This window comes from Bidens hawaiensis, unplaced genomic scaffold (assembly GCF_021521415.1).
Source record: "Bidens hawaiensis isolate Kalapana, Puna unplaced genomic scaffold, B.hawaiensis_p1.1 tig00042918_1, whole genome shotgun sequence".
NCBI classification, from domain to species: domain Eukaryota; kingdom Viridiplantae; phylum Streptophyta; class Magnoliopsida; order Asterales; family Asteraceae; genus Bidens; species Bidens hawaiensis.
The window spans coordinates 72,221-144,309 of NW_027497600.1; positions in this window are offsets into that span (position 1 = coordinate 72,221).

A 72,089-nucleotide genomic window follows, 5' to 3' on the forward strand; every position below is an offset into this window, starting at 1 on the left:
TTAAATTAAAAGACACGTGATATTTGATGTTACAATGACTTTTTTGACCCTCTTTAAGCTTGTACCATGTGCTTTGCAAATTGTAAATCTCTTAAAACTTTGATCTTACTTTTGCCCATAACTCGTGTATTATATATAGTAGAGATATACGTGTCTCAGTTGCATGTTGTCAGATCGTACATGATGACTCCCACGGGGGTGTGCTTCTCAGGCACGCCCCCATGCTTTTTATTGACATGTGCCTAAAGTCATTTTGTCTTATCTGAAGGTGACCACGGCCCCGTGCTTTTGTCTTCAGTGTTTGTCTTTTCTTGTATATTTTTGTATTTTCTTGTGATCAGAAGCATGGGGGCGTGTTTTTTGGAGCACGGGGGCGTGTTTCTTGTCTTTCTTGTGTTTTCTTTCGTTTTTCTTTGTCTTTTTGCTTGTTTCTTCATTTGAGGCTTGGGTTTACCTGAATTTGCATTTTATTATGATAAGTAGCCTTCTGAGCTATGTTATTTGATAGAAGTTGCAGTTTTTAGAGATTATTTGATGCTGAAAAGATGTATAATTTTATATACATCACTCCCTTAAACCTCCCTAAAACCCTAAAATCCTCATTTCTATCTATCTTATTCTCTACACACTCAAAACACACACACACACACACATACTCTCCATTTATGGCCGCAAGAAGAAGAGGAGATCCAAGACCCAAACAAGGTTTGATTCTTGATAGATCTTGGACATACAAGCTAGATACAAGACTATCGTTCATAACCAAAGCTAACCGTAGCCTAGAAACGCATAAAGGTATATCCTTTATCCTTAAAGGTTACATTTTTATGAAAAGTTTACCATGAGTAGATCGGGTCTAGATGTAGCATAAAGTTGCAAACTTGATGATTAAAATGGACTTAACGAACTCATGGTTATAAACGACTCATAAATGAAACCCTAGATCTAGTTTTTGAACATTTATAGCCATAAAGGTCCAAGCGTTATGGTTGCATGGGACAAGTTTTGGCCGGAAACGGTTAGGGAAACATTTATGGGTTGATACCAAACCATACTAGAATGTTAAGATCATGAAATGAAATAATAGTAGTAATAAAAGGACCCCGCAACTTAAGCTCGTTCGCATACAATCATATGGTCGATTACATAGGAGTATTCGATTACAACGGGAAAGTCGAATACATTTGTTGTATTCGATTACAAGTTAAATCCGAATACAATCATATACTCGCATACAATAAGACTCGATTTCAATGCCCTATTCGATTACAGTTACGCGGTTCGAATACATTGGGGTGTTCGATTGAATGGACAAATTCGAAAACATATAGCAACTCGCATACACAGACCAAGTTCGAATACAACTAATGACTCGATTACTATACAGACCTTCGAATACATAACCAAATTCGGTTGCATGTAGGGACTCGCATACATGACCCTATTCGCATACACTGGCCATTTTCGAATACATACAAATTCGCATACAATAAATAGATTTACATATATCGTGTGCCTTCGAATACACCAAAGACCTCATACATTTATATGTATTCGAATACGTGTATGCATTCGCATACATGTAGTACGTTCGAATACCTGCATGCATTAGCATACATGTATACACCGCATGCATACGACATATCCAAATACATTTGAGGACTCGATTGCATGGGTGATTCGAATACATGACAAGATGAGTGCTTGCATGTCCTTTGAACACCGTATAGATTGAATACTAGGTTGTATTCTAATTGAATAGAATAGAAAGAAAGAAATATTAAAGTATTTGTCAACCCTATATTCGAATACATTAGGGTTGAGATTAAAAGTATATTCTAAGTAGATTGTATTCTAATATAAGGCCATTAGATTAGACAAGACTTAACCATTTTGGATTAAACTTGAATAATGTAAATAGGACATATATATTATACATGTAATTAATGTATAGTCAGTCGAGCTCAATTAAAGAAAGAGATAACGATTAACTGAGAGCGTAACGATATCCAGGTGTGTTTCTAGCCCCATTCCTTGTTATGTTTACGGGGCTGTGTGCATACTCGATGTGATTAGTTAATACACTTATCTTAAGTGGTAAGTGTATGTTATATATGATATATGTGATAGATATGAATGATTGCTTGTCGGTACCTGAACGATCTTCGGATATTGCGTGTACTGCCAGGTTGTAAATAAAGATATGAATGTTATGTGTAATGTATAGATGATATATGTATGTTACGAATGAATGTAAAGTGATGGCTAGGTACAGGTAGAAAGGGACCGAACCTTAATAATATTAGAGGTAGAAAGGGACCGAACCCTAATAATATTCGAGGAAGAAAGGGACCGAGCCCTAATAATACGCGAGGTAGAAAGGGACCGAACCCTAATAATATTCGAGGTAGAAAAGGGTCCGGACCCTAAGAATATTCGAGGCAGAAAAGGGATGGAGCCCTTATAATAATTGAGACAGTAGGGCGTAATGCTCTTTAAAACGTGTAAGTATGTAAGTATGAATAGATATAAAGTATGTAAAGAAAGAATAAAGGAAAGAATGAAAGAAAGGGAGAAGGTATATACTCATGTACGTACGGAAGTAAGATATGCAGGTTAAGTATATAATATATATCTTCAGATGCGTATGTATAAGAATTTGAAAGTATTTTATGTTACTTAATTAACTAGAACTAATTCAGCGTAGCTGACTTTTAGCATGCACGCATGTGAGTAGGATGAGGCAGCTAGCTTGAGGAGGACACATGGTGAAAGAATAAGAAGTTGACATCTGAAGACCGTGATGTTTTTATTTAATGATGTTTATATTTGAAAGAAAATATGTTAATTGAGACAAGTTTCTGTAATGATTTGAAATGTTTATTGAAGTTTTAATATTCCGCGAAAGTTTTATTTAACTCTGATATTTAGAACTGTGTTTATGAGTAAATTCAACGTCCAAAGTAGGGCACCGGTGACGGGGCCTTACAGAAAACCACACTATTATTCTATTTTTTATGTAGGTTCGTTCAAAATATCATCATTTTTCTCGATCGTTCATCCAAACTCACTTTGTTATTTTTATGTGTTTGTTGTGTTAGAATTCCAATAACTATTAACGTAAACATTATGATTTAAACATATAACACACAAAAAAAAGTTAATGTAAACAGTATGATTTATACATATAACACAAAAAATATGTACTATGAAAAATACAATTTCTTTTTAATAAAAAAAAACTAAAACACTAAAATTTTACCCTAACAGTAAAATGCAAAACAACTAAATATAATTTCTTTTCCTATAATTTAACCTCAATCAAAGCACAACTAAAAAAAAACTAGAATCTCCTTATTGATTCATAATTTTGTGAATAATTACAATAAACAAAAGCATAATTACAATGACCAAAACCACTATAACTCATCTAAGAATAATTATAATAAACACATTCGATTGTATCAGTTAAAACACTACAATTATGAACTAAAACACTCCACTTAAATGGCAATGACTATAAAATAATTATTATAATGAACATATAGATTCATTGTTTCTTTTGGATGAACTAAAACACTATGATGAACAAAAACATTATATTAAATAAAAAAAAAATTATAGGCGTTATTCATGAATTATGTTTACAATATTGAATAACATGGTGGAATGTTATCAGGCCGTAACTAGGCTTCCCTCTTTTTTTTTTCTAGAAGATCATAATGAATCTTGGAGTTTTGTTAGTCTTGTGGAATGTTATCTTTCGTCTTCTTTCTTTATCCAATTGTGTGGCCTTCACTTTTCCCTTTTTTATTGTTTATAAAGGCACTAAATATTGAGAGGGCTTCTACACCATATGTTAAATTATCGTTTCTTTAATCAATAAGGGAAGGAATGAAGAAAAAAGAAGCAAAATAAACGCAGATAAAATATATCTGACCCATGATGATGGCCGATTGATTAGAAAAAAAATGGGATAATATTCTTCTTGTTATTTACATTCCATAATGAAAAAAATTCAATGATTACAATATTACCCTCACTTGATCTATTAAATATAACGGTCTATAACTCTCCCTACACTTTGTAAGAAAAACTTACTTCTTATTATAACCTTTATATATAGGAATATTGGATTTTAATAATCCCTATTGAATGGCATTGGCCGAAAATAATCCCTATTCATTTTATCGCCAATGACGGTCCCAAATTCAAAAAAGTTGGCCCTCAATGGTCCCTCGTTAAATATGACTTAACAGAGTTATAGTTTTTTCTGAATTTCAGATCAATGTTTTAAGGGCTTTTAATCGTTAGAAGGATACGAGTCGATTTATGTAAAACTTAGTTCGAAACAATGCTTCAAAATGACGAAGCAATGCTTCAATTCGGGTGTTTGAACTTACAATTAACCAAAATCAAGTCCTTTTTAACGGGGGACCACTGGGGGCCAACTTTTTTAAATTTGGGACCGCCAGTGGCGATAAAATGAATAGGGATTATTGTCAGCCAATACCATTCAATAGGGATTATTAAAATCCAATATTCCTTATATATATATATATATATATATATATATATATATATATATATATCTTTTTGTTACTTCAATATTTAATCAACTGTATTGACTATGATACATGATTAACTTGCTTCTTTGAATCTCTCACTTGTGTATAGTGGTAGGAGGCTTGGGTTTTTTAATGGAGACTCAAGTTTGAATCTCGTTTGCATCATATTTGGGTGGATATTCCCAATATAAGATTTGAGCTAGGCCTTGTACAAAGGTTGTTAGTTCGAACCCTGATCCCACCCGAGTTTTCGTCCCACTGTGTGTTACGTTAGAGAATTATGCTCTTGTGGTGGAACAACGGCTGTTAAGTGGCAGTCAGCGGTATGGTTTCATGGGGGAACGCCCAAGCCAAACCCTGAAGCAAGCGTGAGCTCAGTTAAGACAACATAGTCTGACCAAAATAGGGCATTGAGGCTCTACAAATTTGAAGAGTGCGATAACTTAAATACAAGAAAGTTGTTTTAAAAAAACTTGCTTCTTTGTGATTGACCTACCCTAAATGTTAAATCAATCATGTGTTTTCATGGTTTGTTGTGAATTCAAACCGAAAGAAAACTAAGATTTTGGCTTTGAGTTTTCGGTTTTCCTATGGGTATGTTGATAAGTTAGTTGTCTTTTAGGCTTGAAAATAATTGGTTTTGATGAAAAGAATGTGTTAATCATTTATTAAGAAAATTGAATATAAAATTTTAAGGCCAAAATAGTGATTTTGGGTCACATGAACGTCTTCAAGAATTATTAAAAAATTTTGGGCGAAAGACGAAAAATTGTTTGGCCATTAACCAAATGGTTTTTCATTAGTGTAAACAATTAAATTTTTAAACAGACTTACTTGTTATAATTTGGGCCGTACAAAAAAATATATATATATATTATAAAATGAGCTTAAATACGTTGAGTAATCGAGTTTATACATTAAAAATACATATTAAAAAAAACTCTATTAATAATTTTAAAAAAACTCTATAGATAATGTTTAAAAAGAGAGGATTCGGGCCAATAGGGTGATTGGGTTGGGGTCCGTCGACCGCCCTGCCATGCCTCATAGCTAGCCATGTTGGGCCAAAATCCAAGTATCCAACCAATTGTTACAAACAAGTTGTTTTGGCGTGATTCGGTTTAGAAATGACACCTAATCAAGACTGAATCCTAACTTACAGTTTTTAAAGAAAATAAACTGACTATTGATTATTAATTTAGATTGACTAAAAGAAAATAAACTGACTATTGATTATTAATTTAGATTGACTAATTAGATATGACAAGAGTTAGTGATGATGTCCTTAGTTTATACGGACAAGAGTATTTACGTAGACCGATTAGCCACGACATTGTCGTTTTCTATCAAGCACGCAAAGAAAAACATCACCTTCCGGGGATATTGGGTAGCCTTGATTATACACATCTCACTTGGAAAAATGTGTCTTACCGAGTTGCGAGACCAATATATGAGAGCTGATTACCCTTATCCAACGGTCATGGTCAAAGTCATTGCTTCAAATGGTTTGTGGATTTGGCATGTGTTTTGTCGGGAACTAACAATGACTTCACTGTTCTCCAAAAATCTCCTTTATTTCTCACACATCGAAATGGAACCGCGCCTTACGCCCTGTACCTTGTAAATGGCCGAGAATACAAACGTGGGTGCTATCTTACAGACAGGATCTACCTTAATTGGTCGACGTTTGTAAAATGCTTCCTATTTCCCATAATTGTTTTTGTAATATTACACCCCCCTACGGTGTATGACAGTTGAAAGAATTCAAATTCAGACTTATGTGTGCGTATTAATACACATTATGATCTTAAAAGACGACGATAATGCGATATTGACGGTCTACATAAGACATCCTCATGTCGAGCTGCATTATGACCATAGCGTGATGGATAAGTTACAAGATGCGTCAATTCAATTCCAACTACAATCGGATCTTGTACATTATATTGACTCTCTAAATCTAGTGTACCTTGGGGACAAGTAATGTTTTTATTTTCTTATTTATATTTTTAATTTTGTTAGCTTAATTTGTAATTTGTAATATTTATTTTTATTTATAATGAAAGTTCTTATTTATTAATATATATATTTTAAAATTTATTATCTAGTTCTTTAATTAATCTAAATATTAAAATTCTTTAGGGTAGTTTGGGTACGTCATTGCCAGTCCTTAAGGTAGTTAGGGGTAAAAATGATGTCGGAGTGCAAGATCGGTTAGTGCTTAGGGCAGGGATGAGCAAATTCGGGATCGCTTAGCCAGATTTCAAATTTTAACATACTAATGATAAAAAACTTTCATGTACCACCGATAGTCCAACACCTACTATCAAAAGGTGAAACAATAATTATGTGTAACGTATGTCCATATGGAATTATAAATTACTTAATTATAACAAAACATGTTTAACCTACTATTGATCTACCCTGCTGATACAGTGATAACAGATTCAAGTATTCATTAATAGTTTAGTACCACACTACCATGCATTCACAATACTTGACTTAGTGTTCAAGTGACTTAAGTCAAGGCAATTATACTTATGGTGGCCCAAACCGTCAAGTCAATGCTTTCTGTCTTAAATGAAATAGTGGTTTTTTTAATTGTCATTTCTCAGTGTATTCTTGTCTTTTTATTTAGGCGGTAAGGTGTGGATGTCAGGATACCGCTAAAATGGTGACCTAGTGAGCGGTTCCGGCGACGAAAACAGCCCCGGGCGTGTTGGTGCCGCTAGGGAATCGTGAAAATTTAACCGTTTAAATCCCTGCTCAAATCCTTCCTTGCACAATTATTCAACCCTATTTTTTGTTTATTTTTACTAAAACAACAGTATATTAAGAAGATAAAGACAAGTTGTAGTTTGTAAAAAGAAGAAGATGACGACCTGGTGAGGAGAGGAAAAAGAAGATATCCACAAATATCTAATTTTATGGTTTTAAAATTTAAGTTATGGCCCAATTTTAAGCTCAATGGATTTAGCTCTTTTTTTAAATATTAACTATTTTATCTAATCAAGTTTTAATTTTTTTGTGATATTTTAAGTTTATTATAAAATTAATTTAGCTTACAGATTAATGACGTATTTTAATTTTTGGTTTTAGCTAGATTAAATTAATTAGGCCATACTATATTAATTTTGGTTATATAAATATTGTTATTTTATTCTAAAAAAATGGAAGTGCTGAATTGGTGACAATTTCCTTGATATTGTAAAAGGAAATAAAGCGTAGTGGGGTATGATGTGTCGCTGACGTGACAATATATATTGAGAAGCAAAGAGCATTCATACCTCATAGTCTCATTGTCTCTCTTAGGCTGTGTAGTGTAGGGACTATAAAATGAGGCGTTTTGCGCAATGTGGCACCCAGTTAACAAATTGTGGGTTTTTGTTTTGGTAGCCCAATATATATATATATATATATATATATATATATATATATATATATATATGGGGATGGATCTTGCGAGAAGTGATATTACAGCGAGAAGTGCGAGAAGTGAATGTATTACTCCATTAATCCTTAATTTCACTCCATTTTATATGATGTTACATGCATATATGTAGGTTGGTTGTATTTATGTCTTAATTACAAATTCAAACCTACCTACAAATATATAAATGTACCGAGCCACATTCAAACCTATGTACCTACACACATACAAACATACGTACACATATACAAACATACGTACCTACACAACGCACCTACACATAAGAAAGAGAGTGAAATTAGGGATTAATGGAGTTACACCTTCACTTCTCGCACTTTTCGCTGTAAAAAACTTCTGGAATGATCCAATACCTATGTATGTATATATATATATATATATATATATAGGATGAGTATCATTACAGAACAGTTAAATTACTAAGAACTTGAATGAACTATTAAAACCTAACGTTTTTTATAAAAAAATTTATATGTTAATGTTATTTGAGTGTAGTTTCATCATTTTGTATATCTATATTTATAATTACAATTTTGAAAATTTTTATACATATCTATGTTTTATTTTACACCTATGTAAATTTGGTTGTACATAAATTTTACACATATGTAAACTTGTGATTAAGATATGTAATCAAAATTTTTTATATAAAATATGATAAAACTACTCTTAAATAATGTTAGTATATAAAAAAAATTAAAAAAATGTTTGATTGTTTAGAGTTCCTAACAGTTCTTAACTTTTTTGAAGTTTTTAAATGATACCAACTAGATGAGTATCATTACAGAACTGTTAAATTATATATATATGACCCACACACATACTAATATAAAACTATTAAACCCAAAACCCACACCGGAGACAAATTCCCGTCGCCCCCGCCGTTGTCGCCCGAGAATGGAGGGGGGGGGGTGTTCTCCCCCCTTATCGCCCTATTCGCCCATTTTTATTGTCCACTACATATAGCTTTATTAGTTATACAAATGCCTTTACTATGTTTTATAATTTTTTTTTACATTCTCTCTCTCTTCTATTAAGTAATAATATGTTCTATAATTCTTCTATAAAACGTTTTTCATTTAAAAAATATTTCAATTTTGTTCATAAGATATATTTATATATTGAACATTTATTTCATTTTTAATCTATGTAATATCTAACTCATATTGTCACGGTTCTATAATATATATATGGACATATAGTGTCTAGTGTGGTTGACTGGTTGGTAAAGCTTATATAGTGAGATTCGGGTCAGGACAAGTGTAATGTCGGAGCAATTTCCGGAGCATTTATTTTGGCCTTAAATTTTGTCACTCAGCTTTTTCCAAAACCAAACAAAATTTACTTTCCGCTTTTCAATTTCATTTGTCACGTATATTCAATTGTTATTTTTCGTTTATTTATTCTTTAAAAAGTAGAAACCTTTTACTAATAACACGGATATAACTAGCAAAAATCTATAGCATTATGCCATTATATGCTAACACCACCACTAACACTCAACCCCTTACAAAGACATAAAAATAATGAAAGTGAAATCACGTCATCTTCACACTAAAGTGATGTTTGTTTTTCAAAGTAAAAAAGCTATAGTCTGCGGACTACATCTGTAGAAGAAGAGGTGGACTAAAACTCTGCAGTCTGCAAGAAGAGAATATTTGTTTTCTAACGTATATAGACTAGTAAAATAAAACTGGTGGTGGTGTACGAACTGTGGTAGTGGGTGATGGTGGTGGTGGAAGATGGTGGACGACGATGGTAAAATTTACTTTCCGCTTTTCAATTTCATTTGTCATATATTCAATTGTTATTTTTCGTTTATTTATTCTTTAGAAAGTCGAAACCTTTTACTAATAACACTGATATTGCTAGCATGGATCTATAGCATTATGCCATTATATGCTAACACCACCACTAACACTCAACCCCTTACAAAGACATAAAAATAATGAAAGTGAAATCACGTCATCTTCACACTAAAGTGATGTTTGTTTTTCAAAGTAAAAAAGCTATAGTCTGTGGACTACATCTGTAGTAGAAGAGGTGGACAAAAACTCTGCAGTCTGCAAGAAGAGAATATTTGTTTTCTAACGTATATAGACTAGTAAAATAAACTGGTAGTGGTGTACGAACTGTGGTAGTGGGTGATGATGGTGGTGGAAGATGGTGGACGACGATGGTAGAAGGTGATGGTGGCGGACAGTGGGTGGTGTTTGGTGATCGACGATGGGTTGTGGTGGTGGTGGCAGACGGTGGGTGGTGGGTGGTGGTGGACAGTGGGTGTTGGTAGGTGGTGGTGTTTAACCAGTTGTCGTCCTTCTTGTTCATGATAGCGATGCTGTGATGGAAGCTTTAGATGTTTGTTTGAAAACAACTTCTATGGGTATTTTTTATAACTTAATTTTCGTAAAAATGATGTGACATTCCTAAAACTTCCGTGCCATTTTTGTCAACTTTTAAAGTTTAGGGACCATTTTCTCATTCTTCTAAACTAAATATCCAGGAACTAAATCTTTAATTTTCAAAATTTAGATGAGACGGACCGTCTTATTATTAGACGGAACGTCTTAAACATAACCTGGATGTTAACTTTCCATTTGTGATGGGGTGTCACAAGTGCCTACAATTTTGAGACGAGGGTGCCTCATCCGCCTACAATGGATGAGACGAAACATCACATTATTAGACGATCTGTCTCACTGTCCAGAGGTGTCAAAAATTGATCCTTACGTGTCTAAGCCCGCTTATTGACTCCTAAACACCCTGGTCTATAAACTGAGAGCATTTCACGTCCTTTCACGCAAAACACTTCTGAATATCATACCACACCCGAAAGGTCAAAACAAGTGGTTTATGTGTTTTTAAGCAAGAACAAACCAAGGGAATAGGTTATGGTCAAGTACAAATTCTGATCAAGTGTTCCAAAGGTGTTAGGAGCACTCACAAAATAATTCATGGGTATATAGCTTGGAAGTAAGGTAGGCATGTTCAAACACTAGTTTAAGTTCAGTTATTATGTTTAAGTGAGTATCCGTGCTATTATCAATCAAACATCAGCCAATATAGTTTACAGAAGTTATATAAGTGTTTTATACATGCATAAGATCATAGAACACTTAAACAACCGCCAGAAAGATGTCAAAATGATTTTTAGTCCTAACTGGCCAAATAGTGAGATTAGACGGACCGCCTACTTATTATACGGTTTGTCTCATCCCAACTTTTGATACGGGTCAAAGATTCAAACTCGTGATGGCATGTCACAATTATATTGATTGTCACATTATGATACGGCCCGTCTTATATTAAAATTCATTATTTTAAAGGAAATTTAGTTTGAAACCTATAAACTGAATCAATCTTTATAAACGAGGTTTGAAACGATAAAACCAGACCAGTGTGGTCTATAGCAGGATCAAGAAACACAATCCAGGTATTTATACAGACCTATTTAAATTATAGGATAACATCATTCATTTAAAAAGGTTCTCAAACGAACAACCAACGGTACAAGTGAACAAGTTAAACATTCATACAATCAAAACATATTTATACTCTATAAGATGAACGGGTTGTTTGTCTTAAAGAGTCATTCAAACGTTTACATGAGATTACGTGATCTTTAAAAATATTATAACACAAAATAGAAAATAAAAGCAACTTAGACCGATTCCACATGTGTATGGATCCAAACATAACTGAACAAGCAGACATGGTATTATCAGTCATAACCAATTCTCCAATAGGCATAAGCTCTCAGAGAACCCTTGAACTGTGTGTATGGCAGTGGTACAAATCCCGTAAATAAGAGACTTTTCTGCTGAGCTTGTATAGAAAACTATATTTTTATTGTAACAGTTCAAATGATTTTAGAGTCAAACATTTCATCAGCATATCACTCACGTATTTTTCACCACATTTCAAGTAATTAAGTAAAGCAGTTGTAGCAATGATTAGGAGTCATTAAGGATTTATATGCTCACTTTATGAATATGGATCGATTTTGACAATTAAAATCCTTGTAATATTATGAAACAATATGTTGTAAAACGAATACTCGGGTATTTAACTCCTGAATAAATTTTCAATGTAAATTAGTATTTTATAAAAGTCTTCCGCTACATAACTATTGGTAACATTTCTAGGCTCTAAGTTGGGGTGTGACAGCTTGGTATCAGAGCCATCAGTTTCAAATAATTAGGTATTTGAGAAAAATACCTAAGCTTGAACCTTAAGTTATTATTATTATTGTTGTTGTTGTTGTTCATCAGGGAAAAAATGTCACACCCCAACCTAAGGCAGAAATGCCGGGGTGCGATCTGATTGTTCACACCTCTTAAGGTACTATCATGAAATATTTAAAAATGACTATATCAAATAATTTAAACTAATTATCCAAACAATTCAAATAACAAAGGACATAACCATTAAAGTAAAGACAAATAAGTTCAAATCCAAAGTCTTGATATATTTAAATCTTGATAAAGTTCTTCTAACTTAAAGCATCAATAAATCCTCACCAATTTTGCGTATAAAATAAAATGGATTTGTCAACAAAAGGTTGAGTGAGTAAAACATCAGTCAGTTAAGTATAATATAATATAAAAAGAGCAAAACTGTCCTTATGAGATATACAATCAAGCCAATGAGCAATTAATGAGTGTCGGTAAAACCATCACCTTGCTAAGTGGGCTTTAGCTACTACGACGGTCGAATGATCATACTATTAATGTGAATATGATGGACCTCTCCAAATGCGTTCAAATAAACAAATTAACATATAGCAAATTGGGCAAATAATTGATAACACACAAGGTTAACAATTTGCTAATGAGAATAGTAATAATATATAAATAATGTAAGATACACACATGTCCCCAAAACAATTAAAAATGAGTAAAAAGGGGAATGAGTTACTAACCTTATCAAATATGCAAAAGGAGAACGAATTCGATATGAAGGATAAATAAGCGTCACGCTCGTCGAGAAATATCAACGGAAAAATCCTAAGTAAGAGTAATAGCGGAAAATAACTATGGATTCCATGTTTGATATAGATTTAAGATTGATCTGGCGTTTGTGAAATAATAATTTATTTAAATTTATTATTTATTTATAAATGTTATTTTTCAATTAAAATTGTAATAAATAATAATAATGATATATAACTATTTATATAAAATACATTCGTTATAAAATACTTGTACCAATAAATATATTAACATGTTAAAATATTTTTTTAACATAAAAACTCTATTATAATCCTGTATTAATTTTTAATACTTATTATTTACACACACACATACACACATATACATATATAGGGTAGGGTTTAGATGAAAACTCACCCAGTTGTGAAAACCCTAGAAACTTTATATTGACTATTGATCTTGATGGATGGATGGATGGATGGATGGTTGAGATTGAATGATTAAAACAAGTACATTTTCATATTAAATAAACCATTAAAAAGGTACAAAAGGGCAAGATATACATTTTACATTTTCTTCTTTATGTCACTAATCAAGCTCCATGTACACAATCAAAACCATCATTCATTCTTAGTATCAAGACTTTCAAAATTCAAACGTCTCTCACATAATCAACATTGAACATGTTCATCTTCTATTAGGTTTTAGAGAGAGAAACTCCAAAAAAACATTTTTCGTGAAACTCCAAAAAACCACTCGTTCACTCCTAGCTTCAAGATTTTCAAAATTCAAAAGTCTCTCACAAAATCCACATCAAACATGTTCATCTTCTATTAGGTTTTAGAGAGAGAAACTCCAAAAAAATATCTTCCGTGAACCGTTGACACTAGTTCCCGCTGCAAGGTGATGACGACAATGAAGGTCTTGGTGTATCTGAAAGTTCCATGTAGCGGCGCTAAATCGTTTACCACTTGATCCGGTGGTTTTCCTCTACAAAAGGTTCACATCTAGACATTTTATATTGACAATGTTTTGAACAAGAATTTATGGATGAAAGCTGTTAGGATCTCGTCGTTTTTAGTTTTTTTTTAAGGTCAGATCTGGTCGTTTTAGTATTTTTGTCTTTTAAGATATTTTTTGAAATTTTGTTTCGATTTGATATTATTTTATATTTTTTGAAATTTGTTATTTTAGAGTATAATATGAGCTTCATAATTATTTTTATTGTTGGCCCTTAGAAAAATTCAAACTTTTTTTTGTTTTTCTTGAAGAAATCTTGAATTTTGTACTAAATCTTCAACTTATTTGTACCGGAAAGAAAGACGACGGGGGTGGGGTGGTCTTCAGAGTTTATTTTTTTAAACGCACGTTACCAAAACATATGTATTGTAGTTGTTTAACATACATTAATTGTTTAAAACATATGTTTAGAAGTATTTTAACATATGTATTATATTTTTTACATACGTATAATAGTTTTTGAAGTTGTAGAACAATTAATAATAGTTTTTAAAAACGAATCAAGAAGCAAACTAAAAACACATGTAAACTCATTTAAAATCTTTCTATAAAAAATGTATGTAACAAATATATGATATTTTTATCAAAATTGGCATGCAAAATATATGATGCTAGAATATTCATATTGATTGATGTTCATCAAACTAATTCACCCAATTTTACTAAGTTAAAACAAAATAAGAACAATTTAACAAGTTTCAAAATCATGTTTTGAAAAGTCAAAAAGTATGTAAGAGTGTTGATGTGAAAAGTCAAAATCATGTAAGAGTTTTGAAAAGTCATTTTAGAAATCAATCAAATCAAAACATCTCTCTTACTTTTTCTTTCTTTATACATAAATATTATAACCTACCAAGTCAAGACTCAATATGAATGAAAGAAAATCTTTTAAGACTGAGGGGTGTGGGGGGCGCGAGAGGGGGCGCGAGTGGGAGCTCCAGCCAATAATATTGTGACGTGTGGCAGAGAGAGAAACTTGATAAGATGGGTGTTGGTTGTGGTGCTCGCGCCCCGGGCCCTGGTGTGGAGGGGCGCGAGAGGTTTTTTTTTTATTTTTTTATAAATGTATTAAAAAAACGTATTATTAAAAAAACTCATAAATTATTTAAAAAAACACACATTAATTAAAAAAACACATTAATATCTAAAAAAAAAATTATGGTTGAAAGCCGGATGATTGTTGCGACCCCGAATAAAACATCGGTTGGTCCGGTGCCGACCATAAATCGTCGTAACTGTAATCTGAATCTAGGTTTGGGTACCAATTTCCAGCCATGTTTTTAAAAAAAAGTTTGGAAGATGGGGTGATTTTGGGTTTTGGGTGTGGTATGTGATATTGGTATGTGATATTGGTTTTGGGTGGTATGTGATATTGGTTTTATAGAGGAAAAATTTTTTTTTTTTTAATAAACAAAGAGCCCAACGGCTCTATTTACGCATTCCCAGGCCACTTCACGCGTTATCCCAGCCGCTAGCCCTCTTGCGCCTGCCTGGATTTCCGCGCTCGCGCCCCTCTCGCGCCCCTCTCGCGCCTCGGTGGTGTGGTGCTCGCGCCCCGGGGCGCGAGCGGATGGGCTCACGCGCCCTTTCTCGCGCTCCACACCCCTCAGCCTAAGAAACACAAGAGCACAAAACATAAATAATTGAATTTTATTTTCTTTTTTACAAATTATCATCCTCTATACTTTTTTTTATTTGTCAATCGAAAAAATAACCCAAGGTTCTAGCTATATCCACCTCTGGCCACCACTAATTATTGTTTTGTAGCACGTGATCTGGTTGGTACTAGAACTGCATGGTGACAGATTTGGCGAAACTGGTGGCGGTGGTTGCCGGAGGGGTGTCGGAGACAAGAGATGAGACTATGATGGTGGTCGTGCGGGTTGCAGGACGAAATTAGTGATGGTGTAAAAATTATCGTATCTATAGTTTGCAAAATGTAATCTGAAAATGGATTTTGGGTTACAAGAAGAATTTTGAAAGAAAATGTAAATTTGGGGCTGGGAAGAAGATAGGTTAAGTAAAAAAAATATGAAGTTTCCTGATGTGACTAAATGTAGTGTAAGAAAAAGGAAAGGACATGGTGGGAAAAAGACAAAATTAACCTTCTTAATAAACACGGATTTGAATATTTAAATAGTTAACATGAAAATACATTAAAAGTAAAGTAATTGATGATGCGGATCTACAGACAAAATAAAAGAACGAACCTAGGCCAAACCCTAGCAGCGACGATACTTGGCCAACCAAGTTACCGACGTCGGAATAAGCTTCAATAAGAATTCACCATCCAACCAAAAGAGTTTACAAGATTAAATAGAAAACTAGAAAACAATAAATAAGGAAACCAAAATCATGGAATGAAAAAAAATCTAAAAAATAAAGGTCTAAGAAGTAGAAACGAATCATAAATCAAATTTATTCTCTTCAAATGGTTGGATGGGCTTTAATAACTTGGACCGGTTCTAGCCACTTTCACTAGCGGGCTCGATGTTGTCTTCCACTTGGGCTGTTATGTTTGGATCCGTATTATCCCCCCCTCTAAAAAACGACTCGACCCCGTGCCAATTTCAAACTACTCGTCTTCAATATAAGGAGCTAGATCAGCAACATTAAAAGTGGCCAAGGCACCATAATGACCCGGTAATTTGATTTTATATGCATTGTCATTAATGCGCTTAAGAACACGGAAGGGACCATCGGCTCGAGGTTGTAACTTACCAAAATTCCCCTGTGGAAGTTGTTCACGTCTCCAAAAAATCCATACGAGATCACCAACTTGAAAAACCACTTTCTTCTTATGTTTATTTGCACGAGCTTGATACCGTAAATTGTGCTTAATAATTTCAACGCAGACATGTTCATGAAGAAACTTGATTTGTGCGGCCCGATCACTTCCCTCCGCACTATACTTCGCAACCACCGGTAATGGTTCGAGATCAAGGGGTGTGTAAATGGATTGCGCCCATAAACCACTAGGAAAGGACTACGTCCCGCTGAGCTATGAGTGGACCGTTTATACGCGAACTCAACATGTGGGAGGGCAAGATCCCATTGCTTTTTGTTGTCACCCACAAGATTACGAAGGAGATTACCCAAACTACGGTTAGTGACTTCGGTTTGACCGTCAATTTGGGGGTGATGAGAAGAGCTAAATTGTAATTTGGCCCCAATCTTCTCCAAAGTGTGCGCCAAAAGTGGCCTACAAATTTCACATCTCTGTCCGATGTAATTGTTTTTGGTATCCCATGTAACTTGACTATCTCAGCAAAATATAACCGTGCCACCACCGATGCATCATATGTTTTAGAACACGGGACGAAGTGAGCCTTTTTTGAAAAACGATCCACAACAACCATAATAGAGTCTTTCTTCTGTTGTGTAAGAGGTAAACCGAGGACAAAATCAATGCTTACGTCTTCCCACGGTCCAAAAGGAGTGGGTAGTGGTGTATATAACCCTTGGTTAGTGTACTGAGTTTTGGCGATATGGCATCTGCGACAACGATTCAGAACTTTCACCACCTCTCGCACGAATTTGGGCAAAAAAAAAAAAAAAAAAACGCTCGGTAACAAGTGAGGCTGTTTTTGCACGTCCAATATGACCCGCCAACGCACCTTGGTGACATTCAAGAACAATCTATTCCCGGAACGGGATAAAGGAACACAAAAACGATGTCCCCTAAGGAGTAGCCCATCGCGTCGAACTTAATCACAAAACGGAGTAACCCCACGTCTTTCCAAAATAGCCTTGAAATCCAGATCATCTTTATATAACACTTTGAGGGGCTCAAAGCCGGCTACCTGTATGGTGGAAGAGATCATCAGCGCTGAACGACGACTAAGGGCGTCGGCGACCGTGTTGGCACTCCCTGCTTTGTGACGGATGACAAAATTAAAATCTTGCAAAGTTTCAACCCATTTTGCGTATCGCTTGTTGGGTTTAGACGGCCCTTTAATAAATTTATTTCTTGTTGATCAGAATATAGAATGAACTCGTTGGGCAGCAAATGATGTCTCCAATGTTCAAGGCTTTGGATGATGGCATAAAACTCTTTATTATAGGTGCTATAACGACACATTGTTTCATCAAACTTTTCACTAAAAAAATGCAATCGGCCTGTTCAATTGGCTAAAAACACCACCAATCCCCAAACCCGAAGCGTCACATTCTACTTGAAACACATTGTCGAAACTTGGCAAAGCCAGGACCGGTGCTTCTGTAACTGATTTTTTTAGGTGTTCGAGAGACGCTTGAGATGCCATGGACTAAAAAATTTTACTATTCTTCAAACAAGGCCATGAAAGCTTCGCACCTCATGGAGGGATGTCGGAGCCGGCCACGTTGTTATTGCTTCGACCTTCGTATTATACATGCGGATGCCATTGCCCGACACTAAGTACCCCAAAAAAATGACCTCTTCGGACAGAAAATGACATTTATTTTTGTTGGAAAATAACTTTTGATCCCGTAGAACCGTAAAAACTTGTCGAAGATGGTGTAAATATCAAAGTTGCAAAAGTAACTAGGCGGACCCTAGGCGCCCAACTAGAGAGTTGGGTGTACTCGGAGTACTCGGGGTGTACTCGGAAGTACTTGGAAATGGTAAATATAAAGAAATTTAATTTTTGGATATTATATACATGCCATATATTATAAGTATACTAATATTTATAACAAAATAAGTGAATATCAATATAATTAAGAGAAATACATTTATAAATACTAAGTTGTTCTAAACTTTCTAATCATTAACTAAAAAAGTGTTATTCTTTTTTTTTTTAATATTATTGAACATGAATTACGTTTTATTTTATAAGTCAAAATTGGCCCAAGTTGATCGTCTAGATATGATTTTGGCTGATATTTACTACATTTGATCGATTCTTAGGAACTAGGCGTAGTTGAAGAAACTCCCCTCGGCGCCGTACCTTGTAGCGAGTACTCTGGGAGTACTCAGCCTTGGAGACCTACTTTTACAACATTGGTAAATATTGTTCCACTTTTTTGCTAAAAACCAAGATGTCGTCAAAATAAAAGGGCACACATTTTCCGATAAATGGTTTAGAAACATAATTCATGAAACGCATGAAAGTACTTGGATCGTTCGACAACCCAAAAGGCATTACCATCCACTCATAAAGCCCGTCGCGTGTCTTGAACTTTGTTTTCCACTCGTCCCCAAACCTCATATGGATCTGGTGTTAGCCACTCCTCAAATCAGTTTTATAAAATAACTTGGCTCCGTTTAGGTGATCGAGAAGATCATCTAAACGCGGTATCGGAAAATGGTATTTGATGGTTATTTTGATCACTGCACGACTATCAATACACATTCGAAAAGTACCATTAGGCTTAGGAACGAGTAAAGCGGGTACCGCACAAGGGATCATGCTCTCCCGGATGAGGCCTTTTTTGAGAAGTTCGGTACCTTGGCGTACTCCTTCGGGTTCATTCGGTAGCAGACTTGTTCGTGATACTTGCACCGGGAACAAATTCGATACAGTGTTGGATATCACGCATCAATGGTAGCCCTGCCGGAATGTCATCGGGGAAAATATCTGCGAATTCGCGAAGGAGTGGGAGCACCCCAACGGGGAGGTCCGGTGGTTCGGGGTTTTCTTCTACCACCACCAAGGCAAAACATGTGTGGTGGTTGGCTGGCTTGCGAGACCCATAAAGTCGGATTTTGTCAACGGCGGTTGTGGCTCATCGCTCGGGTTGAGTGGAGCCAAAGTAATATTGAGACTGTCTTTTTTAAAGGAGTACGTGTTACGAAACCCGTCATGCTTGACATGCCTATCATAAAGCCACGGGAGACCCAAAAGAATATGACACGTATCCATTGGAATCACCTCACACCAAATTTCATCTGTGTACTTATTGTAGATTGAAAATTGTACCAAACATTTATGAGTAACCTTAACTAAGTTTCCTTTCTTCAGCCATGTGAGTTGGTATGGGTCAGGTTGGTCTTGAATGGGTAGACCAAGCTTTTCAACCATTGTGGTGGCTACCATATTTTCGCAACTTCCGCCGTCAACAATGACCATACACGCTTTGCCCTTTGTCGTATAATGTGTTCTGAAAATGTTGTTGCGAAGCCATGTAGTATCATCTTTGGGACCAGATGGAACGACGCTAAGTACTCGGCGAGACATAATTATCTCACCCCGATTACAATAAAGTACTTCGGTGGGTTCCTCCTCCTCCTCCTCCTCCACCGTGTCATATGTTGGTTCAAGCTCATCTACGAAAGCAAGTATTTGCTTGGTTGGACAATCCCGCTTAAGGTGACCGAAGCCTTGACATTTAAAGCATCGTTGAGCATCTGGCGTTCCCGTTTGAGTTGTTGGGACCACAGGTGGGTCAATTTTGATTGGGCCTAACCGAGGAGCTGATGTGGGCGGAAGGTCGTCGGGAACTTAGTTAACAGCTTGAGTTTGTGAGTGAGTTGTTTTTCGACCCGTAAAGTAAGCCTACACACATTATAAAAAGAATAATATTGTTGTAATAATACAAAGTCCGTGATATCCCGTCGTAGGATACAAAAGAAACGTGCAATAATTTGTTCTTCATCTTTCTCTGCCCCACAACGCATTCGCATGCGCTTAAATTCGCTAATTAGTTCTTCAACGGTTAAGGAACCCTGTTTGAGGTTATGATAATCCAAATATGCATCTTGTTTGTATGTAACAGGAAGAAACTTGCCTTTCAAAAGGAGTTTCATCTTTTCTTATGTCTCAACTTTATGTTTACCTTCTCGATAACGTTTAGCCTGCACATGATCCCACCACAACGAGGCATGTTTTTTTAATTTAATTGCAACAAGTTTAACCTATAGGTGGTCGAGGATGTCACGAAGATCAAATATACGTTCCACGGTTTGAATCCAATCCAAAAATCATCGGGTTGTAACCGACCTTCAAACTATGGAATTTCATTAGGCAGACCCAAGGACCAAGTGGTCCACCTGCTGCTATGGTTGCACCCGTGGTGACCGGGATTGTCGGTGGGGTGGGGTATGTTGGTGTTGGGGCCGGCGGGAAAAAAAAATGTCAAACTGGTCATTGCCATCTTCTGCTTCATTCACAACAGATTGTGTTTTTGAGCTTTCTTCCCTCTCTTCGAACCTGCCAAAAGCATTAGTTTCCAATTCATGAACCCGTTGACGGAGGCGTCTGATCTCAGCATCTCGAGGATCACGTTCTTCATAACCGTTTCATCTGTCGGCGAATCGACGGTTCTGTTAGCTGCGATCCCTTCTTGACATACTAATATTCCTTGGCTCTGGTACCACTTGATGCGGATCTACAAACAAAAGAAAAGAATGAACCTAGGCCAAACCCTAGCGGCAAAGAACTTGGCCAACCAAGTTACTGACGTCAGATATAAGGATCTCGGCCAACCGAGTTCAAGAAAACAATAACACGTTTCTTTAATTAACTTCTATAATAATTCACCATCCAACCAAAAGAGTTTACAAGATTAAATAGAAAACTAGAAAGCAATAAATAAGGAAACCAAAATCATGGAATGAAAACAAATCTCGAAAATAAAGGTCTAAGAAATAGAAACGAATCATAAACCAATTTTACTCTCTTCAAATGGTTGGATGGGCTTTAATAACTTGGACCGGTTCTAGCTACTTCACTAGCGGGCTCGATGTTGTCTTCCACTTGGGCTGTTTTATTGGATCCATATAAATTGATATGACTCAAAAGAACTTTACACCACCTTTAAGGGTGTACTTTCATTATAAAAAATAAAATATGTCACAATCATTCTCTCTCTCTCTCTCTCTCTCTCCTACACATATCCACACACTTTTATATACACACTTTATGTCGCAATCACACACTCTCTCCTACACATGTTTACACACTTTATGTCAATATCACACTCTCTCTCTTTTACAAAAAAGACACTCTTTCAAAAAAATGTATTTCTTTTTCATCTTAACTCAATCCAATCCAACCCATCTTCCTATTTTTCTTTAGAATATCGACAACCAACAGGTTACCGGCCCAAGGTGACTGTGGAAGTAACGTACGTTTTAGGAGAAACTGCAAAACAACAAAACAAACGTATGTTAATTGTTTAGACATTAATCGAACATATGTTTTATGGACATATGTTTTATGAATATTTTACATACACCAAAATACACTCATATGAATTCTTATTGATAAAAAGAAAAAAAATAATGATATAAAAACAAAAATACAATTATTTAGATCTTGTAAATTAAAAGAAGAAAAACATATCTTATAAACAAATCAATACCAAAATACACACTCATATGGATTCTTATTGATAAAAAAAATAATAATAAAGAGAAAACAAAAATACAATCCTTTAGATCTTGAAAAAGTAAAAAAGAAAAAAAATATCTCATATACACAAATCAATACCAAAATACAATCATATGGATTCTTATTAATAAAAAGAAAAAAATAATGAAAACTAAAAATACAATCCTTTAGATCTTGAAAAGGAAAAAAAAAGGAAAGCATATTTCAAAGAAAAAAAAAAGAGAAAAGATCTACCATGAAAATAAATCAAAGATTTACCATTACTTAGAGCTGAAAAAGAATCAAAAAGGAAAATAAAAGAAAGTAACAAACCTTCAGATCTCGAAAAAACTTCAAAAATCTACCAAATTCCAAAGTTAATCGGATCCGGCATGATTTCTCCGACCTGCCGCTGTTTCTCCTTCACTGCAAGAGTGGAACCACCACATACTTATTGGCCGGATAAATACATACTCTATTTTTTTTATTGAAGATGGATACATTTGTGTAATTGAAGTGGGTAATAATAGAAAAAGATGAGAGAGAGAGAGAGGGAGAGAGAGAGAAAGAAACTTGTAGGATGATAAGAGAAAAGAGAAAAAGCAGAAATGGGATCATGGTAAGAGGTGGAAAAGGACAATATTGGTGAAATTACATAACTAACCTTCTTAGTAAAAAAGTTAAGCTAAGCAGCGCATACGTGGCACAACATGAGCCACACATTTGGGTTTGCGGGGTTTTCACAATTGGAGGGGGTTTTCAGCATATATATACTAGTAGGTGCCCGCCCTATGCAGCGACAACGACAGTTTACAACACGATACTGATTTTGTGTTAATCTTCTAATCATATCTAGGGGTGTTCATGGTCCAGTTTTCTAGTTAGTTTATAAATCCTCTTGTGAAATTTGTGTATTAAAAACAAGCATTCTCCACGTATAAGTATTGTTGAACACCGAGATCCAATCAACACCGATTCATAATATATTGATTAGATAGTAGATCTAGTTATGTGATATGCTATAGATTAGGTAATTGGATAATAATATTAACGAAGTAATTGAAAGAGAACAATTGGGCAGAGGTTCGGTATAAAACTTAATCAACACTTCAATTAACAAAGGTATTAACATGCCTTACATAGACGATGGGATGCCATTCGTTACACATCTTGTAATGAATGGCCTCCATTCGTTATCATTACATAGCTCCTTTGTTTCCTTCTCACAGTTGGAAACATACCCCATCAGACGACGTTGGTTCAACATCATTTTCTCTTTAGCTTGACGATCGTCCGCCATTTGATTCTCGTATAAGTGAATCAAACTCAAGTGCATGGCCATCTGATGGGCGGGGGTCAAAGTATGAAAGTTAGGAGGTACGGGCTGCACAGGACCCTGAGGACGGCTAATTCTCATAAACGAGACGTCCAAAGGATACGTGGGCATCACAGTCGGTGTTGGAGGAACCACCTATGTAGCAGCAGCAGGTCTTGGCATAGAAGATAAAACCGATTGTGGAATCAAGCCAAGCCTTGGATCGGAAGTGAGCGTGGTCGTCAATGTGAGTGCCGGGTGCTAGTAGTAAGCGACACCGCCGGACTTTGAGAAGCGGACGACCTCGACACACGTGGACAAATCTGCACACCAGATCCATGAGTAATACGACGTTTGGACGGTTGAACTTTCGTTAACACCTTGCCCTTACGCTTTCGTTGAGCAGCCTGTTAGCTCGCTGCCTCAACGTCAGCACGTCGTTGCACCTCCATTGCCACCATCACCACCATCGTTCCCACCTGGTCCTTCTTCTCGTTTGGAATCCGAGTTGTCGTGGATCCAACGATCATTAGAAGGACATTCGTATGCCGGATTCGACAAGTGACCAATCAAACGTTTGGTCCTTGGGATATCCTGCCTGTAAGACTTCATCCTCTTCATCGTATCTGCATTCATGTTTCCAGCTTCAACATGTCGTCTTTCAACATCCTATCAATCTCCAAACTAGGAGTTATATCCTGAATGATCAGCTGGACAAACTGTGGATAAATCAGGAATTTACTGCGTCGATTCTTGACCAAGAAGTTTTCTTGTAGATGATAGAAGATAAGCTCATAGAAGTTGAACGGTTTGTTCAAAATTAGAGATACGAATGTCGTTTGCAACATGATCCAGCATCGTCGTATCCACCCTTGCGTCCTCCAAGGCAATGTATAAGAACATGTAGTAGATACTTGTACGGGTCGCACAAGTAAGCATTGTTGTATTGGGAACGTTCAAGTTCACCCGAATAGAATAATCGTCAAAATAACCCTTGGATCAACGACTTATAAAATTCACATGGGTTATCCATGTTATCCACAAACCTCAACGCCCTTCGGATAACCCCATGTGTTATAACAATCGGCTTGTCGTTGACTTTGACGACAATATGGTTATCAGACTCAATGTAACGAGCCGAATTGCCAAAAGGTCGAATAACGCTGAAGTAGACCGTTGTGTCAGCAGTAACAATATAATTTATCCGAGATCGTCGTATAAACACTATAATGTCTCAGAACATGTCCTCTCCAGCAAAATTGTCCTGAACAAAAGCACAAATTTTGTGCTTTTTGTCAAACGACAACATCGGGATCTCAGGTTCTTGTTGTTGCTGAATCTGTTGTTGATCAGCTACTGGAGCCGCTTGTGCATTTTCATCTGCCATATCTGAGAATACATAAAACCGAGAATTAGTAAAAACGAACGTTACTGAATAAATTATAAAAATTTAATTTTTGAAAATATTTATTAAGTGCCATTCGTTATCTTTCAAGTCATGGTTCATTCGTTGTAATGAATGAGGTTATTCGATATAAAGAATGGCTTGATTCATTATAAATAACTAAAGCGAATGTTTGATAACGTGTCAATCACGAATGGATAACGAATTAATCATAACGAATATGAGTTCATTCATTATCCATGCAGACGAATGAGTTGATTCGTTATTTTAAACTTAACGAATGGATCCCGAATGGATCTTGAACATGAATGGGTGTCCATTCGTTAGCTGTAACGAATGGCCACCAATAATTATCAACTTTGACTATAACGAGTCAAAGTCCAAATTAAGTATGAACTCAGATAATCAACATGCACTAGCAGATTCAATTAGGCCATTTAGACAATGTATCATCCAATATTAAGCATGAATCGGCTCGCAATGATCTCGATAGTCGATTTATTACAACCATTTAGGTAAAAAACTGAGTATAATTAGGGTTATGTTCATAAGTTAAACCCGAAGCTATAATAGACTAATTAACCCATGAAACATCCATGGAATTTAACGATTCTTATTGAGTTTTGATCGCGATTACCTTATGAGTCTAAAACGATGATCAAAACTGAGTTTTCATGATGTTCGAAATTTCTGGAAAATTTGGCCAGAGGTTTGTTAGGGAGGCACAAATAACAATGTGAATGAACGAGTCCTTTTGTTCTATTCTTGTTCATTATATATGACAAAACTCGCACACATTCCAGACAACGAATAAGCTCATTCTTTAATTCAAAATTAACGAATGGTCTAATTCGTTATCTCATGCATAAACTCCGTTAACGAATGAGTGATATCTTAAATATCATAACGAATTAATGTAAATTCGTGCTTCATTCGTTATCAAAACAGATGACGAATGGGGTCATTCGGTATCAGTGTAGCAGAAGCGAATTAAGATGACGAATGGGCTAATTCATTATCCAAATAATTATATGAATGACCCTCATTCGTTATCCAGATTGATAGCGAATGGACACTATTCGTTATAATTTTTCATAACGAATAGCCATTAAAATAAAATCTTTTTCATTTTAAAATTAAAATAATTTAATAAGGCATCGAAAACTGTGTCCCGATGAACTTTACCTTACGAGTCTTACCAGTCGGGGTATGATGCAATACCTTAACCAGTTTTGTGTTCAAAACACATAACTTAAAATCAAGTAATTTAAACGAATTAAATAATACAATTAAATTAAAAAAAATGAGAAAATCTTTTGGATATTTTCTTTTCAAATATTTACCCATAAACCCGAAAAAAAATAAAGCAGTGAAAAAAAATATATATATTTTTTGGATTTTTGAATATTTTAATTAGAAAGTAGAATAAAACAAAAAAATTTATAAAAAACTATTTTACGAAAGCAGTATATATTTTTGTGAGTTTAAGAAGAGAATCATATTGCACAAATTGCCATTCCATCGCAGTTTTATATTTTAGCGCTATTATGACTGGTGTTTAGTCGGTCATTGATATTGTTGCCCACTTAAATCTTATAACAAACCTTCAAGTCTTTTTGTAATATGAATTAATTTTCAATTAAAGCACAAAATATTAGAAACTATCAGCCTCTAATCTCGGTTCAAGCTTAATTTGATTTTTATCATATCACCCCAACTTGACTTAAACCATTATGTTGCTGATCAGAATTAGAATTTTTTATAGATATTTTTGAGCGATGCACTAAGCTTCCTTTACTGTGAATGAGTATGCACGAGTTGTAGGCTTACATATATTGTATCCCATGGGGTTCGTTTCTTATTGGTATTGAGACGCGCATAAGGGAGGAACAATATATGACTAACAACGGATTTTGATCAAGTCAGTAATTCAATTTGTACGATGTACAAAAGTGATCAAGTTTAATAACTTAGGGTTTGCTCTAAAAGCTTTTGAAATGTTCATGCTTATGAATACCCAAAAGATTAAGCCGCATAAAGACTCACAGTGTCCATAAACCGGATGCTTTTTATTTAGACTTTTTGTTTTTGGTGATCAGACAAACATAAGGCTTGAGTATGGTAAGCTATTACATTTCTGCCATCATTACCGAGAATTTTGGAAGAGACTAACACCTCTTTCAATTAGGCATTTCTTTATGTGTATATCACATACTTTACCTTAACAGCTTGTTTAAGAGCTATTAATGTACCAATTCAATTAAATACATAGCCTTTTAAACTCATTTCTTTTTGAATATGGGACCGGATGATCAATGTACTATCATTTTCTCTTTTTGCTTCAAAACTCGTTTTTTAGGAGCATATATATATATATATATATATATATATATATATATATATATATATATATATATATATATATATATATATATATATATATTTAACGCCCCAGTCACTTTCAGTCTATAGATTAATGGCTATCCTATAAATCAACAAGTAAATAACAGGACCAAACATGTAAACATGTTCCAAAAATTTAAATAACCGACATTATTTTAAGCAAGAGAATTAAATAAAAGCACACAACAATCGCCCCAAGTACTTTCCATTATCAGGTAAATGGCTATCCTGAATATCTACAAGTAAATATTAGGAACAAACATATACACGTATATGTTCTTCAAATCTGAGTAACTGGCATAATTTTAAGCGAATAGTGCAAAGATATTTTTGACATTTGAAATATTTGGATGTTTTTAGTTTTTCTCTATACATACAAAAAATCACAATATTTTTGGCTTTTCAAATTTTTAAATGTTTTTGGATTTTCTCTATACAAACAAAAAGCACAATATTTTTGGCCTTTTCAATTTTACCCCCAAAACCCAAAACATAAAAAGAAGCAAATTAAATTAGACAAAATAAAAGTAAAGATAATTATCCTTGTTTAAAGATATAAGAAAGAGTTTTTAATCTGTTCAAACCAAGCAAAAAGTTAAAACACGTTTTGTCAAATGCTTTGGAAAACAGATCGGCGTTCTGAAAATTTGTATGCACCTTCTCAATATCAATCAATTTTTTTTCAAAGCTATCACATATAAAATGATATCTAATTTCGATATGCTTTGTCTTTGAGTGGTGCACGGGGTTTTTGGTGATACTAACAGTAGCAGAATTATCAATAAAGATGGGAGTAGTACGAAATTTCAAACCGTAATCCCGCAAGTGTTGCTGGATCCAAATAACTGTGAACAGCAACCCGAGGCTGCCACATACTCTGCTTTTTCGGTTGAAGTGGAGACCGTTGTCTGCTTCTTACACTGCCAGGAAACAAGCCGGCTTCATAAAAATTGACAACCCGCTGTAGTAGATTTGAATTTGATCTTGCATCCTCCAAAATCAGAATCAGAAAACGCGGTGAGTTCAAATCTATCATCCTTGGGATACCGTAACCATGTGTCAAGATTACCCCTCAGATAGTGAAGTATACGTTTATCCGCCGTCAGATGAGTCACTCGGGGACTCTATTGATACCTGTCACACAATTAAATAACAAACATTATATCAGGACGAGAAGAAGATAAATACACTAATGAATCAATCATTGCTCGGTAAAGGGTTGGATCATTCGTCCGATGACAAATTGTGACCCACAGGAAGAGGCATCAAAGGGATTTTTCTGGCAGATATCTTGAATCGGCTCAAGATATCGTTCACATATTTTGTCTAATGAATAAATATTCTCGTGTCAGACTGATGTACCAGCAACCCTAAGAAGAAATTCATCTCCCCCATCGATCTCATTTCAAATTTCGTCTGCATCGACTTCTCAAATTCCTTACACAGCTTGTCGTTTGTTGAACCAAATATGATGTCATTGACATATATTTGGACAAGGAGCAAATCATCACCAACATTCTTGTAAAAGAGAGTACAGCCCACAGTTCCTCGTTTGAAGCCATTTTCTATAAGATGGTTAGCAAGTGTGCCGTACCAAGCTCTCGGGGCTTGGTGTAGACCATAAAGGCCTTTGTTTAATCGGTAAACACAGTCTGGATAATCTGGATCTTCAAAACCAGGAGGCTGCAACACAAACACCTCTTCATGAAGTTCCCCATTGAGAAACGCACTCTTGACATCTATTTGATAAACCTTAATGTTCTTGAAAGCTGCATAGGCCGAAAATATCTGTATTGCCTCCAATCGAGCAACTGCAGCATATACTTCCGTGTAATATATGACTTCTTACTGATGAAAGCCTTGAACAACCAATCGTTCTTTTTTCTTACAATAACCCCACGATCATCTTTCTTGCATTTAAATACCCATTTTGTTGGAATTGGTTTTTAACTCTAACGGGCATGTCAATGAGATCCAAAACACACAGTCGATGAAACTTTTTCAACTATTCTTGCATCGCTTTTACCCATGACGGATCTTCGAGCGCCACACGAACACTCGTAGGTTCCAGTTGAGATGAAAAGCAAGTGTATTTTGCGAGATTCATGATTCCCGATGTGTGCATATCGGCATACGCGCACAATATATTAGCATCATTTGTCGTAGCAATCTGATGACGTTTTTGCACACCGACATCAAGATTACCAATGATGTTGTCCTGAGGATGATAATTATGAATCCGAAGAGTAGGATTCTCAGGCACAACAACATTATCAGATAAATTAGTTAGATTATTCTCAGCATCATGAGACCATTCACCAATCTCATGAGTTTATGGATATGGAGCTGGGGAGGAATCAACAAAATGACCATCGTCCGACGAGATAGAAATCACATCGGATGTATCAGGAAGATCATCTTGTGGAGCATCATTATAAATAGTACCAGAAGATCTTGGAGGTAGAAATTGATCTTCTAAATAAGCACGCACCAAGTCATCATCAAGTTGATCAACTATTTAAGTAAATGAGTTAAATAAACTCTCATAGTCGAACATCCAATCAGGCCCTTTGCCAGCGGGAGGTGTGGTGTATCATTGACAATCGACATGGTACCACTCTTCAACACAACCTGAAGTGAAATTAAATATTCGTTTCTTAGGTGACGCATAACCCAAGAAATAACCTTCAATTGTTTTTTCTTCGAATTTTCCTGTATCTTTATTCAACATAGTACAAGGACGCCCAAATGGCTCAAAATACTTTAAATTAGGGTTTCTCTTGTTCAAAAGTTCGTAGCTTGTCTTTTGTAGCCTTTTCACAGTCAGGACATGATTAAGCGCGTAGCAAGCAATATTCACAGCCTCGTTCCAGAATTGAACAGGAAGCTTAGAATCTTCTAGCATTGTTCGTGCAGCTTCAATCAGTGTTCGGTTCTTTCTTTCTGCAGCACCATTCTGTTGATGTACATATGGAGCACTGTATTCTTGATAACTCTAGTTATCACTGAACTATCTTAGGAATGTCTTTCTTAGTGAACACTTTGCTGATGCCTTTCAACTTAAACACTCGACCGGTAGTTGCCTTAGGAGTAAGAGGATTGACAAAACACATCAAATCCTCATCAGAAATCTTTGGCTTTTCTGATTTCTTAGCCGTAACCTTAACAAATTTCTCCTTTTTCACTTGAGATGCATTTGAACCATACATAGCCTCCTCAAAATCATGAGGTTCATATAAAATGTGATTTGAACTTGGAATGCTCTAGTTTTTGTGCACAACTTCAGGTTCGAATACATCCTCAATGATTACCTTATCAACATTTTCAACAAAGACCTTGTTACTTTGAATATGAGGTTTTTGAGGTGAAGTTTGAACATTAACATTGTCATTTTTAACCAATTTAGGTTTTTCCTCAACAATAACTGGTTCTTTAACAATTTCCTCTTTACCCGCAAACAGATTTTGTAAGTCCCAAGCTAGGATCTTTCAATATGATATCAACGAACCTAACGATATTGCGGAATATAACGTTAGGTGATTCAATACAAACAAAGACAATATGGTATAAACACGAGATCTTGCTTCAAAACACACGTTATATTAACGTCGGGTGCTTAAGCACAATGTTACACTAAACTTGTTCACGGCTTTCTTCCCTATGAATGCTAACCATAAACCCTATACATGTTATCTATATATAGGGAAACAAACAACCTAGCCTAAAGCCCAAGCCCACCGAGATCCTTTTAATTGATCTCGGTTTACAAACACAAACACTTAAACACAAAATACATTAAAATGAACTAAGTACAAGCCACTAAACCCAACAATCTCCCCCTTGGTTTTTAGCTTCGTCCTTTAGTCGTGTTCCATGATATCCACATCCACATCCTTCAAACCACCTGCCCAAAAACCTGTTCTGATAATAGAAACTGCCATTCTAGTATATTCCTTTGCGGCTTCTTCAAAAATTGGATCAAAAATGATTTGGAAAGTGCTGAGGGTCTTTATATCTCGTTCTTCGAGCTTGAGAAAATCTCTTGGATCAATAAACCTTTACTTCCCTTTACCCTTCTGTAAACGTATGACAATGGTAGCAGTTTCACTATCAAACATCCAGAACCTCTTATTTTCCAGGGTCCCGTCTGGTATTGCACTAGGCACAAGAATATGAGTGGCCTTGTTTGTTGCAGGCCACATTAATTGACCATGGTCTTTCTTGTCCTTGGATCCTTGACCCCCTTAGATTTCTTTAAGCATGATTCGGCAGTTGTCATTTTTGGGAAGCCTCTATCAACCTGATTCCTCAAAAAATTCCAGAAATCTGTACCTCTCTTATCATGAGTTGGATTGTGGAAAGGTGCATTGATTAGGTCGCTGAGATCTACCTTGGTCCACGATCCGAAGTCTTTCATCTTCTTATAGTACTCAGTATTCCCAGACCTTCGTTTAACCCACCACATGTTCTTTTCACCATCAAAACCCCATGAAATAACTCCTGAACAATCACCATATTTATCTGAGAATCCCTTCTTAAAAGTGACAACAAACTTCTTGGATGATCGGACGATTCAACATTCTATTTAGAATTCTTCATAATGAGGAGCGTTTTCTGAATGCGATCCGATTGTTCAACAGTCTTGGGTGGAATTGAAAGATAGTGCTCCAGTGACTCAGCAGCATCAACATGTGCAGAAGTTTGTGCACTGGAGCTCCCACCTATATCAGCAGTAGTTGTCTTCACAACAGGATCCAAATTTCTGTTGAATTCGTCGCCAAATTTCTGAATAAGTTTATGTTGAAGATCAAGGCACATAGCAGTTAAGCCTCCTATGTTGGACTGAAGCTCTTTGATCTTAGAATCTTTGCCAGAGTTGCTAGCTTCGAGCTCTTGAATAGGCACGTCTTTTACGATCGAAACTTGTCGAGTTCAAAAACTTGACGTTGCATAGCTTGTACGTTCACAGGAGCATCTTCAAGTACAACCCCATTTCCTTTATTCTGCAAATAAGTGTCTTGCATGGAGAGAATCTGAGCAACCTTCTCCAAAGAACTTGAGCTTGACTGACCCTGATCAATTGGTCAGATGATCCAGATAGTGCATTAAAATGTGGGACATTTTCCTCAAAATCAAACTCATGAGCAATGTCGTCAAAGACTTGTTTTTGTGTTTGAGGCTCAGTAGTGGATGGACTTGTGTTAACATGAGTCTCAGGAACTTCCGACTCATGTTGTTGCTGTTGTTGTTGTTGTAGTTTCAATGACTTGCACGCCAGGTCTCGGATTTTTCTTCCTTCGTTTATGTGGAATAAGATCGTCGGCTGGTTCCTCAGGGGTATCATCTTCTTAATTCACAGTGACTGCTTAAGGAGGCTTCAAGGCGGTCGCCTGTAGCAGTTCTCTGAAGCTCTCAAACGCTTTTAATTGCTCAGCAAACATAGCATTTTCTATTTCATGGTGTTTAGTTTTCTCATCATCTGAAATAATCTCAAGTGTAGCAGTACGCCTCTGAACCAGCGCCACATGCTCTTCAGCAACCTGAGCACTGAATGACACAGTCTCAGTTTCAGCAAACCTGTCAAACTTAACCAGATCGTGAACACCCTGGTAAACAACTTTTTTCCCTTTCCTTGATTGTTTCATCAGCCCAAAGGAATTGGGTCCCATTAACTTCATATCCAGCGTCTCGACAGACCTTGCAAGATCAGGATAATGTGAATCGAAGATCATCTGCAGAAACCTGGGATACATAAGAAGCATCTCCTTTTTCTTACCTTTCGAGGTACTCATCATTTCATTGAACACGAATTTGGAATAGTTGTAGTTCTAGTCCATGTTCAGAGCAACTACTGCAGACATTTGGGTGTGACTAATCTCATCAGATCCCCCTTTTTGTCCCGACACACAAGTAAATAATGCGTGTATCAAAAATCTCCAGTAAGGATGGAACAGTTTCTTGATTGCAGGAGGATAAGATCCCTCGTAACCCATTCTTGTTAACAACTCAGTAACCGCAACAGTCGAGTATTCAGTTGGGTAGTCAGGTTGATCCCCAAATAACAACACTTCACGTATAATGGCCTCCGAGATGACGATCGGCTTCTTCTAAACCTTGAAGTCTATAGTAACAGCTCCACCTATTCCCCCCTAGTTGATAGAAGCATGATTTCAGAAATTCGTGATCATTTTCTTGCATATAACCTGATTTTCTCGTAGAGCGTGAGAAATCCTGCAAGTATTAAGATCGACGATCATGGACTTGAACTCCTTGTGTGCCAAAGGAGGATCAAACAAGTATCCAACAATATTGTGAGTATCAACGAACTTAAGTGGTGCCTGATCAGCCATTGCTGCAACAAACGAGTCAAGTTAGAAAATGTTTATATAACTTGAACAACAAGCATAAGTTTAAGGACACAATTTTTAATTATCAAACATTGAGTACCATTTTAAAAGAAACATGTTACAAGGACCATAAATTAAACATAATAATGATTTTATAATAGATTTCACTCCAAAGGGTTGATTTCTGTCCACACACATAGATTTCGGTCAAAGGAAAGAGTTTTCGGTCAAAGATAAATCGATGTCTGTCCAGTCCCACCGAGAACAGGGGTACTCGGTCAACAAAGGGAGATCTCGGTCAACAAAAGTCAACCGAGAACTCTTGGTTTGACCAAGGGTTTTCAGTCAGACATACTGAAAATAAAAACCCGTTGAATTCTGTCTAGAAATTCGTGTCATCTTATTCCAATAGACCGATATCACCATGGATGTGACCTGCAAAAACTCCTAGGGTCCCAATAATGGAATTAACCAGAGAAAATGTCCAACATAATAAGAGTTCTTTGTATCAATCGTCCAACAAGGACCCGAACAATCATCTTAGACACAATCAAACCATCACACTATCAAATACGTCATCTGTCGATCCTTTACCTGCTATCAAACACAAAGAAGCTAAGACACGGTATGACTTGATTAGGATACCAAGAGATTAGGGTTTTCGGCCAGAGATATGAAGAGTGAATGTGAATTGGAAATAATAACAATAAAGGAGACCCAAAATCTTTTATATTCCAAAACATATGGGTCGAGAACCCAGATAAGCCCAGGTCAAAATATTAAGCCCAAAACCAAGTTAACATTCCAAATTAGATAACCTCAAAGCCTAAGAAGTCAACCAAATCTCAAGTAGCCCGTTATAACATTTGTTTCGAGGAGAGTAATATCGAGATGAAAACAAATTTAAGTAAGATAACATGAGATAAAATAATTAAAATAAAAATAAACAAAAATATTACGAAACACCGATCTTCTTGTAATTTACCAAAATTTTGGGATCAAATTTCAGTTTTTGATAAAAATGCCGGCTTTATGAAAAGATCCGAAAATGGAATCTTATTGATTAAGGCACATTACAAGGATTCATGTTCAACGTTATTATGACATAAAGAGACAGGTTGATAGAGGTATAACGACTTAGCATGATTTTCATTGCGTCAGTGATATGGATTAGGTGCAATTAGGCATAAATCTCAGATGGACGTCACTCATGGACCTGTGATGCCTCCTATCTCTTCTCAAAGCGTATTTGGCTTTCCCAGATCACCCCAATTTGACTCCAACCCCCTAGTTCTTGATCAAAACTTTTTATAAAACCTGGAAAATTTTAAGCTTAAAGGTTGAACGTTGGACTTAAATGCCTTTCATTCAGAGTGTTTAGGACTTATTTGAATGCCCCACCCTTGTAGTTCTAGTTTGACCCTTTAAGCTTTTGAAAAACCAAGAATTTAACAACTCGAATCATATATATACTAATAAATATTTTTTTTCATTTTTTATTTTTAAACAGACAACACAATATTTTTGGTGATCAAGACACTAATGGGCTCGTGTATGACTAGGTAATTGCTTTTCTGCCTATCATTCGGAGAGATGTATATGGAGATATGCACATTTCTTCAAAATGACTATCCACAGTGAGTTTAGCAGATTTAGTTTATATCACTTCATTGTTTACACATCATGGAAAGCTACCATACAATTCAATGACTGTTCTAGAGCCTTGTAAGCTTAATAACTTCACCCGTTAGGCACACAGAAGCAATTTTCCAATCATTTTCCAAAGGATGGACCAATTTTCATTTGAAAAATGTTTTGAAGCTTCAAAAAGCTGTTATCTGAATAATCATATCATTTCCCATAGAATCACAGAAGATACAATTTTTAAAACTCAGTCACCCCGGTCACTCTTAGTTTTCAGGTAAATGGCTATCCCATATGTCCACAAGTGGTTAACAGGACCGAACACATATAAGGATACATGTCCTTCCAACTTAGAATTACCGACATAATTTTAAGTGAGAGAATTTAAAAACGCCCCAGATGCTTTCAATCTTTAGGTGAATGGCTATCCCGTGAATCTATGAATAGATGACAGGACCAAACATATAAAAGTATATGTCATTCCAACTGATGCAACCGACATAATTTTAAGCGAGAGTAAATAGGCAACCTTTTAAAAGATTTTTTTAATAAACCACACACACTCTTTTTGAATTTTTAATAAACACACACACACACACACACACACACACACACTCTTTTTGAATTTTTTAATTTTTCTCCCCCTAAATTTGTTCAAAAATAAAATATGTACAAATTTATCCCCAAAAGGACTCAATCCTTGAAACAAAGCGTTTTAAGAAAACCGACAAGCACATTAAACCTGGCTGTCCCGAACATTTTTGTAAATAAGTCCACGACGTTATTATCAGTGTGAACTTGTTCAAGATGAATTAATTTACGATCGTAAAAGTCAAGAATAAAATGTATTTTTATATCAATGTGCTTGGTTTTTGAGTGTTGAACCGGATTCTTAACGATTGCAATGGAAACATCATTATCACAAAAGATAGGGGTGTCAAGAAATTCCAAACTGTAATCCTGCAATTGATGTTGCATCCAGATAACCTGTGAGCAGCAAGCTGACGCAGCAACATACTCTGCCTCGTCAGTCGATGTAGACACCGTTTGTTGTTTCTTGCATTGCCAAGAGATGAGACGATCGCCCAAGAACTGACAACCAACAGATGTGGATTTCCTGTCAATGTCATCTCCAACATTATTGCTATCAACAAAAGCATATAAGTCAAATTCTGAGTTTTTGGGATACCAAAGACCTAACTTCGGTTGTCCCTTCAGATATCTAAAAATACATTTAACATCAATTAAATGAGAGAGAGTTTAGGGTTAGCCTGGAAACGAGTATATTGACAGACAACAAACATGATATTAGGGCGACTTGCGGTGAGATACATCAGGGATCCGATCATCGATCAATAATATGTTCGATCTATGGGATTCCCTTCAGGATCAGAGGACAAGAGGGGCCTTTCTACCATGGGAGTGGTAGCACTTTTGGATTCTTGAAATTCAAACTTAGCAAGCATATCTTCAACATACTTTTGTTGATGCAGCAAAATTCCCGTTGAACTCTGACGAACCTGCGACCATGGAAACATTGTCATTTCCCCCAGTGAGCTTATATCAAACCTCATCTTCATCACCTCTTCAAACTCAGAACACGACCTAACACTGGTCGATCCAAAAATAATGTCATCCACATAGATTTGAACCAGGATCAAGTCTTTCTTGATGATTTTAAGGAACAAAGTTTGATCAATGGTCCCTCTTTTATAACCATGACCCAGAAGACGAGCCGTCAATGTAGCATACCATGCTCGAGGAGCTTGATGAAGACCATACACTACTTTATCTAGCTTGTAGACATGAGTATGATGCTTAGAGTCTACAAACCCCGGTGGCTGATCCACGTAAATCTCCTCCTTAACTTCGCCATACAAAAACACAGTTTTGACATCCATCTGATAGACAATAAAACCCATGAATGATGCATAAGTCTGAAAAATCCAGATGGCTTCGAGTCTAGCTACGGGAGAATAAACCTCAGTGTAGTCTAAGCCTTCAACCTGACGAAATCCAAGACCAACCAGCCGTGCTTTGTTTCTAACGATAACCCCCGGGTCATCTTGCTTGTTTCGGAAAACCCATCTATTATCCAACGCTTTCTTTCCCATCGGCAGTTCAACCAGTCTCCATACCTTTAGCTTATCAAAGTGATTTAATTCTTCATGCATCGCATCCACCCAACTTGGTTCTTGAAGAGCCATTTCGACCGACTTTGGCTCAATCTGAGAAATAAAGCAAGAAAACAAGCAGCTGTGTATGTGTCCAGTCTGACTTTTGGTAGACACGCCAGTTTCAAGAGGACCAATGACATTTCAATCTGGTGATTTCGTTGAATTCGTGAAGGAATCGATTGTTCGGGAACAACACCGGTAGAGGGTAAGTTTGACAAATTTTCATCAACCTCAGTGAGAAGGTTTTTCCATCCAGAGGCCGCTCTACTATGTGAGTACGAGGTGTTGGCGACCTATTCATTTGGAATGACATCAGGAAACAACGTGCTCCCAAAAATTTGACGGATAGGACTCTCCCCCTCAACTACATGGGTATCTTCTGATGAAGTTGGTGAAGACACAGTTTCAGTAACCTCTTCTCGATGATTGATAGACACATTCAGAGAGACATTTAGTGATTCTAAGAGATCATCATCTAGTACTGGAGATATATGCAAGACAGCATGCAATTCTTCCTTTTCCGTATCTACTGTAGTGGCACCCAAAACTTCCGAGTCAAGGACAGGAAACACATTGAACGGTTTGAAGAGTTCATTGTAATTGAAAAGCCAGTCGGGACCAACACGGGCATCGGTTTCGTTTTCTTCCAACCAACGTACATCATATGATTCAAGAATCTGCTTGGTTGACTTATTATAGACTCTGTAGGCAGTACGACTAGCATAACCAACAAAGCAGTCGTCGACTTTGGCCCCAAATTTTGGAGTTGACTCAAGGTTCAGTAGAGTACATGTGCAACCAAACGCTCTAAAATGACCAACTTTAGGCTTATGACCATAGACAATCTCATATGGAGTTTTCATTTGAGACTTGTTGATTAGCACCCGATTTTGAACATAGCATGCAGCATTGACAGCTTCTGCCCAGAAGAATGACGATAATTTTGAATCACACAACATGGTTCTAGCTGCCTCAATCAGAGTCATGTTTCTTCTTTCAGCCACACCATTCTGTTGCGGTGTTCGAGCAGAACTGTATTGTCGAAGCACCCCCTTCTCAGAACAAAAGTAATCTAATGAAGCATTCTTGAATTTTGTGACATTGTCGCAACGAATACCCTTCAGCTTCAAATTTATCTGATTTTCCATTAGCACCACGAACCTCTTGATCAATTCTTCAGTTTCACCCTTATTTGATAAGAAAAACACCCAAGTAAAACGTGAGTAGTCATCAGTAATAACGAGACAATAAGAGCTGTGAGAAAGACTTAAACATGAACCAGACCGAAAAGGTCCATATGCAATAACTGAAAAACATATGAAATAGTATTAATCAATTTTGGCTTTTGAGTTTTTCGACTGTGTTTACCCAAAGCACAAGTCACACACTTTTCAACAGTTACAAAATCTTTGATGGGTAAGCCACACACCAAATCCTTTTTAGCAAGACGGTTTAAGTTTTTCACATTTGCATGACAAAGACGACGATGCCAAAGCATGGCATTATGTTCCGACACTTTTGAAAACAAACAGGTTATCTCGTCAGGAACATTTTTTTTCATGTCGATCATGTAAGCGTTATCTTTTCTCTGTAATCGAACAAGAATCCAGTCTCCTGGTATAATGATACCAGGTTTTTAAAATTAAACACTCTTTATTAGTGAAATGAGTTGAAAAACCTTTGTCACAGATCTGAGACACACTTAATAGACTGCGCTTCAACTCCTGAAGAAAATTAACATTTTCAAATTTCATAACACCGTTACTTATAGTACCCTTATGAGTAATCTTCCCCTTTTCTCCTCCCGCAAAGGACACATACCCACCATTAAAGATTTGAATGTCGTGTAGCTGGGAAATGTCTCCTGTCATGTGCCTAAAACATCCACTATCAACATACCAATGTCTGATATATTCCTCCATAGCTGTTCATACACAACGTGCGAGATTAGTTATACTTTGGTACCTAGTTCATAGTTACACTGGGTGACCCTCACTCATCTACGATTGTCACAAGTTGCCATGACTTATCATTTCGATCATCTAATATCGAATTTGTTGCCTCTTTCACCGGAGACTTAGGCAGCCATTCGTTTCTACCATTGTAAGATTTGGCATTATTTGTACGAATTGATGACTTGATCTCTAGTATTTTAGTGAAAGAAACAAATGATTTTGTTTTTCCACTTGTTTCAGTTTAGAACTCGTGTTCGTTTTCGAAACCGAAGCACTGTTTCTACCGCCTTTACAAAACATGTTAGGCTTGGTCTGATGAGGACTTAACCTACCAGATTTTTTTCTATTCCAATCATCGTTAGAGAGATTAGCCTGATTATACCTGAAATTTTGTCTATAGGTATTACGAGGCTTATTCCTCTGATAGAATCCATAGTAAGGAACGTATGGACAATGTGGACAATTGCTAGCAATATGACCAGGAGTGCCAAAGTTAAAACAAGTTTGTCGTTTTATAAAGCAATAATTTTGGTCAACTCCCTATCTGGACCGATTGTGTGGACCAGTTTGCTTTACCTGACATTACCCGTTTGACTCGTAATTTGACTTGCCATCTTGTTTGTCATTAGAGCATCCTTCTTTGACAAACTTAGGCGGTGAGTATTCAAAGTCTTAACGGAATCAACCACATAAAAATAGAGCCCGCAAAAACAGTTGGAATAACAGAGTTCAAAACAGGTAAATTTAAAGGAACATTTGAATTAATGTCTTTATTATTTGAAACACATGAGTTATCATCTTCATCAGTCCAATCCTCAATGATTACTTTATCTGCACATGAGGCAAACACATTAGCATCGTTCACTTAAGAAGTGGACGCAGCGGCCTTTACTGAGTCGACGTTTTCATTTTTAACAGGCTTACCATACTTTATGTGTTTTACCTTTTCCTCATGCTCTTTGGTAAGAGGAAGACTAGCATAGTTATTATTATATGGTGGGGGTACTTGACTATATCCTATACCCTCACCTTCATTCTCTTTCCACCATACCTGATTTTCAATCATGGAATTAACTACCTTACTGGAGCCATCAAACTTTCTTAAATTAAGTTCATCCCTTTTGATTTTTTTGGTTAGATTTGAAACTTCTAAATTAGACGCTTCCAGTTCAGCAGTTGGTTCAACGATTTTCTATTTAGCATCAAGATGGTGACAACATTTCAAACTGAAATCAGATTTTAGTTTGGAAAAATTCCTTTTCCTGTGCCTCAATTTTATCTAGATAAGCCTTTTCATTTTTCTTAATTTTATATTTTTAAGTTTTCAGATTTAATCGTTTCCGTTTCTCTAAGCAAGTTACCGTTGTGACATTTATATAGTTCTACTTTAATTAATACAAGGTTGAGAGAATAATGGAGAACTTACCTCAGACGGGCTGGAATAAGTGAATGCCATAAATGCAAACTGAAGTTCCTTGACTTGTTCCTCTGCAGCATTTTCTTCTTCTGCATCTTCAACATGAGCAAAGTTGGCAGTCTGATTGTTTATGTTGAGAACAACCATCTGATTATTCCAGGAGAATTATTGAGCAACCATACCTCGTTCGCCATCACCTGAGCTACTCCCAGCTTCTCCACTAGCATTACCCACGGGAACCAACGCCCTTTCCATATTTCCTTCCTTGGCTGGGTTAGTGCATTCACGAGCAAAGTGACCCGGCTCGTGATAGTTGTAAAACCTCATAGTGTCCTTGTTAAAACCCACCTTTTGATTATTTGGCACATTCCAATTATTTATTCCCGTTCTCTTAGTAAATATCTTAGAACGAAACACTGCCATGGCAATTTTCCAGGAGATATCCATCTCTTCTACATCATCAGGATGAATCTGATCAAGTTCAGCAGCAACTACTGGTTGAACAAGATCTCCAGTAAGAAATGCATTATAGCAGTTCATGAATCCCGCCATCAAAGAAATGTTCTCCTGAGTTTCCTTGGAGATGGAAGGATTCTGACTTGAATTTTGACTGGGAGAAACACCATATGATTAAGGCTTAACATCTGCAGCTGTGGATTGAGCAGGTTTAGCAAAGAAGACTGGAGGTGGTTGTGGTGAGACCGGAGAAAATTGACCCTGAGAGGATTTGAACATTGAAAAGTTGCTTTGAGGTTGAAACTGCTGTTACCCTTGAGTAGCTTTGAACATAGAAAAGTTGTCTTGTGAGATAAGTGCATTATTTGAGGCAACAGTGTAACCTGCTACGTTGTAGGAGTTGGCATGGTTTATAGCACGTTGTTTATCATCCATGTTACATGCCTTAATGATAGCCATAACCTCAGACAATGTCAACCTGTTGAGGTTCTTCGTCTACAGCAACATTCATATCCCAACTTTGAGGCATGGTGTTCACCAACTTATTATTTGTTTCAGCAGCTGTTAAGTTGATGTTTGCAGATTCATCTCAGTCACAATAGTTATGAACCTATGGAGCTGAGTCTCCAATGACTCTCCTAGAATGTGATTAAACATGTTAAATCTTTGTCGAAGGAGATCTTGATGGCTCCTCCTCATGTGTTCATTCCCTTCATACACTTCATTCAATGCTTCCCAAAGAGCCTTAGCAGACTGGAGTTCTCTAAAACCCAAAGAATTCTCAGGTGATAGCGCCATAGTCAAAGTTGAAAGGGCCCTTTCATCTTCCTCTATTTTAGCAAAATCATCATCATCATACATCTCAGCTGGATTCACAACAATTTCTTGAGAATTCTCACGTTGATAGGTGATGATTTGAGGACCCCTAACGATATTTCTCCAGACTTTGGCATCTTTCATTTTAACATACTTTTCAAATCTGAATTTCCACTCGCTAAACCCCTCATGAGACAATAGACGGGGTATGCGAGTAGTGGTACCCATAATTGAATCCAGTTCATGGTGAAGAGTAGCATTGGATGATCCATTAGTATTAGTTATTGAGTCCATTTTAGATTAATCAGTCCAATCTTAGGCACAAAAATCCTAAAGTCCAATAAACAAAGCCCAACGTTGAAGGATTAGGCCCAAGATCTGTTAACAGTCAACGTTGACCAAGAATAGAAAATTTTGACCGAGAATAGGAAATGTTGACCGAGAACCACAGTTGACCAAAAACGAATTGACCGAGAACAATTAAAGGCTGAAAACCCTTTAATTTGGCCTAGAACACTTGAGCTGAGCCGAGAACGATCAAAACTAGCCGAAATCACTTGATTTTGGCCAAAAACAATGAAATAATGCCGAGAACACCCAAGACACGTCTGACTTGCAGATTTTAGCAACAACCAAATCCCTATTTTGGTGGTATTTAAATTGATTTTAAAGATATGGAAATCTTTGACCAAACTAGACTATCTCCTTTTTCTCTGATCAAAAGCTCGGCGGAAAAACACACAAACACCACAAGGGAACGAGATCTTGAATATGTTAATATCAAACCGAGCCTTGAATGGTTCAAAAAGCTCTAATACAAACTGTAAGCCCCAAGAGCATAATGGAGAACTAACCTCAGACGGGCTGGAATAAGTGAATGCCATAAAAGCAAACTGAAGTTCCTTGAATTGTTCCTCAACAACATTTTCTTTTTCTGCATCTTCAAGATGAGCAAAGTTGGCAGTCTGATTGTTTATGTTGAGAGCAGCCATCTGATCATTACAGGAGAATTGTTGAGCAAATATACCCCGTTCACCATAACCTGAGCTACTCCCAGCTTCTTCTCTAGCATTACCCACGATAACCAACACCATTTCCAATTGTAAGTCCCAAGCTAGAATCTTTCAATATGATATCAACGAACCTAATGATATCACGGCGTATAACATTAGGTCATTCAAGACAAACAAAGACAATATGGTATGAACACGAGATCTTGCTTCAATACACACGTTGTATAAACGTCGGGTGCTTAAACACAATGTTACACCAAACTTGTTCACAGCTTTCTTCCCTATGAACGCTAACCATAAACCCTATACATGTTATCTATATATAGGGAAACAAACAACCTAACCCAACAAAGCCCAAGCCCACCGAGATCCTTTTAAGTGATCTTGGTTTACAAACACAAACCCTTAAACACAAAATACATTAATATGAATTAAGTACAAACCACTAAATGTATACCCAATAGATTTGGAATATAATCATTATGAAATGGTGGTGGTACTTCAACAAATGCCACAACTTTCTTTGAATCCTTTTTCTTACAAGACACCTCAATGATTTCATTTAACAAAAACGAAGAATTTCGAAACTTGCCCAATTTTCTTTTCAAATCAAGAACCTCATTTTCAAGTTCTGTTATATTAGTTCGATGTTTAAGAATATCTTGAAATTGTTGATCATTGATTGTTATTTTTACAGACAATTCAGCTTTTAAATCATGGTTACTAATAGACATAGCTTCTATTTTCTCCCTAGACCTCATTTGTGATTCTAGTGATTGTCTATATGCATCCTTGATTGAAGCAATTTCTTTTACCAGTAAGTCATTATGCTCTTTCAACGAATCAAACCTAGTCTCAACAGTTTCACATACAGACACTAGTACAAAATCGACTTTTAGTGACACACTCCGTGAGGTCTATGTGACACTTTCGAAGAAAAGTGTCACCGTATGTATGCTTGAAAATTCCTGCAATGTTTTGGTGACGATTTCAGCGGGCTTGTGTGACTATTGCATAGAGAATCACCTCATTAGTCACACTAAACATAATGTATGTCACAAATGTTAGTGAGGTTTAATAGGAATGTGACCAAATGTCACTATTTGGTCACGTTTTTCGTTTGTCACAAATGTAAATTTTTTTGTGATACCATAGATAGTGACAGTTAAAATTAAGTGTGTCACTAACGATAACTAATAGTCATGACAAATGTAAAAAACATGTGACCAGAAGTAACAAATGGTCAGCTTTTATTTTATTATGTGTGACTACAAATTTAAACTAACGAAATAGTTATTGATGTATAAGAAGTTTATTGTCACAACTTGAATATGGATGTGTGACAAGTTATATATTATGTTCATGGTTAATGGAAAAAAACATGTGACTAGAATTACAATTTGGTGATTGTTCACTTTATTAGGTGTGACTAACGGTTAATACTAAGAAAACATTAGTGAAGTCGAAGTAATTTATAGTCACAGTTCATTTTAGTAGGTGTGTCTAAAAGTTTTAATACTAAGGTAACGTTATTGATGTATAAGTATTTATTTGTCACATATCCAATTTGGATGTGTGATAAAATATATATTGTGGTGATGGTAAATGCGTACAATATGTGCCTAGAAGTAAAATATGCTAATTGTTCACTTTATTAGACGTGACTAAATGTTCAATAGACAATCATCATTATAGATGCATAATTACTTTTTGGTCACATCTCCAATTTGGATGTGTGACAAATTATATATTATGGTGATGGTAAATGCATATAATATGTGACTAGAAGTAACATATGTTAAATTTTCACTTTGTTAGGTGTGACTAAATGTTCATTACTTAGAAAATGTTAGTGAAGTGTAAGTACTTTTTAGTCAACATGTGACCATTACTTTCTTTACATTCTTTAAGGAAATGTTAGTGTTGTCTTAGTAGTTTCTAGTCACAGTTGCATTCTTTACAAAATAATGTGACTAAAGGTGTGTTAGGGTCATGTATTTATGTAACAATGTGACTAAAGGTTAAACAATAGTGACTCTAAAATTAATTCCTGTGTTTATAGATTGGTATTATCCAGATTATAATTTTTTATTTTATTAGGCGTGTAAAAATATTACTAATTAATTATGTGTGATTATAGTGACAATATTAAATTTAATGTGTGACTAAAGACTGTATTATGGTTTTCAATGGGCCATTTTGCTTAAAAGATGATTAATTGGGCATTTTTGTTCAAAACACAATAATTTGGGCCCATTTTTGTTCTTAACACGATTATAAGCAGTTTGATTTATAAATAACCAGTGTATGCAACCACGATTTCGTCATCCTATCTATTCGCGTTTTGCGTAATGAATGTAGTTAATAAATGAAGGGTTATTAATTATAAAATCTATTATATGAATCCAGTTTTGATTTTTTTAAAGTTTGATCAAACTATTTGATATGTATGCATGCACCTTTGGATTTACCGAAATGTTTATATTTACTATACGATATGGTATAGCGGAATTATAACTTAAAGAAGTCACAACACATTCACTCTTAACATTCAGTATATTGATTATAACAATCAGAGTACAAACTGAATAACTGTCACGACTATTACAAAAATCAACATGAAAAGCTCTATATATAGATGAACAGTGACAACGTATAAGGTCAGGCTCCGTATAAGCTTATACGGGCGTATAAGCTTATATGCTATTAGACTTATACGTTTCACTTTACATACTTTCATCTATTGACAATTTAGTCCTTTACAAAATATAAATGATACATTAAGCTCACTAGACCTAACATTAGACAAAAATGCTCTAACAAACTCCCCCCTGGATAATGCTAGACCAAAATTACAAACTCAATTCCTAAACTTGATTTAGCCTAAGTAATGATATAGTAGACCTCGGTCGTATTAACTTGAAAATTTGGATCTATCAAATTACCCATGGATGTCTTGGCAACACCCAGGCATCCGAAGATCCGGTTTGTCGACCTCGGTCGAATCTATAATAATGATGTTGAATAAAATTTTTATGGAAACATCACTATAGATTCAGATCATCTATCAGAGATTCGGACAGATGATATTATGAGAAATAATTCACCAACTCGTGGATATTAGACTTCACCCGAAATCTTGTGATCTTCCTTTCCTTGAAAATCCATGACCAAATCAGCACTTTATCTTCTTCCATGTCATCTTCCTCTACATCAGTAATCTTCATCCGTAACAACAAATCAACACAGTTAACACACACAACAATGGATGCACACTGATGATTTAAACTGTTTATATTCTAAATAGTCCAACTTACAAACACTAAGTTCCAAACTATCATATACATGTAATATAAAAACCAGCAGACTTACCTTGATAGTTAACACCCAGAGAGAAAATCTAAACTAACATATATGAACAAAATAATGTGTATGTGCCATTTTAAGTACAAAAAGATATAAAGGCAATGTTATTAATAGTAAACAACCAGTTTGTCGGTCAGCATTGGAATACGTGACAAAGTAACTCCACTAGTATAAGATTAGTTTAGGTGTGACTAAATGTTCATTACTAAGGAAATGTTAGTGAAGTGGAAGTATTTATTTGTCACATCTCCAATTCGGTTGTGTGATAAAATATATATTATGGTGATGGTAAATGCATACAATATGTGTCTAGAAGTAAAATACGCTAGTTGTTCACTTTGTTAGGTGTGACTCAATGTTCAATAGACAATCATTGTTATTTATGTATAATTACTTTTTGGTCACATCTACAATTTGGATGTGTGACAAAATATATATATTATGGTGATGGTAAATGCATACAATTTGTGACTAGTAGTAAAATATGCTAATTGTTCACTTTGTTAGGTGTGATTAAATGTTCAATAGTCAATCATCGTTATTGATTTATAATTAATTTTTGGTCACAGCTCGAATATGTATGTGTGAAAAATTATATTATGGTGATGGTAAATGCATACAATATGTGACAAGAAGTAACATATGTTAATTGTTCACTTTGTTAGGTGTGACTAAATGTTCATTTAGTTAAGTGTAAGTACTTTTTAGTCAACATGTGACCATTACATTCTTTACATTTTTTAAGGAAACGTTAGTGTTGTCTTAGTAGTTTATAGTCACAGTTACATTCTTTACAAAAGAGTGTGACTAAAGGTGTGTTAGGGTCATGTATTTATGTAACAACGAGACTAAAGGTTAAACAATAGTGACTCTAAAAATAATTCTTGTCTTTATAGATCGGTATTATCCAAATTATAATATTTAATTTTATTAGGTGTGTAAAAATATTACTAATTAATTAATTGTGATTATAATGACATTTTTAATTTTAATGTGTGACTAAAGACTATATTATGTTTTTCAATGGGCCATTTTCCCTAAAAGATGATTAATTGGGCCTTTTTGTTCAAAACACGATAATTGGGGCACATTTTTGTTCTAAACACGATTATAAGCAGTTTCATTTATGAATAACCAGTGTATGCAACCGTGATTTTGTCATCCTTTCTATTCGTGTTTTGCGTAATGAATGTAGTTAATAAATGAAGGGTTATTAACTATACAATGTATTATATGAATCCAGTTTTGATTTTTTAAAGTTTGATCAAACTATTTGATATGTATGCATGTACTTTTGGATTTACCGAAATGTTTATATTTACTATTCGGTATGGTATAGCGGAATTATAATATAAAGTAGTCACAACACATTCACTCTTAACATTCAGTATATTGATTATAACAATCAGAGTACAAACTGAATAACTGTCAGGCTCTATATAACCTTGCTGAACAGTGACAACAGACTGTTACAAAAATCAACATGAAAAACTCTATATATAGATGAACAGTGACAACGCATAAGGTCAGGCTCCGTATAAGCTTATACGGGCGTATAAGCTTATATGCTCTTAGACTTATATGTTTCACTTTACATAATTTCATCTATTGATAGTTTAGCCCTTTACAAAATACAAATGACACATTAAGCTCACTAGACCTAACATTAGACAAAAATGCTCTAACAAACTCCCCCTTGGATAATGCTAGACCTAAATTACAAACTCAATTCCTAAACTTGATTTAGCCTAACTTATGATATAGTAGACCTCGGTCGTTATAACTTGAAAATTTGGATCTATCAAATTACCCATGGATGTCTTGGCCGCACCCCAGGCATCTAAAGATCCGGTTTGTCGACCTCGGTCGAATCTATAATATTGATGGTGAATAAAATTTTTATGGAAACATCACTATAGATTCAGATCATCTATCCGAGATTCGGACAGATGATATTATGAGAAATAATCCACCAACTAGTGGATATTAGACTTCAACCGAAATCTTGTGATATTCCTTTCCTTGAAAATCCATGATCAAATCATCACTTTATCTTCTTCCATGTCATCTTTCTCTACATCAGTAATCTTCATCCGTAACAACAAAATCAATACAGTTAACACACACAACAATGGATACACACTGATGCTTTAAACTATTTATATTCTAAAAAGTCCAACTTACAAACACTAAGTTCCAGACTATCATATACATGTAATATAAAAACCAGCAGACTTACCTTGATAGTTAACACCCAGAGAGAAAATCTGAACTAACATATATGAACAAAATAATGTGCATGTGCCATTTTAAGTACAAAAAGATATAAAGGCAATGTTATCAATACTAAACAACCAGTTTGTCGGTCAGCATTGGAATACGTGAAAAAATAACTCCACTAGTATAAGACTAGTTTAGGTGTGACTAAATGTTCATTACTAAGGAAATGTTAGTGAAGTGGAAGTATTTATTTGTCACATCTCCAATTCGGTTGTGTGATAAAATATATATTATGGTGATTGTAAATGCATACAATACGTGTCTAGAAGTAAAATACGCTAGTTGTTCACTTTGTTAGGTGTGACTAAATGTTCAATAGACAATCATTGTTATTTATGTATAATTACTTTTTGGTCACATCTACAATTTGGATGTGTGACAAAATATATATATTATGGTGATGGTAAATGCGTACAATTTGTGACTTGAATTAAAATATGCTAATTGTTCGCTTTGTTAGGTGTGATTAAATGTTCAATAGACTAATATCGTTATTGATTTATAATTACTTTTTGGTCACAGCTCGAATATGGATGTGTGAAAAATTATATATTATGGTGATGGTAAATGCATACAATATGTGACAAGAAGTAACATATGTTAATTGTTTACTTTGTTAGGTGTGACTAAATGTTCATTTAGTTAAGTGTAAGTACTTTTTATTCAACATGTGACCATTACATTCTTTACATTTTTTAAGGAAACGTTAGTGTTGTCTTAGTAGTTTATAATCACAGTTACATTCTTTACAAAAGAGTGTGACTAAAGGTGTGTTTGGGTCATGTATTTATGTACAATGTGACTATAGTTTAAACAATAGTGACTCTAAAAATAATTCCTGTCTTTATAGATCAGTATTATCCAAATTACAATTTTTCATTTTATTAGGAGTGTAAAAATATTACTAATTAATTAGGTGTGATTACGGTGACAATTTTTTTTAATGTGTGACTAAAGACTATATTATGTTTTTCAATGGTCCATTTTGCTTAAAAGATGATTTATTGGGCCTTTTGTTTAAAATATGATATATAAGCAGTTGTGTATGCAAGCGCCTTTTCGTCATCCCTGTCCCTAGTTAGTTTTCGAAGCAGGAATTCAAATTCAAGTCGTTGTCCTTCACGATGATATTCAATAATAAAGGTATTTCATGCTTTACACGTTTGATTTATGAATAACCAGTGTATGCAACCATGCACGATTTCGTCATCCTTTCTATTCGCGTTTTGTGTAATGATTGTAGTTGATATATTATTTCGGGTTATTAATTATACAATCTATTATATGAATCCAACATTGATTTGTTAAAGTTTGATCAAACTATTTGATATGTATGCATGTACTTTTGGATTTAATCTAGAAGAATACATGAATGATCAAGGGCTGGAATTCGATTACACCTTCAAGAGGGTGCTTAAGGGTTCTCTGGTAAGTTATTTATACTTTAAATTTTGACTACACCTTTTAGTTAAGCGATCAATTATATATGTGTTACTTTAGTTTTACATATAACTATTCCCCTATTTACTATATTTTAATAAACATTATTGTATAATAAGTTAATTTATACTTGAAATTTTGTTTCAATATTACAGAAACTACCTATTGCATCTGTGAACCGATACAACATCCAGTCGAGGAACTTCAGATTGAAGTTCAGACTTGGTTATGAGGAGGGCATTGAAACATTTGCTTGCCGAAATGATAGGTATTATCAGTCCCGTTATTACAAGGTTCGTAAGTGGGGCGATTTTTTGGACAAGAACTTGCTGGATGTGGGGGTGAAGGTCAGTTTCAACTGGAGTCAAGACCAATCATTGCTCACGATCTATTAAGTTTAGATAATTTATATTTATATAAGATTATATATTTTGATCACTTAAATGTTGTAAGATATTAACTTTTTGTATCTAATACTTATTATTTATATGCATGAAATTTTTCTTTGATATTGTATTAATTATGTTAATGGTGGCCTGATGTTGTTAAGGTAAAATAATCACCTAACTTTATTCTATGTTTGGTATAACTCTAATATGGTAATCTTTCATTTTAGTAGCGGTGACTAAAAATTAATACTAATGATGTCTTTGTGTTAGTATTAGTATTTTATGGTTCAAATTCCATAATATATTGTCTTTTATAGAAAAAAAAAGATATTATTGTCAATTAAATATTTCCTTTTATACTTCCTAGGTAATTATGATATAAATCTATTCCTAACCTTAATAGCTTATTAAAAAAGTTTTATAGAGTAAGACCGTTACTAAGAAGGAAAACCCCGACAACAAGCCCATGCCCTTCTCCTCAAAGAGCACTAGTTGCCTTTCAAATTCTAAAAAATCCAAAAGGTGTTCTCCAACTTCTTATATGCTTTGATTTGATTCAAAAGAAGTTCGCTTTCTCTGCTCTTCAAAAAACACAAATATCGCTTTAATTCATCATTGGACTGGTTTTCAGTTCAAGAGTCCCCTATTGTGTTGATGCCCCTATCTTCAAAGGCAGAAGAAAAACATCATATTTGAATGATTTAGAATCACTTAGGTTAATGTGTACATGACAAGTAATTACGACTACCTTGCAAGCCGAAAATCATTCAATGATGATCTAGTCCCTGTAAACTTAGCTTTATAAATAGCTTAATATAGCATTTCATTCCAAATCCAGATTTAAGCATTTTTACATAATAATTAATAATGAGACTCAACAAATAATGAGAAAATATTACATAATAATGAGACTCAACAAATAATGAGAAAATATTACATAACATATTACAACTATATTATACTAGTCTAATATTAAGTAACGATGCGAACCAATGTTCGACGTCCGTGATAATATAAAAGGATCCACTTGTGCCTGATACAATCAAATGAAAGCGTTAGCTACACTTGTACAAATGTACATGTTGACAACTTAACGTTTCAGATTTAACAAATGCATCAGTAGATTATCAATAAAGAAATGCATACCTTAGTACGTATAATTAAATCCCAACCGTCTTTGTTGTAAAAGTCAATTCCTTCACCAAATCTTTTTTGTCTACAGGGGGAAACAGATTTTCATTGTCATAACTAATCACCGTACTAAACTCCTCATCTCCGTACGCATGCATATAAGTTGTGGAGGATTCTTTATTACTATTGACATTTTTTTATCGAGCTGGTCTGTCATATAAAAAACTTGTCGTGCTTGTGAGCCCAATATGAAAGGATCATTCTTGTGTCCTAATCTACTAAGTTCAACCATTGTGTACCCAAGGTGGCCTTTCTTTACCCCATTTTTATTGTCAACCCAGTCACACTTGAACAACGGGATTTTTCTAAAATGGTAATCAAGTACCCATATGTCCTGTAAAACCCATAATAGTTTGTCTCGGTGTAGCTTTTAACTTCTCTAGAAATGTGCAAGTCATTTGCTACTACACTGACGCTATTGTTCTCGTGCACTTTACCTTCTTGAGATTTTGTACGAAATGTAAATCCGTTGATGTCATAGACTTCGTAGCTCAATACGTTTCTATTTGGTCCATATGAAATCCACCTTACGGTCTCTAATATACTTTCTCGCGATTCCACTAACTCTCTCTCAACCTGATACATATATACTACAAGGGTGAACCTTAATTCAACGTGATCAAATATAATCAATATTTAACTAGTAAGGCCGTTATGAGATATGTAGTCTACGTACATACCTCATATCATAACCACATACCAAACTTTAAACTTTAAGCTGTTGGAGGTACCCAATGAATATATCTACATGCTTTGTTTTTGTTTTGTTAAAGCTAAAAGCGTCAACAGAGTTAACCTAAGAGATAGACACCACATTGTTAATAACAAGTAACTATTGTTAAAAGTAAAAGAACTTGGGCTTAAACCAAACTGGATGACAAGTTGACATTGAAATTATAGAACTAAACAAAACACTTACATCCGATTGATATTGAATGGATTTAGGTCGCTTTTTTTAGCTTCAAACCGAGTCTGTTCACAGAGATAAGAATTAATCTCAGTATGCGTGTACATCAATTTACTATAACCTACAGAAAAGTAAGAAGAGTGCTGAAAATAGATATCTAAAAAACATAAACAAACACAATTTTAGAAAGTATAGTGTTATTACTAATAAGGCATCACCTGAATCAAGTATTTACACCAAATCATCTGATGCGATTAATACACAAAAAATATGCAAATATTGAAAACCCCTAATTTCAAGTTGAGAACCCATTATCAAATTCCTTTAATAGTCTCTCGCTAGTTTTGATTGAGATTAGTTGACGACTATGTTTGACAATGGTTAAGACTATTCGATTTGGTTGTGGTTAAGACTGTCTTATATAATCAAACATAGCTAAACTGAATCGAACGATAGCTAGATCTTTATGTGTGTAGTCATTCACAACTTCGGTCATACAACATTCAAGTATATAAAGCACGAATAAATTCAAGATTAATTGAGGTTGACCCCGAGTTCAAACCGAAACATAAGCTTGATTAATAAAGGAGCCCGAGTTTCCCTTATGATGCACGATCCAGCTTGTGGACCTAAACGAGCTGGTCTCTATTCTCCCTTAGCATATCAAGCATACTCAAAATCATGTTGTAAATAACATTCCATAGCTGAATCTCAATCTCGTTTATTTTTCACAAAATATATATAATAATTATTATTGTGTAAATATATACTAATCATGCTCGATAAGTAAATCTCAATCTCGTTTATTAAACCATTTATTTTTAGAAATAGGATCATTTAAGCCCAGATCGAACAGCAAGCCAATTTAAATTACATAGCTCACAAGCAGCTTGGCTCGTTTACACCCTAAGCTCTGATCAAGTACTTCACGATGAAACACTAATCCGATTCAGCATATATATACGTTAATGTTTGCATATATACATAACGTCTATATAAAAATACACTTTTTCCAACTTAACAATAAACTTAAACTCTAGCCACTTGTTTAGCCGATGCTTGAATTTAATATTCATCACAAAAATAGGTAATTAATAGTGAATATAAGAACAAAAATAAACCTGAGATTATGAATCAGTTTCACTTTATTGACATATTGATACAGTGCAGCTATTTTCTGAAACAAGAAACAAAATTAACAAATTAATCATTAGTTTTATAAATTCAGAGATAAAAATAAGTTTTAAAATGAACATACGACCGATTAGAGTAGGAAATAGTACCTAAACTCGCTCATAGCCTGATTAAACACGCCTGAAAAGTTGTCACCGATTTAGAGGGTGCGTGATGATGTCGGAGGTGTAAACATTGACTGAAAACAAATGTGTTTGGGGGATTTATGTACTTAATTCAGTTTGGATAACATAGCAAACGAGTCAAGAAATTCGGGGGTGGATGTGATGGAAGAGAATGAGATCTAGGGTTTTATGTGTGATCTGCCAAAGGTAATTCAAAAACTCTTAAGCGGGATGATTTAAATTTTGACAATCCACAAGATACGGGATGTTGAGAAGAGTGTACGGGGTGCAATGCAAAGTTGTACATGGTGCATGAAGAGTAGTAAACTCTTAATTTTAAGTGTTTTATGTAAATTACAATTTTGTCTTTCCTATATGTATTTTAATATAGTATGGATATATATAAATATAAATGGTTTTATCAAACGTACGGAAAAAAGGACTAACTAACAAGCCGGTTATGATTAAGGTTTAATTAATTATTATTAGTATTTTATTTATAATGTATTTTAATGATTTAAAATAATTATTATATTATTAAAAAGGTTTTTCCAAAAATAAAAAGGACCAAAACGGCTGGGGGAGGCTTGAACCTGCGCCCCTAGCCCGCATGAACTTGGAACACCCACACCCAAGCCAGTTGCGCTTGGGTGTCAGCTGATTATAACCTGATAATAATAATTTTAACCAGACAATCATAAACATCCAATTCAATTAAGAACCCTAAAAATTCAATCGGCCAAAACATTAATTGTTTGGCCGATTAACCATAGGGTTAATGCAGAATAGATTTCGACGATCAGAACCATATATTAAATTACCTTAAACGATGTCAAATAGAGGGTTAATTAGAACAATAAGCGGCCGACAAGAAAATGATCCAGAATAGGTATAAGTCGGTGAAAATAATACAACTGATTATAGGGCTTTGATTTGCAAGGTGTATATGATCGTGCATATGAGTTCAATTGAGTTATGATTAATGTTAGATGGTATAATACCAAATAGGTTATAGACGATTTGTAAATAGTCAGTTCGTATCATTGGGATCTTGATTTCAAAATTAACTATGTCATCATAGTCGTTTTAGACGTATACTTGATCTTCCAGAATCAAATTTGACTAAAGGACGAGAATTAAGGCACAAGTTAACAAACGGGTAAACGGGTTTGGGTTCAATTACGGGTTTACAGGTTTGGGTAGCTGGGTTAGATATAACAGATAACTATATTACATATTTTGCATTTTAGTCCCTGGACTATAGGTGAGGATACATATTGGGTTTAAACTTGAGTTTAGGGATAAAAGTGTATATATTTCAAAGTTATTATTGAATATTAATTAAATATAATAAACAATAATAATAAATTAACAATAACTCGATAAAGGCGATATTTTATTAATAAAATTACCCGAACATAGAAACGGGTCAGGTAACGGATACAAAATGATAAATGAAAAATCCGAATTGTTACAGTATCCCTTACCTTTGGGAATTTTATCCCGAAATTGGAGAATTAGCGGTAACAAAGAGATAAGGGTACTTAAGTTTCATCTGGGCTTCACGCTCCCAAGCAAACTCTGCACATTGTTTAGAATTTCCAACAGACTTTAACCAAGGGTATGCGGCTTCGTTTGGTTACTTTGTCTTTGTGGTCCATAATTTCAGAGGGTTGTTCAACAAAATGCATAGTCTCATCAATACGAACTTCATCTAGGGGTATATGGAGATTACCCTTGGAAAGAAACTTCTTGAGATTCGAAACATGAAACACCGAGTGAACAATTGAGAGTTCGAGATGAAGTTTGTGTCTATACGCAATAGGGACAACCCTATCGAGGATTTCAAAAAGACCAACGAATCGAGGAGCTAGTTTTCCTTTCTTTCCGAATCTAACCACTCCCTTCCATTGGGATGCTTTGAGCATTACATGATCACCAACATTAAATTCAAGGGTTTGAAAGACTTATTCTTTCTTTGAACCCCACACATACGGTTTACCCTTGTGTGTTAGAGCGGTGAGGGGCAACGTAATATTAGAAAAGTTCCGAATGAAATGACGGTAATATCCCACCAAACCAAGAAAAGATCAGACTTCGGTGGGAGAATTCGATGGTTTCCAATTTTTGACGGCTTTAATGTTTGCGGAATCGACATGAATACCTTTGTCATTGACAATATGGTCCAAGAACTGAACTTCTTTAAGCCAAAACTCGCACTTAGAAAACTTGGCGTACAACTGTAACTTCTAAAGGAGATTAAGAATGGAGTGAATTTGCTCTTTGTGATCGTTCTCGGATTTCGAATAGATCAAGATATCATCGATGAAAAAATTATGAATTTTTCCAAGTAGGGTTTACACACACTGTTCATAAGATCCATGAAAACCGCGGGTGCATTGGTTAGCCCATAAGGCATAACAAGAAATTCATAATGTCCATATCGAGTATGGAAAACAGTCTTGGGGTTGTCATCTTCATTATGTAAGGCCCCGAACCCGGTACCCTACTTTGTCTGAAACAAACATCCTTGTCTTTCATGTTAAAACATCATTTATGTATATATCATAATTCTTCGAATTCCAGCTTCTTATTCTTTCATTCGTACATATATACTTTCTTTCTTTCTTACTTTCTTACTTTCATACATTCATTCATACATTCTTTCATACCATCACACTTTCATACTTTCATAATAAATACATAACTATCTTTACAATCTCAGATATTTGTAGGGTCTGGTCCCTTCCTTCTCTATCTCAAATATTATTAGGGTATGGTCTCTTTATTCTCTATCTTAGATATTATTAAGGTATGGTCCATTTCTTCTCAATCTCAGATATTATTAAGGTCTGGTCCCTTCTATCTTTGATATTAGTAGGGTCTGGTCCCTTCTTTCCATACAACCATACATACACCCCTTTTCACGTACATTCTATTATATACATTCATACATATTCTTAATCATTCATATATCATTCATACATCTTATGTAACACTCACCTTTCTTGGCGATAACTGCAATATCCGATGATCGTTCACGTACCGACAATCATTCATTCATAACCTCAATCATTATCACATAAACCATATAAGGAATACACTTACCACTTAGGTTAAGTGTATTAACTAATCACATCCAGTATGCACACAACCCCGAAAACATAACAATGAAATGGGGCTTAAAACTTACCTGAATGCGGTTAAGTTAACTGTTAATGGTTATTACTTTCTTTAGCTGTGTGCGACTAATTGTATAAAAATTACATGTATCAATTAAATATCACTACCCATATCGTGTTTCTAGTTTAATTATAACCTTCAACGAATGGGGTTTCGTGGGCAGCGCCCCTAGCAGCGAGGTTCTAGTGGCAGCAGCCCCTAGCGGGGTCCAAGGGGCAGAGCCACTAGTCAGGTCAGCTTGGAAAAATTTTATTTCCATTAACTGTCTTAACACAATTTTCATTAGAATTCTGAATTTATTATTTTATTTGTTAACTCATAAAGTTCGAGAGCTTTTTTGTAATTAAACCATTTTAATCTAAGTCAAGGGACATTTCTGTCATTCTTTCAAAGTCAAATTCGTTACCCAATTCCTTAACGAATGGGGCTCATAACGAATGGACCATTCGTTAATTCATAACGAATGGCCACTTATGAACCCTCATAGCGAATTGACCTTTATAACAAATTGGCCTTTATATCGAATTGACCTTTATAATGAACTGACCTTCATAACGAATGGACTCATTCGTTTGGTCTGGCTAACGAATGAACCTTCCAACGAATGGAGGTTCATTCGTTAGTTCTTCGTAACGAATGGTATGACGAATGACTTAACGAATGTAGTTAATTCGGTATTCTTCCTTAACGAATTGGCTTAGCGAATGAGCCTAACGAATGAGGGCTCATTCATTAGTTTTCCCTAATGAATTACATAGCTAATTCGTTACACTCGCCTAGGGTTAGGTCAGAGAATGTCAGAAACATTCTCTGACATCCTCAAATTTAGTGCCGCCTTTCCGGAGCCGTCGTGCCGGAAAACCGGGCGGTGGACGGAAAAACGTATTTTACACTGCTTTTCGCCCTGATCGATTTGGATCCGAGCTAGGGTGACCCCTAAGCTTGTCTTTTGATCGGTTTTACCCGATTCCATCCGGACCTCGTGATTTTAATTGTTTAGGGTGTTGGTTTAACGTTTCGCGACTAGATCTAGTGGGTTTTGAATCTATACGAGATCATAACATCATTACCTCGGATTGATGCTCGGTTCCTTCTTTGGGTTCGGCTAGAGAAAGAGAGAAATATGAGAGAGACCTTAAGTGTGTGTTTTGGGTGGTTAATGGAATGGGTAAGAATGAGTTAATTAATGGATAATTAAGATATATATATATATATATATATATATATATATATCATGGGTCATGGGCTTAAGCCCATGGTGTATCCTCCTTCCTTATTAAACCAAGTTCCTTTACCCATATTTATTTAACCCAACACAACCCCAACTATTAACTCATAATAATTAATATTATTATTTTATTAACCAAACAGAAAACGAGATGTTACAAGTCTTCCCTCCTTAAAGAGGTTTCGTCCCCGAAACCTAACTACTACTACTACTTAAACAATCTCGGGTACAACGTGTCCATCTCTTCTTCAACTTCCCAAGTGACATCTGATCCTTTACGGTGCTTCCATATTACCTTTACCAAAGGTATAACTTTGTGACGAAGTTGCTTTTCCTTGCGGTCAACGATCTCTACAGGTTGCTCGACATAGTTTAACTGTTCTTCAACCTCAATGTCTACAAGTGGCACATGAGACGTGTCATCAGCTAGGCACTTTCTCAAATGAGAAATGTGGAAGGTAGAATGAATTCCTTCGAACTCCTCGGGTAAATCTAGCTTGTAAGCCATTTCACCCACACGATCGACAATCTCAAACGGACCAATGTACCTTGGATTCAGCTTTCCTCTCTTTCTAAAATAAATAATTTCTTTCCAAGGCGAGACCTTGAGCATCACATTGTCACCAACGTTGAACCCGATTGGTCGTCGTCGCTTATCAGCATAAGACTTCTGACGGTCTTGAGCAGCTTTCATTCTTGCCTTGATCTGATCAAACCTTTAAGAGGTTTCTTGCACAACTTCTAGGCTTCCAATCTCTTTCTGACCACACTCTCCCCAACATACAGGAGTTCTACAACGTCTACCGTAAAACATCTCAAACGGCGGCATGCCGATACTCAAGTGGTAGCTGTTGTTATAGGAGAATTTTGCAAGGTGCAGATGATCATTCTAACTTCCTCCAAAGTCTACAACCCAAGCACGTAGCATATCCTTAAGGGTTTGGGTAGTCCTTTCAGACTGCCAAACTGTTTGAGGATGATACGCCGTACTGTTGTTCAGTCTTGTCCCCATAGCTTCATAGAACTTCTTCCAGAATCTTGAAGTAAAGCGAGTATCTCTATCAGACACTATCGATAATGACACTCCATGCTTAGCCACAACTTCCTTTATGAACACATTTGCGAATACCTCTGACGAGATGGCTTCTCGTATAGGCAGGAAGTGGGCACTTTTCGTCAAACGGTCCACAATCACCCAAATGGTATCATAATGTTTAGTTGTACGGGGTAGCTTAGTTATGAAATCCATGGTGATGTGTTCCCATTTCCATTAAGGTATCTCCAAAGGCTGCATCTTCCCATAAGGTTTCTGGTGTTTAGCCTTGAATTGAAAACAAGTTAAGCACTTACTAACAAAATCCACTACATCATTTTTCATACCCGGCCACCAGTAATCTCTCTTCAGGTCCCGATACATATTGGTGGATCCCGGATGAATCGAATATATCGACTTGTGAGCTTTATTTAAGATTCAATCTCTAAGATTTCCAAGGTGTGGAATCCATATATGGTCAAACCTAGTCTTTACACCATGAGTGTTTTCCATCAAATAGTCTTGTTGTCCGACAAGTCTTTCCTTCTTCATTAATCCTTCATCTGCAAGCACCTCGAACTGAATCTCGATGATTTCTCCAAAGAGATATGAGTTGATTAGCAACTTATAAGACTTCACTGTTTGCAATGACTTCTTCATTCTTACGACTTAGCGCGTCGGCGACCACATTAGCTTTACCTAGGTAGTACTTGATATCGCAGTCATAGTCCTTTATCAACTACGACCATCTTCTCTGTCTCATATTCAGCTCCTTCTACTTAAAGAAATACTTCACTCTTATGATCGGTGTAGATAGTACACTTTGCACCATACAGATAATGTCTTCATATCTTAAGAGCATGCACTACTGCTCCTAGCTCTAGTCATGCTTCAGATAAGTACTTTCGTTAATCTTCAACTGTCTGGACGCATAAGCTATCACTTTTACTCTTTGCATCAACACGCAACCTATCCCATGATGCGAGGCATCAATACAAACAACCAAATCCTCATCACCTTCCGGTAGAGCAAGGATTGAAGCTTGTGTGAGTCTTTTCTTCAATTCTTCAAAAGCTTCCTGCTGAAACTTACCCCAATTGAATACCACAGTCTTTCGGGTCATTCTGGTCAACGGCGCGGCTATCTTGGAGAAGCCTTCAATCAATCTCCTATAATAGCCAGCCAACCCTAAGACGCTGCATATATCAGTCGTGTTTGTTGGAATCGAACTGCCTAAGACGCATATTTGAGTTGATGTGGCTAGTACGTTATGATCCAAGTCGGGTCATACACAATAACAAGCTAGACAAACACCATGATATTTATTATTAGATATGATCTAGTTAATAAATATCAAACACTTATAATATTTGGAAAAATGGTTTTCTAAATATTTGCACTTATGCGATAAGTAAATTATGTGGATAATTTATAACGTGAGAAATGTTATTTATTTGAAAAATAACTTATGTGTCTTAGAAAAATAAAAGTGGGTTTTGGGTTAGAATTGGGTGGGCGCCTTGGATGGCCGCCCCCTCTCTCTATGTCCTCCCTTTTATATTTCCAAGAGCATGCATGGTTGATGGTTGGGTGGATCATTTTTCTTGAACAAAAACAAACACCTTCTCTCAGACACACATAAGACTCTCTCTTTTCTCTCTTCTCTTCTCGGTCGAAATGAAGAACAAGAAGAAGAAAACAAGGAGATTTGCAGGTGTACAAATCCTAGCAACTTGGGTGTTTGTTGGAAGCTTGTAAGGGTATACTAGCTTGAGGATTTGTAACATCCTAAATATTATAATATTAAATAAAGAAAGTCGCGTAAAGTTATCGTGTTATAATATTTAATTAGTATTAAATAAAGAAAAGATAATGGACTTGGATAATTAAAAAGGATTAAAGGGTGATGTGGCTTAGGTCCATGAGCTTAATAGAGTATAAATACTCCCTTAAATCATCCTGAAACCCTAACTTTCATTTCCATCTTCCATCATAATCTCTACACACAATCAAGAACACACACACACACCCCTATTACTATATACGGCCGCAAGAGAGAAAGAAAGAACCCGATACCAAAAATCAAGCCAAATATAGATAGATCTTCAATATATAGATAGATACAAGATTCAAGATTTATAATCAAGCTAACCGAGACCAAACGAACACGAAAAGGTATGTTCTTGATCTTTAAAGATTTCGTTTTCATTAACGTTTGGCCTTGATACTTCAAACTATAGTAGATCGGGTATAAACGAAACATAAAGTTGACAACTTGATGTTAAAATGAACCTAACGAACTTATAACCATGAACGGCTCGTTTAAATGAACCCTAGATCTAGTTTTGAATGTCTAAGCTTAAAAGTTCAAACTTTGCAACCTTACGAGCCAAGCTTAAGCGAAGGACGGTTAAAGGAATGGATACAAGTTAATATCGGGCCTTAACGAGGTGTTCGAATCACGGGATGTGATAATGACGGGGTCAAGAAGCCAAGCCGTTGCCCCAAACCAATAGCCCGTCGATTACAATGTTTTCCCTTACACCCAAAACCCGCATACAATGTATATACACTCGCTCACACTATTACTCGATCACTTTGTCTTAACTCAACCACAAGTCAGCCATACAAAGGGAACTCGTGTAACATTCGTTACTTTTTAATCCCTGAAAATCCGACCCGTTTTAAATTTTCGGTTTTTATTTATAGATATATGTATTTACATAAATATAGATTTCAGTTTTCATCTTATGATGTCTCGATGTATTTGTATATTTTGTTTATTATCTATACAATATTCTCGACAATTCAAGTTATAATTCAATCGTTTATAATTAGTTTTTGTCGTTTATCATTAAATATAATTTTCAATGATTTATAGTAATTACTCGTCCATTGTCAATCCGTTTAGTTCAAACAACGAATCTCCGAGCTATATAAGTTTATAAAATAATCAATCTCCAAAACTATACGGGTACAAAACGTAAACAATCCCGAGATATTAAAATATACCAAGTTTCGATTAAGTTACATATGGTTATAAAGTTCAAGTGTTAAACATTAATTAAGTAAAAACAGTTTATATAAGTATTTAAGAAGTTGAGGGGCTTAAAGTGAAAATTGGAATTTAAATTATAATATAATATTATTAATTAACCCAACCCAGCCGCCCTCCCCTCTCTCTTCTCGCGTTATTCCGGCAGGTCGCTCCCGCGACGGCGAGCAAGCTCCGGCGAGCATTGAAACATCCCAAAACTCCACTTTTTAATCAATTTCAATGATTTTAATCCGTTGCACCATCACCTAAATGCTTAATAAAGTTTCATTATGCGTATTAACATTACAACGTTCGGATTTCAACTTCAAAACCACCGGATTATAATTACAATATCAATAACACGGATTAAACACCCAACGGATCAATTGAGGCTATAAATAGCATCCTAATCCTATCCTAAACGTGCTACAACCATAAAATTACACAAACGAACCACCCATAACCTCAAATCTGTTCTTATTATTCCGATTCCGGCCAACTCTCCGTTCATCTACATTCCGGCACCATCTAAGGTAATTGTCACATGGCTTTGATTCGTTTTGATCAGTTTAAGAAAACCCCCAACCCAAATCAATCAAACCTAGAACAAAACTGGAGAATTGAAAACCTAGGGTTTATATGAAGATGATGAACCAGAACCTTTTATTTGTAAATAATTGTTTTCATACAATAACCAAATATCATTCTGGTCCAGTGGTTAACTCACATGTTAGTGGCTGGAAGGACCCGGGTTCGAACCCGGGTCAAGCCGTTTTATTTTGCTGTTTATGTAAAAACCTTTTCTTTTATTGTTTTATAAACCAATAAGTATATTAAAAAAACTTTATAAATTTAATAGAATTAATTTAAGTTAAATATATTAGTTATAAATCATATTTATCACTTTCACATAAAAACTGACTTTTGTTTCCATTAAAGTTTCATGAAAATCAGATTAAAAACTATTTTATTAACTATCATCTCGTTAACTTTATAACTCAGTAATGTAATAGTTTTGAAGTTAAAATTCCCGTTAAAAAACAATATTTCATAAACGTTATAATAGTCAAATTTGATAAATCTCTTAATTTAAACTAATATTAAATTAATAATTCGTTAAAATTCGTTAATATATAAAATAATATTATAATATCCAACTCCATAATAAAATGTACATTCAACACCTCAAAATTCCGACAACACGATTTATCTACTTTTATAAGACGTTAGTAAATATTAATTTTGTACTTTTATTTCTAGTTCGTGACGTTCAATTGCTTCGGTTTCATTTACGCGCTTTCAGTTTTATTTCAAGTTTGTCTTCAACTTCAAGGTGAGTTTCTCACACCCCCTTTTTACCCTTTTTAACGATTTTGGGGGTAGCATACATATCCTATCCAAATTACAGTTTCGTTTATTCATTATTTACAAACTACAATTCGCTATATGGACTTGTGTGTTTACTTGTTACTTGCTACAAATTACTTGCTCATGGATTACTTCAATTACTTCAATATAGTATGATCATAAGCCCCCCCCCCTTTGCGCTCAATACATTTGTTGTTATGAGTGGAAAAGGACCTCATTATCCGAGTACGTTGGTGCACAATCCCAACAGGAAAGGACCTTACTTGCGCTTATCTGAGTACGCTGGTGCACAATCCCAGTTGGAAAGGACATTACTTGCTCATTTACACTTGTTCATGGAATTGTATGATTTTTATATATGTATATCAAAACTTGTGTGAACTCACCAACTATTCATATAGTTGACCTTTATTTTATATATATGCTACAGGTACCTTATTTAGAAGATTTTGCCGTGACAAAGACATTAGTACTTAGGTTATATTAATAAATGGACAAGTTGTTAATTGTTCTTGTATTTTTCCTTGTATTTCTTGTTACAAACTTGTGTACTTGATGTATAAATTAATTAATGATAATATTGTCACTTAATAGTGTCACATGTGTTTTGGGCAATCTGTACGTCACACTCAGGCGTTTCCGCTTTAGCCGGGGTGTTGCAACTCGCATACACATATTCGATTACAAGTGTATAGGGTCGCATATAGTGACTCGTTTACAACAGTTAGCCATATCGCACTCACACACTCGCATACATTTAGTTCAAGAACAAGAAACTCGCATACAATATAGATATATACATTCGCATACATAAAGCTGATTTCAATATATACATAAGTAGCTTGCATACACATAAGCCATTCGAATATGGGTTTAACTCGATTACAATACATATAGTTAGACGTTATACACACGGGACTCGAATACACAGTGAAATCGCTCACAACACTTAGATAAATACATGTATATATACTCGCATGCACTTGATACGTACACAAGTCGCATACAAATACTTAGCCAAAGTTCACACTATACAAGTCGCATACATTGTACTCGACCGCACTAGACTCGATTACAATGCCTTATCAATCACAATGTTGTTCGCTTACAATACTTAGTGATATAACTCATTTACAAAAGCCAGCCGATCACAATACTTAGATTATATATACATATATTTGGGATTCGCATACAAGTACTTAGAATATATATACATCGTTCGCATACACTGATCCATGTCATATACACTCAATTACAATACATAGAATATATAACGAACACTCGAATACATTTATGGTTCACATGCAATACTTTACATATGCATGAAGACTCGCATACAATACTTAAAGCCTTACAATTCTAGTTCGTTTACAATGAGGCCCGAGTGCTAGGAAAGATAGCAAGGTTAACCATAGTTAGGGTTTTAAAATGGAAAAGAATATTTAAATAATCAAAGTCTTAGATAATAATAAAATATTTTAGGAAAGAGAAAATAATAATAAAATAATTAAAAATCCTACATTAGAGTTTGTAAGAAAATATAATAAGTAAATGTAATCTAAACAAGGCCAACAGTTTACACCAAACCTAGCTAATTGGCAGAAATGTAAATAGGACGAGTTTTAATACATATAACTTATATACAGTTAGCAAAGCTCAACTAAAGAAGGGAATAACAATTAACTGAGAAAGAAACAGGATCCATGTAAGTTTCTAGCCCCATTTCTATGGTATGTTTTCGGGGCTGTGTGTATACTCGATGTGATTGTTAATACATTTAACCTAAGTGATAAGTGTATGCCTTTTGTGATTATGTGAAAGTTAGGAATGATTGCTTGTCAATATGTGAACGATCATCGGATATTGCACGTGTTGTTAGGTTTTAATGCTATGTATAATAAAAGTATGATATGTATGTATGTTTGAATGCAAAATGATGTATGGTTGTATGGTAACAAAGAGGGAATCGAACCTTACTAATATTCTAGGCAAGAGGGACCGACCCCTAATAATACTCGAGGTAAGGGGACCGAGCCCTAATAATTCTTGAGGTAAGAAGGGACCGAGCCCTAATAATACTCGAGGTAAGAGGGGACCGGGCACTAAAAATACTCGAGGAAAGTAGGGCGTAATTCTCTCTATAACGTAAGATATGAAGGTAAGAAAGTATGAATGAAAGTATGAAAGTATGAATGAATAGTATGAATGTATTGTATGTTGTATGATTAACTAGTACTTACTCAACGTAGCTGACTTTTAGTATGCATGCAGGTGAGTAGGATGAGGCAGTTCGCTTGAGGGGAACATGTGGCATTGAATAAGAGGTTGGCATCAGAAGACACAAGACGTTTATGTTAAAATGTTTGTTTATTTTGAAAGACCAGATGCTTGTTTAAGACAGGTTTTGGATTGTTATGAAATTTTTTATGAAAGTTTTTATATTCCGTGAATGTTTTTATTAACTCTGATGAATAGAACTATGTTGATGAGTAAATCCAACGTCCAAACGTGAGACACCGGTAACGGGGCCTTACAGGATTTCCTCCATTGGAATCTCGTCATTCACTATATCATCCTCTTTAAATTTCTGGAAATCAAGAGGTATGTAATCTTACGCCCTATGGTTGTATTTGATAGCATGTGTATTGTATATGGATCCTGGATTGGGCTTTATATATAAAACGGGTTTTTATGTATTGGTAAACAAGATTTAAAACTAATTATTTCCGCTGCGTTTTACCATTTAATGGGTTATATGGACGTTGATAATCTTGTAAAAACCCAACAATGGCATCAAGAGCCACCTATACGATTACATGTTTCATAAGTGGGATCTAAAGTATTCGGGATTTATGGTATTCTTTACCATATTGGCCGAAAAATTTAGGCATATTGGTTGCCCCTTGGTTTTTCAAGATTGTACCACACATGCATGTGGAAATCTAGAAAAAATAAGTCATTTGGATGACAAATTTTGTTTGGACAGAATCTGGATTTTTCAGCTCTGGCCGAAAACCATGGGTTTTCAGTCTGGCCAAAAACACCCCAAGACCCGTTTTCGGTTGACCGAGAACCCATGGTTGTGAACCATAGTTCTCGGTCCTGGCCCGAGAACTCGAAGTTCTCGGTTGACTGAAATCTTCGGGCCCAAAACTCTGAAGCTTTGGTCTTATGGCCGAAAACTCTCTTTCTGGCCGAGAACCCATGGGTCAAAGGGGAACCACTTTGGTAAAATGTTTACCTGTCTGTTTGGATGTTCATAACCTAGCCATGATCTTGTGTATATTGAAGTGATGTGTTGTTATTTATTCAATTTGATTATAATATTCTTTATTCGGGTTTGTAATCTATTTATTCATTTCAAATGGTTTGTAATAATAAGTAGAATAGTTGTATTTCTTTTACTAGAAAAATGTACCAGGATATTTTTTTGTAAAAGAAGATGCAACTACGATACCCCTTTGGTTGGAGCCCAAATGGAAGCCCAAATAAGGAGAAAGGATCACAACAAGAGGTGGACACTTGAAGCATATGGATGCCGAGTCGTGTGGGAGTTCACCATCTCATACCTTGTGTCATGCGCGTCTCTTAGGAGAGACCTTATAACACACTTGTTTCGGTCAACAAGTGTTGTCAATATAGGTGGCTATGGTTATGGACTCGTGATTGTAATTTATGCTTGTGTGCTTGATTTATGTTTTGTTTTATCATATTCGGATATGGTTGTTAACAATTTAAAATCAACAACTTGCATAAAATTGATTCCTTTGTAACTATTAAGTAATAAAATTGGTTTTATTAACAATTAATTATTTCATAATAAAATGGGTTTTATTAAAAGGAATTGAGAAAATTGGTTTTCAACAAAGTACCCTAAATTTGGATGCATGCAAATGGAAGGTACATGAAATAGTTTTCCAACATAGAATTTTGAAAACTTAAATCCCTTTCAAAACAATTTAAACACCATCCTTTTATACGACACTAGAATCACTTAGGAACTTGATGTGGGATAAAGGTCACCTAACCGCATTTAAGGAAACTTGTGAGTTTGAGGTGGATTTACAATACTTGTGGTATAAAGGTTACCTAACCACTTGTATGTGTAAACTCACACGTGTGTGTATGTAGGAAGAATTGATTTGGAAACCATGTGAATAGGGTCACCGAAGCATGGCGTACAAAGGTGTTGATGGGATTAAACATGCCAACTAAACAAATGATGTTTAACCGATCCCATAAAGCTAGAAGTTGCAAAGGGTTGCAATTGTCAAACGCTGACTACCTAGTTAATTTGAATAGTAGGATAACCGTCACCTAACTACTATTTGAATGAAATGTTGGGTTCTAGATTTTAATCATTAATTGTCTTAGAGACAATAAAGGGTATTAACGATTAAAATTTATTAATGATATCGAAAATACTAAATTGAGCAATGTTAAAATTATAGATGGCCGCAAACAACAACCCACCGAACGCAATTATCCCACCCGTGCATAACTTATCACTGAGATCCATTCTGAATAAGGATCGTTTGAATTACAACAATTTTATGGATTGGTATCGACACATGAGAATTGTTCTCAAGCAAGAAAAGAAATCCTATATTTTGGACGATCCTATTCCTGATGAACTTGATGTTAATTACTTGGATGCCTACAATGATTGGTTAAAATACACCGAAGATTCGGCGCGAGTTTCTTACCTCATGTTGGGAACAATGATTCCCGAGATCCAAAAGGATTTCGGGAATCATGGGGCATATGACATGATCACCCAGCTTAAGGAAATATCCTTACTCAAGCTAGGGTGGAATGCTTTGAAACGGTTCGAGCGTTTCGGGCATGTCGTATGGAAGAAATGAATTTTGTCTCATCTTATGTGCTTAAGATGAAAAGCCACATTGATCAGCTTGAACGGCTTAACTGTCCCGTCTCAAAACAGCCACGGATATGATCCTTAATGGATTAACTAAAAGGTTTGAGACATACGTTATGAATTATAACATGAACGAATGGGACAAGAGTATTGGTGAGCTTCACGCAATGCTCAAAACAGCCAAAGCTGGAATGGGTAAAAAGGTTTTACCCGTTCTCACGATCAATGAAGGTGGCTTGAAGAAGAGGCATCATCCAAAACCCAAGGAAAAGGTTGATATTCGTAAGGGGCAAGTCAAGGGAAGGTTCAACGGAAAGGCAAAGGCGGAACCAAAACCGAAGAAGCTAAAGGTTAGCTCCTAGGATCCGTGCTTTGGTTGTGGAGAGATAGGACATTGGATGAGAAATTGTCCAACCTATCTCAAGGAGTTGAAAGCTAAGAGGGATGCGGGGGCAAACCTCAAGTACAACTTTCATGATCCATATTGATCTTAATATTATTTCTTCTAACACATGGGTATTGGATACCGAATGTGGAACTCGTATTTGCAATTCATTGCAGGAGGTCAAAAGAAGAAGTGATTAGAAGAATGAAGATATAAGTCTCTTCATGGGCAATGGAGCAAAGGTTGACGTCCAAGCCCTAGGAGATTATGTTTTGAAGCTTCCAAATGGTTTGGAAGTAATTTTGAAAAAATTTGTATTCTCCTAAACCAGCCAGCTTTGGCGGGTCACAACCTTTGAATGACTTGTAGTTACACCTGCCTCGGCCCCTCCTTCGGTCATCAACTTTCACAGACCTAACCTCACTCGAGTCACCATTCTCCCTCTCGTTATCCTTCTTACCATTCTCTCCTGAACTCTCAGCAGTTCTCGCATGGCTTTCAGCAGACTTTTCAGGTTGCAGGTTCTTCACTGCATCAGCTACAGCTTGAGCAATGGCTTCCCGAACAACAGGGTCGAGTTGATACCCTTCATGGTTGTTCGGATTCTGTCCAGCTGAACTTCCTTTTTCCTTTGTGTTAGTAGCTGATTCTACCGAATGTTCTTGGACAATACGTGGTCTACCACGACGTCCAGTACGACCTCCTTGATCGAAGACCTTTCTTGCTCCAGCCATTCGAATTCTATAAGGAAACACAAACATCATCACTCAACTAACTATTTTGTACAGGGGTAGTAAGGCTAACAGGTAATAACAGTGGCCAGCTGTGATTAGCTTATCACGTTACGTTCCATGTCCTATACACTTCCAGTTGTGAGTCTACTTGTGCTAGTTCTACTTCTAAAAGTTAGGCAATCAAATAGTTCATGTAATCGTACACTCCTATCCCTAACAATTAAGCTAACTTCCTTACACATTCGTACATTACACATGAATTTAATCATGTACTTTACTTTTACTTAGCTTTCTTGAGTGACACATGGCTTTCTTGAACTAGCATCTTCTTTCTTTTCTTACTTATGTCCCATTCTCTGTTCGAGTCAAAGCATGTAGGATGCATCATTCTCTCGAACTTAGGCTCTGATACCAACTTGTAAGGCCCCGATCCCGGTACCCTACTTTGGCGTTGGAATTACTCATAAACACAGTTCTAAATATCATAGTGAATTAAAACTTTCGCGGAATATAAAAACTTTGAATAAACATTTCATAACATTTCAAAACTTTTCCTAAACAAACATCCTTGTCTTTCATGTTAAAACATCATTTATGAACATATCATAATTCTTTGAATGCCAGCTTGTTATTCTTCTGCCATGTGCCCTCCTCAGGCTAGTTGCCTCATTCTACTCACCTGCGTGCATACTAAAAGTCAGCACGCTGAGTGAGTTCTAGTTAATCTAGAAACATACAATACATTCACATACTTACATAAATACGTCTTTGAAGATACATATTACATACTTAGCATGTTACCTTTTTTTTCATTCGTACATATATACTTTCTTTCTTACTTTCATACATTCATTCATACATTCCTTCATACCATCACACTTTCATACTTTCATAATACATACATAACTATCTTTACATCCCAAATATTTGTAGGGTCTTGATGCAGCGATATAAACAAAAACGAAGGTTGAATCGCGTTGATTCAGTGAATACCCGTGTTTAACTTTCAAAACCCCCAAATCCCAACCCAAGCTCAAGGGAAAATGAAAAATGATTATTAATAAAATTCAAGTCTGTCTCTCCAAATTACATAACCAACATATAAATAAAAGTTCTAATACGAAATGGGCCTAAAAAGGGCCATGGGCCAAACACAAACCCAAAAAACACATAAAACATGTTGAAAAAAACATAAAAAGGCCCATAACTTTATTTAGAAGGCGTTTTTGGGCTTCGTACAGGGGACAACCCGCCGTAGGCTTCGTGGGCCAAGTTATGCCCATTTTCATGGGCCATCTTTGGAAGCACGATCTTGGGCCTCCAAATACAACATAGCACGTTCTTCAATACTTGGGCCTCCATCAGGTCTCTGATCCCTTCCTTCTCTATCTCAGGTATTATTAGGGTCGGGTCCCTTTCTTCTCTATCTCGGATATTATTAGGGTATGGTCCCTTTCTTCTCTATCTCAGATATTAATAGGGTCTGGTCCCTTCTATAAAACCATACATACATCCCTTTTTACGTACATTCTATTATATACATTCATACATATTCTTAATAATTCGTATAACCTTCTTACATCTTATGTGACACTCACCTTTCCTGGCGATACGTGCCATATCCGAAGATCGTTCACATACCGAAAAGCATTCATTCATAACCTCAATCATTATCTCATAAATCATATAAGGCATACACTTACCACTTAGGGTAAGTTTATTAACTAATCACATCGAGTATGCACACAGCTGCGAAAATATAACAAGGAAATGGGGCTAGAAACTCAACTGAATGCTGTTACGTTAACCGTTAATGGTTATTCTTTTCTTTAGTTGTGCGCGGCTAACTATATAACAATTACATGTATCATTTAACTCTCACTACCCATATAGTGTTTATAGTTTAATTAGAACCCTCAATGAATGGTGGTCCGGGGGCAGCGCCCCTGGCAACGGAGTTCTAGGGGGGCTGCAGCCCCTTGCGGGGGTCCAAGAGGCAGAGCCTCTAGCAAGGTCAGCTTGGAAATATTTATTTCCATTAACTGTCTTAACACAATTTTCATTAGAATTATTAATTTAGTATTTTATTTGCTAACTCATAAAGTTCTAGGGCTTCTTTGTAATTAAACAATTTTATTCTATGTCCAGGGACCTTTCTGTCA